The sequence below is a fragment of the Triticum dicoccoides genome, chromosome 2B (assembly GCF_002162155.2).
Source record: "Triticum dicoccoides isolate Atlit2015 ecotype Zavitan chromosome 2B, WEW_v2.0, whole genome shotgun sequence".
Lineage (NCBI taxonomy): Eukaryota > Viridiplantae > Streptophyta > Magnoliopsida > Poales > Poaceae > Triticum > Triticum dicoccoides.
Genome location: NC_041383.1, coordinates 412,421,013 through 412,493,101, shown reverse-complemented (window position 1 = coordinate 412,493,101; position 72,089 = coordinate 412,421,013). Strand labels below are relative to the sequence as shown.

At 46.8% G+C, this 72,089-nt stretch overlaps 1 protein-coding gene across 1 annotated transcript; it reads left to right on the top strand.

Moving 5' to 3' along the window:
- Positions 1-23,591: 23,591 nt before the first annotated feature.
- Positions 23,592-26,828, top strand: LOC119363954 (sulfoquinovosyl transferase SQD2-like). The gene is made up of 8 exons (XM_037629330.1): positions 23,592-24,405; positions 24,512-24,585; positions 24,973-25,028; positions 25,108-25,191; positions 25,275-25,362; positions 25,533-25,610; positions 25,814-25,870; positions 26,099-26,828. The coding sequence occupies exons 1-8, from the start codon at positions 23,665-23,667 to the stop codon at positions 26,610-26,612; spliced, it is 1,692 nt and encodes a 563-aa protein (XP_037485227.1). The 5' UTR covers positions 23,592-23,664; the 3' UTR covers positions 26,613-26,828.
- Positions 26,829-72,089: the final 45,261 nt, after the last annotated feature.

Sequence of the window (72,089 nt, the reverse complement as noted above, 5' to 3'; positions counted from 1 at the left end):
AAACCCAATGAAATTGAAAAAACAAAAGAACTGAAAAACTAAAGAGAATCAAAGAAAACTGGACAACTGATAGATAGATCGTGAGGATGGCTTTCCTGACGTCCCTATCCTCTCCCTCTCCCCACGCCGACCATGGCCACCGATCAGCGGCGCCGCCGACGCGCGTGGTCGCCGACGCGCCGGAGTCGGTGGTTGTGGGACACGTCCGTGTACCGCTGGGCTCGTCCCGTGTACCACAGAGGACGTCTTACCCAGGGGGTACTCGGACCCGCACCCGACACGCGCGCCATGGCGGGGCCAGGAGGTGGGGCAAGCCCGGGCCAGGTGGGGCCGCCGGCTACAGGTCACGCGGCTAGGGTTGCAGAGGAGATAAGACCCCCACAGACCCGCTCAATTCCAGATCTCGATCTCCTTCTCCACCACTTCTGGGAGGCACCTAGGGTTTCGACACCTAGGGTTTCCCCGTCGTTCGGCTGGTGGGAGGGGAAGGCGGGAGGAGATCACAGATCCTTTGCTCGGGTCGCTGCATCTCCGCCGCGCGTGAGTCCACCCACTCCCATGGCGGATCGAGGAGCGGAGAACCGTGGCCATCGGCTTGATGGCTTCGGGCGGGCTGGGCTGGCCGGGGCGCCGGTCGCTTTGGACGGGGCACTGGGCGCGGCGGGGGTGGAGGCGGCCGCAACATGGTGTGGACGCGGGACATCGAGGAAGGCGGTCAAATCTCCACCAACATGGATCAAGGGCGCGTGCTGCCAGATCGAGTGAGGTGGGAGGCGGCGGCCATGGAGACGCAGAGCGATGGTCGTCGCTCCGAGAGATGGGGCGACGAGAACAATCAAGGCAAGGCGACTATGGGCGACAATCTGCATCCTCAACAAGATCTGCGTCCCCAACACGATACACGTCCTCAACAAGATCGACGTCATACAACTCCAGGAAGTAGGAATGCCACCCCACTAGTGGGTGGTGCTGAGGTTTGTGTCACTTGCAAAGATCCTGGACATGTCCCAATGTGCTGTCCTAGAGCAATTTGTGGTAGATGTGGTTTAAATGGACATCTGGTTCCTATTTGCAATATTGTTCTTCCTTGGTAATGTGTGGCTCTTATGTGTGGTTTTCAAGCTAAGGGGAAAGGTTTCTTCTATATAAATGACACTAGTACACCCAAGCAAAACACTGATAGGAACATATATATTGTGATCTCTGCGATAGAAGGGCAAGCTAATGGCAGGCAGTTGGAGGAGTTCTTTAATGCGTACATTAACACAAATTGGAAATGCTTTGCTAGGTTGATTGGGCTTAATACCTTTGTGATGAGATTTCCTTCACCTAGAGATGTTGACAAAGCTTGCTTTGCTGAAACTATGAATATTAAAAGCTATGGTGCTGTGGTGAGTCTCAAAAAATGGTCTGAATCTGTGGGTGCCAAGGGTGTACTTAACATTGCTTGGGTCAATGTTAGCAACATCCCTTTGGACAAAAGATGTGAAAAAACATTGCTTATGTTGGACCTTTGGTGGGTGTAACTCTTGACATCGACAAATCCACTGTCAACAGACCCGGGTCGGTCAGGATTAAGCTGGGGTGTAGAGATGCTGAGGACATTCCAGCTAAGGCAGAGGGGGTGTTGGGAGATCATTTTTATGATTTCTTCTACTCAGTGGATAAAATTCTGGTTAAAAATAATCCCAAGGAAAATGTGATAATAACTCAGGATGCAGACAAGGGAGTATCACCCAAGAGAGCTACACTGAAAATGTGCAAAATGGTGACCAGGGGGGCTCTTCTTCCACTTTGGGGAATTTTTCTGCTCCACCCAGTTCAGTTGGGAGGGGAGTGAGCATGCCTGCTTTAACAGAAAATCTGGAAGAGGAAAATGATTATGGGAAAAATCAAAAAGGAAACGAGGAGAATCTCTCTGAGGAGGAAAGTGAGGAGATTGATAATGAGCTTCTTATTGACACTATTGCTGCTGAAAATAGAGAAAAACAAATGGAGGGAGGGGTGTCTCCAGAAACTATATCATAAAGATTGTGGTGAATGCCATGCAGATCATACCCAATGTTTCACTTGTCAGAGAGAAGACATCTTATCTGGATGTTGTGTTGGGGCAACCATATGTCACTGAGCTGGATCCTGATGATGTATCATGTTAGCAAGTAACCTCGGTGCACTCTGTGCAATCTCCTGATACTCCCGAGGAAGATAATGTGGAGGTGATCCCTACTCCACCTATGGTGGAGTAAATGCAGATCGGGATGAGCCAAAGAACAACTGGTGGTAACATGGAACATATGGGGGTTCGGTCTGAAAAATTGACCAAGAAGAGAAATCTTTAAGGTAATGAAACAACCCCTAATTCCAACTCTTTTGAGATTTTGTCCAATCTAGAAATTGTTAATACTGCTTCAATGATGGGGGTGGATATCCTTGACAACAATTTTACTGTTATTGATGTGATTAGAGAACTGGAAAAATCCAGAGCCAATATAGCTGAGAAAACTAAAAATATTGAGAAACAAAAAGATAACATTCTATTTATTACCAATGCGGCTGGAGACAAATCCCCTCTAAATACAGATTGGGTGAGGGATGGGGAGGTGGATGAAGAGGAATTTAATATTGTTAGATCTAGAAGGAAGGATAAGAAGAAGGTTAATGTAGTAATTTCCAAACCTGTGACTAGAAGTCAGAAAAACAAAGTGTCTTTTGATGCAGGTTCGACCATGCCTCCTAGTAAACCTACCAACAAAAGACAATCTCTCAAATGTAAGAAAAAATATTAGCCTCTTCTGGAACTGTAGGGGAGTGGGAAAGAGGGGTATGGCAACTTGCTTATCTGACCTGATTAGAGACTATTGCTTAGATTTTATTGGTATTCAGGAAACAATGAAAAAGGAATTTTCCTCTAAATTCTTGAGGAAAATTGATCCAGGACAGTATTTTGATTGGAGGTGGATCCCTTCATTAGGCAAATCTGGTGGGATTCTTTGTGGTACCAAGGATGATACTTTTGAGGTTAGATCCTGTGAGACAGGTAAATACATCATGAAACTGGAACTATGGGATAAGAGGAAAAAAATTGTTATACTGTATTCTGGTAGTGTATGGCTCTGCTCATGAAGAGTATAAAATGGAATTTTTGACTGAGTTGTCTGACATGTGTAGCAATATTACTTGCCCTTACATTGTAGGGGGAGACTTTAATATCCTTAGATATGCTAAGGAGAAAAATAAGAAAACCAGGATGAGTCATGCTACTGATCTCTTTAACTCCATCATAAATGCATTCTGTCTCAAGGAAGTTGACGTGAATGGTGGTATATACACTTGGTCTAATAATCAAAAAAATCCTACCCTTGAAAAGTTGGACCATATACTTATGTCCAGTTCTTGGGAAAGGCAATTCCCTTTGACTTTTGTCAGGAAACTAACTAAAGAGATTTCAGATCATAGCCCTTTGATCTCGAATACGGAGGACTTTATTCCTAACACAAGTCATAAGAGAGAATTCAGATTTGATCTTAATTGGCTCAAAAATCCTGAGTTTATTCCCTTAGTTGCTAAGGTGTGGATGAAACCTGTAAATGCAAATGATCCCATTGATGTATTAAATATCAAAATGAAGAGATTCAAGAAATGTTTCAAAGGATGGGGATCTAACCTGTTTGGGAAATCTAGAAAGAGAAGGAGAGATCTTAGAGAGGAGCTTGAATATCTAGAAAAACTAGAAGAAACTGATGTGCTTTCCCCTGAATTATACTGCAAGAAAGTTGATATTTTGGTGGAATTATATAATCTACTGGTGGAAGAGGAGATTGCATGGATGCAAAAGTACCATGAAAATTGGTTGTTGAGAGGGGATAGAAATACTGATTACTTTCACAGAATAGTAAACGGTAGAAGAAGGAGAAATACTATTTCCTCACTTAGTTGTGGAGATGAGATGATAGAGGGGACTAAAAACCTGTTAAAACATGCAACTGAGTTCTATAAAGACCTTTTTGGACCTGGAGCTAGAAATCTATGCAAGTGAAGGGAGAATATGTGGGAGTTAAATGAAAAATTGACAGATATCGACAACTTCATTCTTACTAGGCCCTTTTCTGATACAGAAATCAAAAATGCTCTTTTCTCTATGAAGCCAAATAAAGCACCAGGACCAGATAATATTCCCATTGAATTTTTTCAGCATTGCTGGGAAATAGTAAAAAATGAAGTGCTACTCCTATTTGAGTGGTTCCATGACAACAAACTAGATGTGCAGTGCTTGAATTATGGGATCATTACTTTACTACCTAAAGTTGTTGGTGCTAATAAAATTCAGCAGTTTCGCCCCATATGCTTGTTGAGATGCATTTATAAGCTAATCACTAAGGTGCTTACTGTTAGACTAGAGCCTTATTTTGATATCCTCTTTAGTAGACATCAAAATGCTTTTATTAAGAAAAGAGACATAATGGATGGAATCATGTCTTTGCATGAGATTCTCCATCATCTTACAGTAAAAAAAAATCTGGGATCGTGTTGAAGCTAGATTTCAAAAAATCTTACGACAAAGTTAACTGGGATTTCCTCTTAAATTGTCATAAGATGAGGGAGTTTCATCCACAATGGATTGAATGGGTTAGGAAAATCCTGGTAGGGGGCACAGTTAGTGTGAAACTGAATGACGAGGTTGTTGGAAATATGCCCTAGAGGCAATAATAAAATGGTTATTATTATATTTCCTTGTTCATGATAATTGTCTATCGTTCATGCTACAATTGTGTTGTCCGGAAATCGTAATACATGTGTGAATGCATAGACCACAACATGTCCCTAGTGAGCCTGTAGTTTACTAGCTCGTTGATCAATGGATGGTTACGGTTTCCTGACCATGGACATTGGATGTCATTGATACCGGGATCACATCATCAGGAGAATGATGTGATGGACAAGACCCAATCCTAAGCATAGCACAAGATCGTGTAGTTCGTCTGCTAGAGCTTTTCTAATGTCAAGTATCATTTCCTTAGACCATGAGATCGTGCAACTCCCGGATACCGTAGGAGTGCTTTGGGTGTACCAAACATCACAACATAACTAGGTGGCTATAAAAGTACACTACAGGTATCTTCGAAAGTGTCTGTTGGGTTGGCATGAATCGAGACTGGGATTTGTCACTCCGTATGACGGAGAGGTATCTCTGGGCCCACTCAGTAATGCATCATCATAATGAGCTCAATGTGACCAAGTGGTTGGTCATAGGATCATGCATTATGGAACGAGTAAAGTGACTTGCCGGTAATGAGATTGAACGAGGTATTGGGATACAACGATCGAATCTCGGGAAAGTAACATACCGGTTGACAAAGGGAATTGCATACGCGATTACTTGAATCCTCGACATCGTGGTTCATCCAATGAGATCATCGTGGAACATGTGGGAGCCAACATGGGTATCCAGATCTGCTGTTGGTTATTGGCCGGAGAGCGGTCTTGGTCATGTCTGCGTGATTCCCGAACCCGTAGGGTCTACACACTTAAGGTTCGATGGCGCTAGGGTTATTAGGAAGACTTGTATGTGATTACCGAATGTTGTTCGGAGTCCAGGATGAGATCCCGGACGTCATGAGGAGTTCCGGAATGGTCCGGAGGTGAAGATTTATATATGGGAAGTTATCATACGGTCACCGGAAAAGTTCGGGTCATACCGGTATTGTACCGGGGCCACCGGAGGGGTTCAGGGGGTCCACCGGGAGGGCCCACCTCTCTCAGAGGACTTCATGGGCCGTACAGGAAAGGGAACCAGCCTTGGAGGGCTGGGTGCATCCCTCCCTTGGGCCCATGCGCCTAGGGTTGGGGGGGAAACCCTAGAGGGGGCGCCCTCCCTTGCTTGGGGGGCAAGCCCCCTTCCCTTGGCCGCCACCCCCCTTCTAGATCTCATCTAGAGGGGGCCGCCCCCCTTCCCCCTTCCCCTATAAACAGAGGGGCGAGGGGAGGGCTGCACGACCGCACCTAAGGCGCAGCCCCTCCCCTCCCCAACACCTCTCCTCCTCCGTTAAGAGCTTGGCGAAGCCCAGCCGGAGTACTGTCGCTCCATCACCACCACGCCATCGTGCTGCTGTTGGAGCTCTCTTCCTCAACCTCTCCCTCCTCCTTGCTGGATCAAGGCGCGGGAGATGTCTCCGCTCCGTACGTGTGTTGAACGCGGAGGTGCCATCTGATGACCCGCAAGTATACGGGATAGTTGTAGCCTCTTTCGATAAGTAAGAGTGTCGAACCCAACGAGGAGCTAAAGGTAGAACAAATATTCTCTCAAGTCCTATCGGCCACTGATACGACTCTATGCACGCTTGACGTTCACTTTACCTAGAACAAGTATGAAACTAGAGGTACTTTGTAGGTGTGATAGGATAGGTTTGCAAGATAATAAAGAACAAGTAAATATAAACTAGGGGCTGTTTAGATAAAGATGCAATAAAGTAAATATAGCGAGTGTGGAAAAGTGGTCGTAGGAGTTGTGAAATTGTCCCTAAGCAATTGACTATGTTACTAGACCGGTAATCACTATTGCAATTATATTTGAGGGAGAGGCATAAGCTAACATACTTTCTCTACTTGGATCATATGCACTTATGATTGGAACTCTAGCAAGCATCCGCAAATACTAAGGATTTATTAAGGTAAAACCCAACCATAGCATTAAAGTATCAAGTCCCCTTTATCCCATACGCAAACAACCTACTTACTCGGGTCTGTGCTTCTGTCACTCACGCCACCCACCATAAGCAAATCATAAACATATTGCAAACCCTACAGCGGGAATCCCTCACGCTTGCACGACACGAAGGGCACCATAGGACAGCACCAATAATAAAACATGCAGTTCAAACCAATCATAGCAATTCATCAATCACCGATATGACAATAGAAATCTACTCAGACATCATAGGATGGCAACACATCATTGGATAATAATATGAAACATAAAGCACCATGTTCAAGTAGAGGGTACAGCGGGTTGCGGGAGAGTGGACCGCTGAATATAGATGGGGGAAGGTGATGGAGATGTTGGTGAAGATGGCGGAGGTGTTGGTGAAGATCGCGGTGATGATGATGGCCCCCGGCGGCGTTCCGGCGCCACCGGAAGCAAGGGGGAGAGAGCCCCCCTTCTTCTTCTTCTTCCTTGACCTCCTCCCTAGATGGGAGAAGGGTTTCCCCTCTGGTCCTTGGCTCCCATGGCTTGGGAGGGGCGAGAGCCCCTCCGAGATTGGATCTATCTCTATGTTTCTGCGTTCCCAGATTGTACCCCTTCACCGTTTCTTAAATATCCGGAGATCCGTAGCTCCGATTGGGGTGAATCTTTCGCCCAGATCTTTCTCATAAAATTAGCTTTTTTGCGCCAAAAGAAGAGCGTCAACCGCCTTATGGGTGGCCCACGAGAGTCCAGGGCGCGCCCAGGGGGGAGGGCGCGCCCCCCTGTCTTGTGGCCACCCCGGACACCGTTTCGCGTTGATTTTACTTCCCAAAATCATAAATATTCCAAAAAAAATCTCTGTTCGGTTTTATCCCGTTTGGACTCCGTTTGATATTGGGTTTCTGCGAAACAAAAAACATGCAACAGACAGGAACTGGCACTGGGCACTGGATCAATATGTTAGTCCCAAAAATAGTATAAAGTTGCCAAAAGTATATGAAAGTTGAATAATATTGGCATGGAACAATCAAAAATTATAGATACGACGGAGACGTATCAGCATCCCCAAGCTTAATTCCTGCTCGTCCTCGAGTAGGTAAATGATAAAAAAGATAATTTTTGATGTGGAATGCTACCTAGCATAATCTTGATCATATGTCTAATCATGGCATGAATATTAAGACACGAGTGATTCAAACAATAGTCTAACATTTGACATAAAAACAATAATACTTCAAGCGTACCAATAAAGCAATCATGTCTTTTCAAAACAACATGGCCAAAGAAAGTTATCCCTACAAAATCATATAGTCTGGCTGTTGCTCTATCTTCATCACACAAAGTATTTAATCATGCACAACCCCGATGACAAGCCAAGCAATTGTTTCATACTTTAGTAATATCAAACTTTTTCAACTTTCACGCAATACATGAGCATGAGCCATGGATACAACACTATAGGTGGAATAGAAAATGATGGTGGGGATTATGTGGAGAAGATAAAAAGGGAGAGAGTCTCACATCAACTAGGCGTATCAACGGGCTATGGAGATGCCCATCAATAGATATCAATGTGAGTGAGTAGGGATTGCCATGCAACGGATGCCCTAGAGCTATAAGTGTATGAAAGCTCAAACTGAAACTAAGTTGGTGTGCATCCAACTTGCTTGCTCATGAAGACCTCGGGCATTTGAGGAAGCCCATCATCGGAATATACAAGCCAAGTTCTATAATGAAAATTCCCACTAGTATATGCAAGTGAAAGCATAGGAGGCTCTCTCTATGAAGAACATGGTGCTATTTTGAAGCACAAGTGTGGTAAAAGGATAGTAACATTGCCCCTTTTCTTTTTTTTTCTTTTTTTTTCTTTTTCTTGGTGGGCTTCTTTAATTGGCCCCCTTTTTAATTTAGGCTTCTTTGGCCTTTCCTTTTTTTTTCTGGGGCAATGCTCTATAATGATGATCATCACACTTTTATTTACTTACAACTCAATATTACAACTCGATACTAGAACAAAGATATGACTCTATATGAATGCTTCCGGCGGTGTACCGGGATGTGCAATGATCTAGCATAGCAATGACATCAAAACATGAAAACATCATGCTAGCTATCTTACGAGCATGCAAAGCAATATGACAATAAATGCTCAAGTCATGTATATGATGATGATGGAAGTTGCATGGCAATATATCTCGGAATGGCTATGGAAATGTCATGATAGGTAGGTATGGTGGCTGTTTTGAGGAAGATATAAGGAGGTTTATGTGTGATAGAGCGTATCATATCATGGGGTTTGGATGCACCGGCGACGTTTGCACCAACTCTCGAGGTGAGAAAGGGCAATGCACGGTACCGAAGAGGCTAGCAATGATGGAAGGGTGAGAGTGCGTATAATCCATGGACTCAACATTAGTCGTAAAGAACTCATATACTTATTTCAAAAATCTACAAGCCATTGAAAACAAAGTACTACACTCAAGCTCCTAGGGGATAGATTGGTAGGAAAAGACCATCGCTCATCCCCGACCGCCACTCATAAGGAAGACAATCAATAAATAAAATTGTGCTCCAACTTCATCACAAAGCGGTTCACCATACGTGCATGCTACGGAAATCACAAACCTCAACACAAGTGTCTCTACAATCCACAACCACCCACTAGCATGACTCTAATATCACCATCTTTATATCGCAAAACTATTGCAAGGAATCAAACATATCATATTCAGCGATCTACAAGTTTATGTAGGATTTTATGACTAACCATGTGAATGACCAATTCCTGTCATCTCTCTAAATAGATATAAGTGAAGCAAGAGAGTTTAATTCTTTCTACAAAAGATATTCCCACGCTCTAACAAATATAAGTGAAGCAAAAGAGCATTCTACAAATGGCGGTTTTCTATGTGAAGAGAAATAGGCAATCCAACTTCAAATGATATAAGTGAAGCACATGAAGCATTCCATAAAGCCACACTCAAAAGATTTAAGTGAAGTGCAATGAGCATTCTATAAATCAACCAAGGACTATCTCATACCAGCATGGTGCATAAAAGAAAAGTGAAAACTAAATGCAAAAGACGCTCCAAGACTTGCACATAATGCATGAACGAAACGAATTCGAAAACATACCGATACTTGTTGAAGAAAGAAGGGATGCCTTCCGGGGCATCCCCAAGCTTAAACGCTTGAGTCTCCTTGAATATTTACTTGGGGTGCCTCGGGCATCCCCAAGCTTGAGCTCTTGCCTCTCTTCCTTTTCCTCATATCGAGACCTCCTCGTTTAGACACTTCATCCACACAAAACTTCAACAGAAAACTCGGTAAGATCCGTTAGTATAATAAAGCAAATCACCACTCTAAGTACTGTTGAAAACCAATTCATATTTTGTTTTTGCATTCTGTCTACTGTAATATAACTTTTCCATGGCTTAATCCACTAATATAAATTGATAGATTCATCAAAACAAGCAAACTATGCATCAAAAACAGAATCTTTCAAAAAACAGAACAGTCTGTAGCAATATGAACATCCACCATACTTATGGTACCCAAACAATTCTACAAAAATTAGGAAAAATAAAAGAGTTGTATAGAAAGACAGTTCAAAAGGAATCATAACCAATTGACATTCCAGTTAAAAATGTAAAATCACGCACTACAGCCAAAGTTTCTGTCCTGCACCGTACAAACCAACAAGCATTGTAAACATCCTAAAGGCAAACCTTAGCACATTATTTTTATAATACAATGGAATTATACAAGGGGATAATTATTTTTGATGAAAAGTTTCTGTAATTAAGATTCACAAAGTTTCCGTGAGCATGAACAAAGTTCAAGGAGCTCTCCCACTTCAACAATGCTTGTCTCTCCCACTTTCACTTTCCTTTTTGAAAAGTTTTCAGGTTCCCCTCTTTATTTTTGTGTTTTTAAACTATATGAAAGCAGTCAACAGAAATAAATGACTCTCTAAAACTTCCGGGTTGTCTCCCTGGCAGCGCTTTCTTTAAAGCCATTAAGCTAGGCATTTAGTGCTCAAGTAATGCACCCACTCGGATCCCAAGGTATATCAAAGCCAATTTTAATTAACAATGATTTGTAATTTAGTAATGAGCATAAAGTAAAATATATCATGCAACAACGAAGTCTAACTCTCTTCCTATGCGTCGGCATGTCATAAAAGAACAATTCATGCACACAAAGTAAAGGCCAATGCATAGTATAAACAGTTTCTTGCAATTTTATCATATTGAAAACATAGAGAGGTGGAGATATAGTTCCTCTCTCATAATAATTGCAAGTAGGAGCAGCAAGCACATGCATATTTATATCTATCAAAATCATCATGTGCAATGGTAAAAGGCAACCCATCAATATAATCCTTAATAAGCACAAACTTCTCTGATATAGTGTAGTTGGGAGAATTCAAAAAGATAATAGGACTATCATGCGTGGGTGCAATAGCAAAAATTTCATGTTTAACATAAGGAACTATAGCAAGTTCATCTCCATAAGCATAATTCATATTGGCATCTTGGCCACAAGCATAGCAAGCATCATCAAAAAGGGATTCAAGGGATCATAGCAATCATCCTTCGGTAAGCACGAAGGGGAATTAAATAATGTATGAGTTTAAGGGTTACTCTCATTAGAAGGTGGGCACGAGTAGCTAATCCGCTCTTCCTCCTTTTGTTCTTCGCTCTCCTCATCATCTTTTTCATCCAATGAGCTCACATTTTCATCAATTTCTTCTTCCATAGCTTCCTGCAAAATATTAGTCTCTTCTTGGACAACGGATACTTCCTTAATAAATGCATTAATATAGTAATTGTATTCATAATTTTCATAGCAATATCTAAGTATAGCAAGATTTTCAGGCCTATAAACATCATCATCTAAAGCTTCATACTTTTCAAACAAAGATTCAATTTCATAAGCAGCCTTAAAAGCAACAAATTCTTCTATTTGTTCCACATCATAGTAATCATATATACCATTAGCATAAGAAGCTAAGGTTTCATTATCATTAAATTTGCATGAAAAGGGAAGGTGTGGAGCCTTCATCCTAGAGCAACAAGTAATATCATATCTCAAGCATTGAGCCCAGGGATACCAACACAACATAAAAAATTGATCCCATAATAGTTTCCCTTTTTGTCTCAAGCGATAATCCCTAAAGTATTCACGTTGATCCAACGTGTCTCCCATTATAGAGTTGAATGGGGTTTTCTCAGGATTATCAAAGTAGTATATAATATCTCTCGCATAATGAGAATGGAGGGTTTTAGGAGTTACCCCATCTCCATGAGTAGCAAGTACACCTAATTTTTTTGGTATTTTGTGTTCCATATCCATAACTAAAGATAGAGAACAACTAAGAACAACAAATAAAAATTACTTAGTGATAAAGCAAACAAGCACACCCGAGAATATTCACCCCACGCTATGACTCCCCGGCAACAGCGCCAGAAAAAGGTCTTGATGACCCGCAAGTATACGGGATAGTTGTAGCCTCTTTCGATAAGTAAGAGTGTCGAACCCAACGAGGAGCTAAAGGTAGAACAAATATTCTCTCAAGTCCTATCGGCCACTGATACGACTCTACGCACGCTTGACGTTCGCTTTACCTAGAACAAGTATGAAACTAGAGGTACTTTGTAGGTGTGATAGGATAGGTTTGCAAGATAATAAAGAACAAGTAAATATAAACTAGCGGCTGTTTAGATAAAGATGCAATAAAGTAAATATAGCGAGTGTGGAAAAGTGGTGGTAGAAGTTGTGAAATTGTCCCTAAACAATTGACTATGTTACTAGACCGGTAATCACTATTGCAATTATATTTGAGGGAGAGGCATAAGCTAACATACTTTCTCTACTTGGATCATATGCACTTATGATTGGAACTCTAGCAAGCATCCGCAAATACTAAAGATTCATTAAGGTAAAACCCAACCATAGCATTAAAGTATCAAGTCCCCTTTATCCCATACGCAAACAACCTACTTACTCGGGTCTGTGCTTCTGTCACTCACGCCACCCACCATAAGCAAATCATAAACATATTGCAAACCCTACAGCGGGAATCCCTCACGCTTGCGCGACACGAAGGGTACCATAGGACAGCACCAATAATAAAACATGCAACTCAAACCAATCATAGCAATTCATCAATCACCGATAGGACAATAGAAATCTACTCAAACATCATAGGATGGCAACACATCATTGGATAATAATATGAAGCATAAAGCACCATGTTCAAGTAGAGGGTACAACGGGTTGCGGGAGAGTGGACCGCTGAATATAGATGGGGGAAGGTGATGGAGATGTTGGTGAAGATGGCGGAGGTGTTTGTGAAGATCGCGGTGATGATGATGGCCCCCGGCGGCGTTCCGGCGCCACCGGAAGCAAGGGGGAGAGAGCCCCCCTTCTTCTTCTTCTTCCTTGACCTCCTCCCTAGATGGGAGAAGGGTTTCCCCTCTGGTCCTTGGCTCCCATGGCTTGGGAGGGGCGAGAGCCCCTCCGAGATTGGATCTATCTCTATGCTTCTGCGTTCCCAGATTCTACCCCTTCACCGTTTCTTAAATATCCGAAGATCCGTAACTCCTATTGGGGTGAATCTTTCGCCCAGATCTTTCTCATAAAATTAGCTTTATTGCGGCAAAAGAAGAGCGTGAACCGCCTTACGGGTGGCCCACAAGAGTCCAGGGCACGCCCAGGGGGGGAGGGCGCCCCCCTGTCTCGTGGCCACCCCGGACACCGTTTTGCGTTGATTTTACTTCCCAAAAATCATAAATATTCCAAAAAAATCTCCGCCCGGTTTTATCCCCTTTGGACTCTGTTTGATATTGGGTTTCTGCGAAACAAAAAACATGCAACAGACAGGAACTGGCACTGGGCACTGGATCAATATGTTAGTCCCAAAAATAGTATATAAAAGTTGCCAAAAGTATATGGAAGTTGAATAGTATTGGCATGGAACAATCAAAAATTATAGATACGGTGGAGACGTATCACCATCCGTTCGGCTCTAGGATCATCGGTGATTTGGATCACGACGAGTACGACTCCATCAACCCCATTCTCTTGAACGCTTCCGCTCGTGATCTACAAGGGTATGTAGATGCAGTCATCTCTCTCTCGTTGCTAGATGACTCCATAGATTGATCTTGGTGATGCGTAGAATTTTTTTTATTTTCTGCAAAGATCCCCAACAGTGGCATCATGAGCTAGGTCTATGTGTAGTTTCTATGCACGAGTAGAACATAAATTTGTTGTGGGCGTAGATTTTGTCAATTTACTTGCCACTACTAGTCTTATCTTGTTTCGGCGGCATCGTGGGATGAAGCGGCCCGGACCGACCTTACACGTACACTTACGTGAGACAGGTTCCACCGGCTGACATGCACTAGTTGCATAAGGTGGCTAGCGGGTGTCTGTCTCTCCCACCTTAGTCGGATCGGATTCGATGAAAAGGGTCCTTATGAAGGGTAAATAGAAATTGGCATATCACGTTGTGGTTTTGGCGTAGGTAAGAAACGTTCTTGCTAGAACCCTATTGCAGCCACGTATAAACATGAAACAACAATTAGAGGACGTCTAACTTGTTTTTGCAGCATATGCCTTGTGATGTGATATGGCCAAAAAGGATGTGATGAATGAAATATATGTGATGTATGAGATTGATCATGTTCTTGTAATAGGAATCACGACTTGCATGTCGATGAGTATGACAACCGGCAGGAGCCATAGGAGTTGTCTTTATTTATTGTATGACCTGTGTGTCACTGAATAACGCCATGTAATTACTTTACTTCATTGCTAAACCGTTAGCCATAGTAGTATAAGTAATAGTTGGCGAGACAACTTCATGGAGACACAATGATGGAGATCATGATGATGGAGATCATGGTGTCATGCCGGTGACAATGATGATCATGGCGCCCCGAAGATGGAGATCAAAAGGAGCAAAATTATATTGGCCATATCATGTCACTATTTGATTGCATGTGATGTTTATCATGTTTTTGCATCTTATTTGCTTAGAACGACGGTAGTAAATAAGATGATCCCTCATAACAATTTCAAGAAAGTGTTTTCCCTAACTATGCGCCGTTGCGAAAGTTCGTTGTTTCGAAGCACCACATGATGATCGGGTGTGATAGATTCTAACGTTCACATACAACGGGTGTAAGCCAGATTTACACATGCAAAACACTTAGGTTGACTTGATGATCCTAGCATGTACAGACATGGCCTCGGAACACAAGAGACCGAAAGGTCGAACATGAGTCGTATAGAAGATACGATCAACATGAAGATGTTCACCGATGATGACTAGTCCGTCTCACGTGATGATCGGACACGGCCTAGTTGACTCAGATCATGTATCACTTAGATGACTATAGGGGTGTCTATATGAGTGGGAGTTCATTAAATAATTTGATTAGATGAACTTAATTATCATGAACTTAGTCTAAAAACTTTTGCAAAATGTCTTGTAGATCAAATGGCCAACGCTCATGTCAACCTCAACTTCAACGCATTCCTAGAGAAAACCAAGCTGAAAGATGATGGTAGCAACTATACGGACTGGGTCCGGAACTTGAGGATCATCCTCATAGCTGCCAAGAAAGCATATGTCCGAGAAGCACCGCTAGGTGATGCACCCGCCCCAGCGAACCAAGACGTTATGAACGCTTGGCAGTCATGTGTTGATGATTACTCCCTCGTTCAGTGTGGCATGCTTTACAGCTTAGAACCGGGGCTCCAAAAGCGTTTTGAGCAACACAAAGCATATGAGATGTTCCAGGAGCTGAAAATGGTTTTCCAAGCTCATGCCCGGGTATGAAGTCCCCGACAAGTTCTACAGTTGTAAGATGGAGGAAAATAGTTCTGTCAGCGAGCACATACTCAAAATGTCTGGGTTGCACAACCGCTTGTCCCAGCTGGACATTAACCTCCCGGATGAGGCGGTCATTGACAGAATCCTTCAGTCGCTCCCACCTAGCTACAAGAGCTTTGTGATGAACTACAATATGCAGGGGATGGTGAAAACTATTCCTGAGGTATTTTCAATGCTGAAATCAGCGGAGGTAGAAATCAAAAAGGAACATCAAGTGTTGATGGTCAATAAAACCACTAGTTTCAAGAAAGGCAAGGGTAAGAAGAACTTCAAGAAGGACGGCAAGGGAGTTGCCGCGCCCGGTAAGCCAGTTGCCGGGAAGAAGCCAAGCACGGACCGAAACCTGAGACTGAGTGCTTTTATTGCAAGGGGAACGGTCACTGGAAGCGGAACTGCCCCAAGTACTTAGCGGACAAGAAGGCCGGCAACACCAAAGGTATATGTGATATACATGTTATTGATGTGTACCTTACCAGTACTCGTAGTAGCTCCTGGGTATTTGATACCGGTGCGGTTGCTCATATTTGTAACTCAAAACAGGAGCTGCGGAATAAGCGGAGACTGGCGAAGGACAAGGTGACGATGCGCGTCGGGAATGGTTCCAAGGTCGATGTGATCGCCGTCGGCACGCTACCTCTACATTTACCTACGGGATTAGTTTTAAACCTCAATAATTGTTATTTAGTGCCAGCTTTACGCATGAACATTGTATCTGGATCTCGTTTAATACGAGATGGCTACTCATTTAAATCCGAGAATAATGGTTGTTCTATTTATATGAGAGATATGTTTTATGGTCATGCCCTGCTGGTCAATGGTTTATTCTTAATGAATCTCGAACGTGATGTTACACATATTCATAGTGTGAATACCAAAAGATGCAAGACTGATAATGATAGTCCCACATATCTGTGGCACTGCCGTCTTGGTCACATTGGTGTCAAACGCATGAAGAAGATCCATGCGGATGGACTTTTTGAGTCTCTTGATTTCGAATCATTTGACACATGCGAACCATGCCTCATGGGCAAAATGACCAAGACTCCGTTCTCCGGAACAATGGAGCGAGCAACCAACTTATTGGAAATTATACATACTGATGTGTGCGGTCCAATGAGCGTTGAGGCTCGCGGTGGCTATCGTTATGTTCTCACCCTCACTGATGACTTAAGTAGATATGGGTATGTCTACTTAATGAAACACAAGTGTGAGACCTTTGAAAAGTTCAAGGAATTTCAGAATGAGGTGGAGAATCAACGTGACAGAAAAATAAAGTTCTTATGATCAGATCGTGGGGGAGAAATATTTAAGTCACGAGTTTGGTACGCACTTAAGGAAGTGTGGAATTGTTTCACAACTTACGCCGCCTGGAACACCTCAGCGTAACGGTGTGTCCGAACGTCGTAATCGCACTTTATTGGATATGGTGCGGTCTATGATGTCTCTTACCGACTTACCATTGTCATTTTGGGGATACGCTTTAGAGACAGCTACATTCACTTTAAATAGGGCACTGTCTAAATCCGTTGAGACGACACCGTATGAATTATGGTTTGGAAAGAAACCTAAGCTGTCGTTTCTAAAAGTTTGGGGATGCGATGCTTATGTCAAGAAACTTCAACCGGAAAAGCTCGAACCCAAGTCGAAAAAATGCGTCTTCATAGGATACCCTAAGGAAACCATTGGGTATACCTTCTACCTCAGATCCGAAGGCAAGATTTCCGTTGCCAAGAACGGGTCCTTTCTGGAGAAAGAGTTTCTCTCGAAAGAAGTAAGTGGGAGGAAAGTGGAACTTGATGAAGTACTACCTCTTGAACCGGTAAGTAGCGCAGCTCAGGAAGATGTTCCTGTGGTGCCTGCACCGACTGGAGAGGAAGTTAATGATGATGATCAAGGTACTCCGGATCAAGTTACTACTGAACTTCATAGGTCCACAAGGACACGTTCCACACCAGAATGGTATGGCAACCTTGTCCTGGAAATCATGTTATTAGACAACGGTGAACCTTCGAACTATGAAGAAGCGATGACGGGCCCAGATTCCAACAAATGGCTTGAAGCCATGCAATCCGAGATAGGATCCATGTATGAAAACAAAGTATGGACTTTGACAGACTTGCCCGATGATCGGCGAGCGATAGAAAATAAATGGATCTTTAAGAAGAAGACGGACGCGGATGGTAATATTACCATCTATAAAGCTCGACTTGTCGCTAAGGGTTATCGACAAGTTCAAGGGGTTGACTATGATGAGACTTTCTCTCCCGTAGCGAAGCTGAAGTCCGTCTGAATCATGTTAGCAATTGCCGCATACTATGATTATGAGATATGGCAAATGGACGTCAAAACGGCATTCCTTAACGGCTATCTTAAGGAAGAACTGTATATGATGCAACCGGAAGGTTTTGTCGATCCTAAGAATGCTAACAAGGTATGCAAGCTCCAACACTCCATCTATGGGCTGGTGCAAGCATCTCGGAGTTGGAACATTCGCTTTGATGAAATGATCAAAGCGTTTGGGTTTATGCAGACTTATGGAGAAGCCTGCGTTTACAAGAAAGTGAGTGGGAGCTCTGTAGCATTTCTCATGTTATATGTAGATGACATACTTTTGATGGGAAATGATATAGAACTTTTGGACAACATTAAGGCCTACTTGAATAAGTGTTTTTCAATGAAGGACCTTGGAGAAGTTGCTTACATATTAGGCATCAAGATCTATAGAGATAGATCGAGACGCCTCATAGGTATTTCACAAAGCACATACCTTGATAAGATATTGAAGAAGTTCAATATGGATCAGTCCAAGAAGGGGTTCTTGCCTGTGTTGTAAGGTGTGAAATTGAGCTCGGCTCAATGCCCGACCATGGCAGAAGATAGAGAAAAGATGAGTGTCATCCCTTATGCCTTGGCCATAGGGTCTATTATGTATGTCATGTTGTGTACCAGACCTGATGTAAACCTTGCCGTAAGTTTGGTAGGAAGTTACCAAAGTAATCCCGACATGGAACACTGGATAGCGGTCAAGAATAGCCTGAAGTACCTGAAAAGGACTAAGGATATGTTTCTCGTGTATGGAGGTGACGAAGAGCTTGTGTAAAGGGTTACGTCGACGCTAGCTTCGACACAAATCTGGATGACTCTAAGTCACAAACCAGATACGTGTATATTTTGAATGGTGGGGCAGTAAGCTGGTGCAGTTGCAAGCAAAGCGTCGTGGCGGGATCTACATGTGAAGCGGAATACATGGCAGCCTCGGAGGCAACACATGAAGCAATCTGGACGAAGGAGTTCATTACCGACCTAGGAGTTATTCCCAATGCGTCGGGGCCGATGACTCTCTTCTGTGACAACACTGGAGCCATTGCCCTTGTCAAGGAGCCCAGGTTTCACAAGAAGACCAGGCACATCAAGCGTCGCTTCAACTCCATTCGTGAAAATGTTCAAGATGGAGACATAGATATTTGCAAAGTGCATACGGATCTGAATGTCGCACATCCGTTGACTAAACATCTTCCGCGAGCAAAACATGATCAAGACCAGAACTCTATGGGTGTTCGATTCATCACAATGTAACTAGATTATTGACTCTAGTGCAAGTGGGAGACTGTTGGAAATATGCCCTAGAGGCAATAATAAAATGGTTATTATTATATTTCCTTGTTCATGATAATTGTCTATCGTTCATGCTATAATTGTGTTGTCCAAAAATCATAATACATGTGTGAATGCATAGACCACAACATGTCCCTAGTGAGCCTCTAGTTGACTAGCTCGTTGATCAATGGATGGTTACAGTTTCCTGACCATGGACATTGGATGTCATTGATAACGGGATCACATCATTAGGAGAATGATGTGATGGACAAGACCCAATCCTAAGCATAGCACAAGATCGTGTAGTTCGCCTGCTAGCGCTTTTCTAATGTCAAGTATCATTTCCTTAGACCATGAGATCATGCAACTCCCGAATACTATAGGAGTGCTTTGGGTGTACCAAATGTCACAACGTAACTGGGTGGCTATAAAAGTACACTACAGGTATCTCCGAAAGTGTCTGTTGGGTTGGCATGAATCGAGACCGGGATTTGTCACTCCGTATGACGGAGAGGTATCTCTGGGCCCACTCGGTAATGCATCATCATAATGAGCTCAATGTTACCAAGTGGTTGGTCACAGGATCATGCATTACGGAATGAGTAAAGTGACTTGCCGGTAATGAGATTGAAGAGGTATTGGGATACCGACGATCGAATCTCGGGCAAGTAACGTACCGGTTGACAAAGGGAATTGCATACGGGATTACTTGAATCCTCGACATCGTGGTTCATCCGATGAGATCATCATGGAACATGTGGGAGCCAACATGGGTATCCAGATCCCGCTGTTGGTTATTGGCCGGAGAGCGGTCTCGGTCATGTCTGCGTGATTCCCGAACCCGTAGGGTCTACACACTTAAGGTTCGATGACGCTAGGGTTATTAGGAAGACTTGTATGTGATTACTGAATGTTGTTCGGAGTCCCGGATGAGATCCCGGATGTCACGAGGAGTTCCAGAATGGTCCAGAGGTGAAGATTTATATATGGGAAGTTGTCATACGGTCACCGGAAAAGTTCGGGGTCATATCGGTATTGTACCGGGGCCACAAGAGGGGTTTCGGGGGTCCACCAGGAGGGGCCACCTCTCTCGGAGGACTTCATGGGCCATAGAGGAAAGGGAACCAGCCCTTGGAGGGCTGGGTGCATCCCCCCTTGGGCCCATGCGCCTAGGGTTGGGGGGGGAACCCTAGAGGGGGCGCCCCCCCTTGCTTGGGGGCAAGCCCCCTCCCCTTGGCCGCCCCCCCTTCTAGATCTCATCTAGAGGGGGCCGGCCCCCTTCCCCCTTCCCCTATAAACAGAGGGGCGAGGGGAGGGCTGCACGACCACACCTAAGGCGCAGTCCCTCCCCTCCCCAACACCTCTCCTCCTCCGTTAAGAGCTTGGCGAAGCCCTGCCGGAGTACTGCCGCTCCATCACCACCACGCCGTCGTGCTGCTGTTGGAGCTCTCTTCCTCAACCTCTCCCTCCTCCTTGCTGGATCAAGGCGCGGGAGACGTCTCCGCTCTGTACGTGTGTTGAACGCGGAGGTGACGTCCGTTCGGTGCTAGGATCATCGGTGATTTGGATCACGACAAGTACGACTCCATCAACCCCGTTCTCTTGAACGCTTCCGCTCGCGATCTACAAGGGTATGTAGATGCAATCATCTCTCTCTCTCGTTGCTAGATGACTCCATAGATTGATCTTGGTGATGCGTAGAATTTTTTTTTATTTTCTGCAACGATCCCCAACAGAGGTGGGGCCCTATTTTCAAAGCTCGAAAGGGGTGCGCCAGGGAGACCCATTCTCACCTTTTCTCTTTAATTTAGCCGCTGACTGCTTGACAAAAATGGTGATTAAAGCCCAGCAAAATGGCTTGTTCAAAGGGTTAGCGTCTGATTTGATCCCAAATGGTGTGGCTATCTTGCAATATGCGGATGACACGATCCTATGCTTCGAGGATAATCCTAGGAATGCTCTTAATATTAAGCTGATGTTATATCTTTTTGAAGTCATGTCTGGGTTGAAAATCAATTTTATGAAAAGTGAAATCTTTTCGATTCGTGCTGATGATACTACTATGCAAAAATATGCTGAGATGTTTAATTGCCAGATAGGTGACTTCCCTATCAAATACCTAGGCATGCCTGTGAGCCATGCTGGTTTGAAGTGTAGTGATTGGATCTTTGTAGATGGCAAATTCATCGATCATTGTGAAACCTGGATTAGTGAAGTTCTATCCATGGGGGAAAGGCTGATCAAAGTGAACACTGTGCTGTCTCATATTCCTACTTTTTACATGTCTATGTTTCTTTTGAACAAGACTACCTTGGAGAAGTGGGACAAACCCAGAAGAAAATTTTTCCGGCATAGCAAAGGGAAAAAGGAGGCTACCATATGGTTAAATGGAGCCGTATATGTCAATCCAAAAAGAAAGGGGGTTGGGTGTTAAAGACTTGAGGAAGCAGAATATCAGTCTTTTAGTGAAATGGTGGTGGAAGCTTGAGAAAAATAAAGGGCTCTGGCAAGATATAGTTAAGGCAAAAAACTTAAAGAAAACATCGGTTGCTATGGTAAAACACAAAGCCAGTGACTCACCTTGCTGGAAATCACTTCTAAAAGTGAAAGACCTTCATATGCTGGGTAGAGGTATTAATTTGAACAGGGGAGATGTGGCTAGACTCTGGCTTGATAGCCTGGATGGTAGAGTTCCTTTTAAAGACAGATTCCCACTGCTTTTTGAGACTTGTACTGACCAAAATTGTATTGTTGACAAATTTAAATGTCTTGATCAGATCTCCTCTTTTAGGAGGAGGATGTCTCCTGAGATGATGAAACAATGGGAGGAAATGAATAAAGAGATGTTAAATCTTAAGCAAAGTGATTGGCCAGATGAGGTTTATTGGAAACTGGACAGTTCGGGCAAATATACTACAAAGTCCATGTACACATGGCTAGAAAGGGATATAGCAGGATCTAACTTTAAATGGATTTGGGATGCAAAGCTGCCTCTTAAAATACAGATCTTCTTGTGGCAGATGGCACAGAATGCCATCTTGACTAGGGACAACATGAAAAAAAGATAATGGCCGGGGGATCCTTGCTGTTCTTTCTGTGACCAATTAGAAACAGGTCAGCATTTGTTTTCTTTGTGCCCTGTCTCCAGGGTGGTGTGGAGAACCGTAGGTTCCTTGCTTGGAACTGATTGCTGCCCTAACTCTGTCTGGCAATACTATGCGTGGATGTACAACTTCTTACTTGGGCTGGACAAATTATACACGATTGGCTTGGCTGCTATATGTTGGGCTATTTGGCTGGCCAGGAACTGAGCCACTTTCGAACTCAAATGGATTAACTCTCCATTTGAGATTGTATTTACAGCTTGTGCCTTTTTGATGTACTGGGCAGGTCTCCAGAAAACAGAGATAGGAGAGATGGTGAAAAAAGGAGCGGAGATGCTGAAGGAGAACACAACACATATGCTGCTGCTTTGCGGTCCCCCAGCTCCAGCTAGGGACAGACGTGATGGGAACTGAGGAAGAAGATGCTGCAGACCCTGATCAGTAAGCTTCTGGCATTTTTTTGCGAAAGAAAAGCCGTCGATGCATCCTGGAGACCATGCTGGATGAACAGGGTGGAGTTCTTCAGTCCTTGTTGTGGGGGTTCTGGTAGTTCATTTGGGGATGTTTTTGTTATGGCTGCTGTGGCCTGGTGCCTGATGGTGGTGTCTGTAAGACTTGTGATACTTTCCGTAGGTGTTCGTTAGTGCGGTTTTGGGTGACACCCAGGTTTTCGCCCCATGATCTGTTGTCCCTGATGAAAGGCGCAGATAGTGGGTTTCCTGGTGTTGCCCTAAACTCGCTTTTCCTCTTTCTCTCTAGCCTTGCTGGTTTCAGTTCCTGAGACATTGTATTTCTGTTATGAAAGTAATGGAAAAGGAAAAAGCCCGGTTCGAAAAAGAAAACTGGACAAGAAATAAAAAACAAAAGAGAATAAAAAAGGATTCTAACCAGTGCTCGCGTTCTAGCGACCGGATAAAAAAAGATTAATGGGCCTGCCCAGTTGCTATACGAGATAAGATGTCCTTCTAGCGAGAGAAGCTACCATCCTTCTGTAAGCAAGGCCCGTTTATTTATTTTTATTTTGAGATGAAGGCCCGTTTATTTTGCTTGAAGCAGAATAGCCCACAAAGGGATGATAGGGTCGGAAGGCCATTTGTTATCCAACAAATAAATGTCTCGTTTTCGCACAAAAAAAGAAGACGCAGGGGAGAACCAGTTGCTGCTTTGGTGAGTGGCTAGAACTCGGGAGCTGATTGGGTGGAATAGGATAATGAGATATCTCGTGGAACATGGGACCGAAATGTTTCCCGAGATTTGGCCTTTTCGATCTCTCAAACCGAAACCCAAAAGAGAGATGGAGCGCGCGTGTGTGATGCGGTCGCTCGCCTCAGTCACGGCTTGATGCCTTGATCAATTCGATTTTGCATTCGAATATGCTCGTCTCGTGTGGTTCGTTCGAATATGCCGGTGCGACAAAGGCCAAGGGCAAGTGGGAACCACTGACTTTCGTCCACTCCCTTCTCCAGCTCCAGCTCTTCTTTCTTCGCCTCGCGCGAGTGAGCGAGTATTCGATTCAACCAAAGCAAAGGAATACCGGAAGGGGATTAAATTGCCGCAAGGACGAGGCAAGGATGGCGAGGGCGGCGCCCATCCTCGCCGTGTCCAAACCGTCTCCTCTCCCTCTAATCGCCCCGTCGTCACGCCCCCGGGCTGGGCCCCTTCACCTGCATCGCCGCCGCCTCCTCCCACTCTCGCCGTCGTCGTCATGCAGCACCAGCACCAGCGCCTCTTCCTCCTCCTCGTCGCCGGTCTTGCTGCGGGACGACGAGCTGGACCACCAGGAGGAGCCCCCGCCCGCTTCGGAGGCCGACTCGCGGCCCCGCCGCATCGCGCTCTTCGTCGAGCCCTCCCCCTTCGCCTACGTCTCCGGCTACAAGAACCGCTTCCAGAACTTCATCAAGTACCTCCGCGAGATGGGCGACGAGGTCATCGTCATCACCACCCACGAGGGCGTGCCCGACGAGTTCCACGGCGCCAAGCTCATCGGGTCCTGGAGCTTCCCTTGCCCCTGGTATCAGAAGGTCCCGCTCTCGCTCGCCCTCAGCCCCAGAATCATTGGAGAAGTCGCTAGGTTCAAGCCCGACATTATCCACGCCTCTTCCCCTGGAATCATGGTACGTATGCTACTAACCAATCTCCTTTCTGTATTTCCACAATAAGAGTATTATTCAGTATTGGAGATTTCATATTTTCCCTTGACCAAGTGAATTAAATTCACAGGTATTCGGCGCCCTAATCATCGCAAAGTTGCTATGCGTCCCTCTAGTGATGTCCTACCACACCCATGTTCCAATGTGAGTTGACTTCCCTTCCTCTCTCACAAATTTACAACTCATATACACACCCGTTTCGAAAAAACAAAGAGGAAAAGAAACTGGGTTATGCGAGCAACAGAACTGCAACTTGAACAAAACTGAGAAAATATCTTCTCTTATCTAGGCCAACACAACTAGACCATTTAATTAATCCTCAGCTCCTAGCAGGAAAACACCATCCACGGTGTTATCTGCATTTTGTGAATGATGTCTACTCCCTCTGTAAACAAATATAAGAGTGTTTAGATCACTACTTTAGTGATCTAAACGCTCTTATATTTCTTTACGGAGGGAGTATAATCCTAGGAATTGTGGGTTTATTTATCCAGCTAGAGAGGCGAGCTGATCCTTGTTTATCTATGGCAGTTATATTCCAAGGTATACATTCAGCTGGCTTGTCAAGCCCATGTGGCTAGTTATAAGTAAGTTTTCACTTATGTACTGCACAAATGTATAACCTCCCTGAGACTAGCCAGCTGATACAATCTTCACATGCTATAGAATTCTTGCACCGAGCTGCGGATCTCACACTGGTACCATCAGTCGCCATTGGCAGGGACCTTCAAGCTGCCCGTGTTACAGCAGGTTTGCACAAACATACATACTGCTTCCATGTTATTACTTCTTTCCAGGTTCCAACATCTTCCTCTCATGGTGCATGATTCCAGCCAATAAGATACGCCTTTGGAACAAGGGCGTGGATTCAGAAAGCTTCCATCCTCGTTTCCGTAATCAGGAAATGCGGTCAAGGCTAACGTAAGTAATCTACTTTGCTCAGCTGGTCCATTTGTGATGCAGTTTCAATTATGCTAATGGGTTCTTGCCTCACCCAGTATGTCGAGAAAGCTGCATAATGAATCGATTTGATCAGATATATCTTTCATGTGACTAAGTGTGTTGCTTGTATGCTTCTTCTATTATGACAGGAATGGTGAACCAGACAAGCCACTGATAATCTATGTTGGACGCTTAGGAGTTGAGAAAAGCTTGGATTTTCATAAACGGTGAGCTCATGACGTTTCTGATTTTTAATGCTGCAGTGCAAACTGAATGGCGCGTGTGATAGAAACCTTACCTACCTCTCGTGTCCCCTTATTGTTACCATAAAGTTTTGTTGACATAATTTAGTTTTTTTTTTATCTAGCTAAGTCATATCTTGTGTTCACCAAGTGTCACTGCTGCTGACATTGGGTTCTACTTTTTCCAGAGTCATGGACCGACTTCCAGGATCAAGAATTGCATTCATTGGAGATGGCCCATTCAGGTGTGCATCGTTATATCATAGAAATTAGTTGACTTCTTCCTTCAGTAGAAAAAGCAATAATGGAGTTGATTTAACTGTTGAAATTTGCTAATTGCTGATTTATTCTCCGAAGAGACTCTCGCATATTGTCATGAAATTTGCTTCTTCTTTTATGTAATGAGAGACTGAAATCCTCTTGTAAGAAGAGTACACACCGTTGCCATTCTTAACATGTGCCTTCCACTGCAGGCCTGAACTTGAAGAGATGTTTTCAGGAATGCCTGCAGTGTTCACAGGGACATTGCAAGGGGAAGAACTGTCACAGGCCTATGCCAGTGGGGATGTGTTTGTGATGCCTTCTGAGTCAGAGACGCTGGGTTTTGTTGTGTTGGAGGCAATGTCATCCGGAGTCCCGGTGGTCGCTGCTCGAGCTGGAGGCATACCTGACATTATACCTGAGGATCAGGAAGGAAAGACCAGCTTTCTGTACACACCGGGTGATGTGGATGACTGTGTTGGGAAGGTTGAACTCCTGCTCTCCTGTGAAGAGTTGAGAGAGACAATGGGGAAGGCCGCCAGGAAGGAGATGGAGAAATTCGGCTGGAAGGCGGCGACGAGGAAGATTCGGAACGAGCAGTACAGCGCCGCAATTTGGTTCTGGCGCAAGAAGAGATCGCAGCTGCTGAGACCTCTCCAGTGGGTGTTCCGGAGGCTCTTCAGGCCTGCTCCTGCTCCTGCCCCCGCCATAACAAATCAGTCATAGGAGATTCGTTGTATTCAAGCCCTAGAATCAATCAACCATTCTGTTGAGTCCATCAGTTTGGTCAACCCGAAAGATAGAAAGATTCATGGGACACCTAATGTGAATATGTAATGCTCAATTAAATTGGAGCCAACAGAAGTAACTCCAGTTTGCTCCGGTGGCAAGTTGTAAATGTTATATACTGCTTGCTATTCGTTGACACCAGATTTTGGCTTACACAAGACCTCCTTTAACATGAAAGTTGTGGGTCTCATCGAGACAAACAACTTTGCTTGCGATCTCTAGCAGATCCTGCAACCGGCGTCCCACACAACTCCTATGATTGTGAATACCCATTAATTATTTTCAAACTTGAGCAAATGAGTTGAAGTTTGACAAGAAAACAACGTAATGAGTTACGGCTGTGTATATTTGCATAGAAGCTACTCCCTTCGATCCAAATTAGTTGACTTGAATTTGTGTAAATACGGATGTATCTATACTTGTTTAGTGTCTAGATAAATATGGGTCAAATAATTTGGAACGGAGGGAGTATATAGTTATGGATCCTCCAACATGTGGTATTTGGATTTGTCACACTATTCACTTTGGAACCCTCTTCCTTTCCCCTCCCGGGCCGCTCGCGCGGGCGGCTCCGGAGGAAAAAACATAGATCCAAGCGCCCCTCCTCCCGGAGAGATCCTGGCCGCCGCCGCCGCCGGCAGCGGCGGTGGTGGCGGCGCCCGGCCGCCAAAGGCGACGGGCAAGATCTGCACGCCCTGACATGGCTCCTTCGCGCGGGGGAGCACCGTCTTGCGGGCGCCGCGGCGGCTGGCGGTTCTGGTGCGGTGGCGCGCGACGGAGAGCACTGGAGGAGGAGCACAGTCGCAAGGTGGAGGGGCGGGGGTCTTCCTCGGGCGCCGGCGTGTGTGTCGGAGGCCGCGGCGCGGGGTCCCTGGCGGCTGCAGATCTCGGAATGGAGTGGTGACCGAGCGTGGCGGTCGGGAGTCGCGATGGTGTCCGGGGCGTGCGGTGTGCTTCCTGCCGGCGCCGGAGTGGCTCGGGGAAGGCAGCACCTTGGATTGCTGGTGGTGGCGCGGTCAGGATCTGGCCGGAGCTCGGCTCAGGAAATCGCAATGGGAGCGCCTTGGTGGTGCGTGCGTTCGCTGGAGGCGCAACCCGCTGGCTCCTCCCGTGCGTGCCCCTGGTTGCAGCGGCTTGGCTGGCTGCCGGAGTGGTTTGGCCAGCCCACGCCTGTGGTGCCGGCGGGTCTTGGCAGCGCCAGGGAGGGTGGCTTGGAGCTGGTGACGTTTGTCTTTCGACCGTGCAGGAGCTGGAGGTTGGCCGGCGTGCTCTCGGCTGTGTGATGGGTCGGTGTTCCGCGATGGTTTGGCCATGATGGCAAGGCGCTGCTGCAACGGCGGTGTAACCCTGACAGATTAGCCCAATCCTTGGATAGGGGTGGGAGGTGTGCGACTGTTGGATGAAAATCCTGCTCGCGTCTTCGGTCGGAGCTGGCGGCGCCTGTGGGTGTCGTTTCCCTCCTTGGAGGCGTCACTGAGGTGTGTCGGCATCTCCCCTTCTTGATCGGGGTGTGGTCTCCGGGCGAAAGCCTTGGTCCATTGTAGGACTGGCGATGACGACGGTGTGACGTCGTTACTCTGTTGAGAGCATCGTAGGTGGAGACTTGGCTTGCTGATTCTGTCTGGTGGTTCTCCGGTGCTTGCCGCTGGTTCGAGTCGATCTTCGTGGGCGCTATGTACGCAGCCGCCGGTGAATTGAAGACGATGGCTTTCTCGGGACCGACCGAGTCCCGCTACCCACCCGCCGTCTCCTCTTAGGCATTCAAAGGTGGTAGTGCGTTGGCAAGGAAAATCCGGTTGGAGTTGTTGCTCTTCGAGGTGACCGGTGCTTGTGGTGATGTGGCTAGATGATTGGTTTTGGGCAGGCCCTTTTGCTTGTGTTTGTAACTGTCGTGGTGGCTAATCTGTTGATTAGCTTCGGTGTGGAGTTGTGCTACACTTGTTGTACGCAACAAAACAAGATGTAGTTTCTTGTACTTGATTTCTGCCTTCTATAAAAATATGGTACGCCTAGGCGTACTCTCGAAAAAAAACATGTGGTATTTGGTTAGCATCTTTTGCTAGGCAAAAATTCGTACTAAGTAGAGATACCACTTGTGCATCCAAAAACCCTTAAACCCAGTTTCTTGCCATGAGTGTCCACCATACCTACCTATGGATTAAATAAGATCCTTTAATTAAGTTGTCATTGGTGCATAAAGCAATAAAAATTGCTCCTAAATATGTTTGATTTTTTATTGTAAGGGAAAATAAGCGTTGTACAAATTTGTGATGACAAAGTAATAAAAGCGACGGACTGCATAATAAAGGTTGTTATCATAAGGGACAATATATCGTGCTGTTCCTTTGCATTAAGAGATTATGCATCGAAAAATAAAAAGCGCATGGCAATCTCTGCTTCCCTCTGTGAAGTGTCTATCTTTTAATTTTCAATATTTACTTTTGTGCATGATTCAATAGTATGCATTCTGATTTCAACCTCAAGTATTTTCTAGTTGGCGAGCATCATGTGATGGGGAAAGATCTAGACAAATATGACCAGTCAAATATATTTGATCATGATTTATTATTGTTGACAATTATCTCTATGATAAATGAGTTGGGAGGCGAAACATTAAGTCCATATCTTTCTCTATGTTCGATGGATGTCATTTGTTCTAAAAATATGCTTTGAATACTAGCAATCATAGAAGACTATATGATGATTGAGTATGTGGAGCTCTTACTTAGAGTTTGTTGAGAATAAGTTGAATTACAATTGTTTGATGACTAAGAACATATATTGTTAAGTTTCAAGAGAAGGCATTGTTTGAACAGTAACATGTGAATTGATTGCTACTTTATCATGATGAGTTTTATGAGAAAGAGTTGTTGTTATAATGCTAGGAAAAGTGATTGAAATTATCATTGATAAAACTTATGTACCATGCTAGCATTCACTCTTCATAAATTATTTCTTTTATCATTTACCTACTCAAGGATGAGTAGAAATTAAGCTTGGGGATGTTGATACGTCTCCAACTTATTTATAATTTATGAAGTATTCATGACATGTTTACAACAATTCTATATGTTTTTGGTATGATTTGAATGGAACTAACCCGGACTGACGTTGTTTTCAGCAGAACTACGGTGGTGTTGTTTTTTGTGCAGAGATAAAACTTCTCCAAATGCATCGAAACTTTTTCACGATTTTTTTGAAACAAAAGAGGCACTAGAAGCTTCACGGGAGGACTAGAAGGTGAAGGAGGTGTCCACTACCCACCAGGGCGCACCAGGGGCCTTGGTCGTGGGCTGGTGGGTAGTGGGTACCTCGTGGCCCATTTGGGCATGAGACTGATGCCAAAAAATCCTATAAATACAGAAACCCCCAGAAATAACCCTAGATCAGAAGTTTCGCCACCACAAGCCTCTGTAGCCATGAAAACCAATCTGGACCCTATTCGGCACCCTGCCAGAGGAGGAAATCATCATTGGAGGCCATCTACATCATCCCGGCGGCTACCATGATGAGGAGGGAGTAGTCCATCCTCGGGGCTGAGAGTTTGTACTAGTAGCTATGTGTTTGATCTCTCTCTCTCTCTCTCTCTCTCTCTCTCTCTCTCTCTCCGTGTGTGTGTGTGTGTGTTTTCTTGATTTGGCACGATCTTGATGTATCGCGAGCTTTATTAATATAGTTAGATTATATGGTGTTTTCCCCTCTCTATCTTGTTGTGACGAATTGAGTTATACCTTTGAGATTTCACTTTTATTGGATTGAATACTTTGTTGGATTTGAGCACTTGATGTATGTTTTGGCACTCAACTCATGGATTCTCGAGGTGAAATTGGGTTATGTCGTGGTACTAAGACTGACAGTAGAATAGGGGGTAGGTATGGAGAGGCAAGATCCTAGCTATGGAGTAGTTGTATACGCAAGAGATTTACGAGTTCAGGCCCTTCTCGGAGGAAGTAACAACCCTACGTCTCGGAGCCCGGAGGCGGTCGACTGGATTATATGCGTATGAGTTACAGGGGTGCGAACCCTTCTGCCTGTGGAGGGGGGTGGCTTATATAGAGTGCGGTAGGACCCCAGCCAGCCCACGTAGCGGAGGGTTTAAAGTACATTAAGGCCTGGCGTTACTGGTAACGCCTTACGTAAAGTGTCATCATGACCATAAATACTACTTAATTACAGAACATTTGGATACAGAGTGGCTCTTGAACTCCTGGTGGTCGAGTGAGTCTTCATGGTCGAATGTCTTTGAGTCTGTCGAGTGGAATCCTTCCAGGTCGACTGGAAGGCAATTTCTTCTAAAGATGTCCTTGGGGAGGGTACCTTGACATGTCCATGACCCTACCCTAGGTACATGACTTCATCATTAGCCCCCGAATGGATCGAGGTTTGAGTGAGGAAGGAGTTGATAATCTTTTCGACCTGTTTTTTGTGCTGCGAGTGTGTCTTACCCTAGATCAATGACTTTTTAGTGATGGTGGCAACTTCTCTTTGAGTCGCCTTGATCCATTCTTTACATCTGTCGAGTGAACTTTATGAACTTGGAGATTTCCGAGCGATGGATCGTAGGAAATCTGCCGTCTGACAAGTTGCTTTGCTGTTAGCGGATTTAGCGGGATCCGGATTTCAGGAAGAGCGCGAAGCGGAGAAGGCCGCGGTACTCGGATGGGATAAGGCAAAGACGCCTCGATCTCCGCGCCGCCTTTTTCGCCATGTATCGCGCGCGCGACTGTTGCGGGATTTGACAGGATCGCCCGGGCCTACCAGCCAGCCACTCGGAAGCGACTTCATATAAGGCGCAGGGCGGGCGGTTTTGAATAGTGTGCCCTCATTTTCCCCTCCCTCGTCTCCACATTCATCTACTGCGCTCTCCACCTGCTCAGCGCTGCTGCTTCGTGCCTGCTTCGCCGGTGACAATGGTGAAGGAGAAGACGACGACTTTGGAGCGGGCGAAGAAGGCGACAGTGAAGGCGAAGGGGAGAGTGACCAGTCGGCGCGGATCCTCGTCACGGTACAGCCTGCCGCAAGGTTGGATCCAGGGAGATTGGATCCGCTCGACCATCACCCAGAAGGACCTCGACGACCTGGCCAACGAAGGACTGATCCCCCACGAGTCAGCAAGGCTTCCGGGGTCGGAGTGGCAGCCGCAGCCTCAGGAGGGTGAGTGTGTCCTCTTAGCTACCCATGTTGATCGCGGGTTTTCTTTGCCGCCGAATCTTTTCTTTCGGGGGGTTTTTGAACTTCTTCGGGGCACAACTCCATCACTTCACACCCAACTCCATTGCCTATCTCGCTGCTTTCGTGTCTTTGTGCGAAAACTTCTTGGGTTGTCGGCCGCACTAGGGCCTCTTCAAACACATATTCACTTGTCGCTCTCAGACGGTGAAAAAGGCTAGTCCGAATGACGAGAGAACCCAAGTAATCCAGATGTGTGAGGGTCTTGGGGTCCAGATGAGGAGTAAGAGTGCTTTTCCAGCCATGACCCTTCCCGAGTCAGTTAGAGGGTGGTAGTCGACCTGGTTCTACTGCCAAGACCAGTCGACACCAGGGCAGTCGACTGGACTCCCTCCTTTCTTCATGAGTCGAGTGAACAAACCGTCCTCTTTGAAGGTGCTTCCGGAGGAGAAGGCTCAGGTTAAAATGTCGATGGAGCGTGTAGTCCAGTTCATTCGCGACGGAGTGACTGGCATGGATCTTCTAGAGGTTTTCCTTCGACGGCGCATTCAGCCTCTCCAATACCGAGGCCACCCGATGTGGTTGTACTCTGGTACCGAAGACACCATTCGGGTCCACCCAGAGGAGGTCGACGACGCCACACCGGAGAGGTGGATGACTGCCATCACAGGGAACAAAGATAACCCTCGTGGAGCTAGGAGGATCCCACCACTCGACCAGTCTTATGAACCAGACGAGGTATGACCACTTATCTCTGACTGTGATCCTGTTTCATTCATTCTGTTTTGTTGCAAATCAGTCGATTGACTTTTGTCTTGTTTTGTTGTCTTCCAGATCACTACTGAGTTGTATTCGATGCCCAACGGGGCGGAAGCACAGACCGAGGAGGAGGAAGGAAGCAGAGGCGAAAGTCAGGAGGAGTGGGAATCGGACGGCGATGATGGTGAAGAAGATGCTGGCTCTTATGAGGAAGAGGAGGAGGAAGAGGAGGAGGAGGTCGCACCTCCCCGTACTGAAAGGAGAACTAAGCTCGTTCATGACCCTGCAGTCGAGCGCGGCAAGGGGGTAGTGCCCGTTGTGTAGTCGACCAAACATCCTCGGACGACCTCTCCGGCGCCAACTGAGAAAGCTCCAAAGCAACCCCGAGCGGCATCATCAAAACCGATGAAGGCCCTGCCGAAGATGAGGATGGTGATTCCCACTATTTCTGGGTAATGGCTTAACTTGCGTTTTGTTGTTTGACACGAATATACTCTTGGTCGACTCGTTCGCTGACCGACTGATATCTAAAATTGCAGTGCTGCTACTTCTGAGACTTCAATCAAACATGATGATCAAGAAATGGAGGATGCTGTCACTTCCAACCCTGGTACGATCTTTGTAGTTTTGCTTTCGGTCGACAGGATCTTCATCTTTAACTTTTGAATCTTTTCTGTAGCTCCACCTAATATCATCATTGATCTTCTTGATGACGATGATGAGGAGCCACTGAGGCAGAGGAGGAATAGGAGGGCGTCTGCTGGCAAGACAGCTCAGGTCGTATCAGCACCTGAGACATTGGTTCCGGAGGGGGACAACGTCACTCGGGCTACCGTATCCTTTGCGGTGCCGCTGATGAGTGCTCGCCCTTCGTCGTCGAGTGCTGATCCGCCTTCCCTTTTCTCCACCCACCATGTCCCAGAGGACCAAGCAAGCGCTGCTAAAGAAGCCATACGCTAGGCGGGGGTCATGATGGAGAAGGTGAAGGCGATCCGAGACGCCAGTCAAGCAGCTTATGACGCCAGTTCAGCCCTTCAGAGAAATGTTCAAGTTAGTCGATCACCGCCTGTTCTGTTAGGATATGATACCTGAAAACTTTTCTTTCTGAAAATCCTAGTATCTGTCGTACACCCACTGGGTGTGTCGATTGAATATCTGGATTGGTGGGGGCATGCTGAGTGCACCCACTGGGTGTAGTCCCCAAAGCTATGGTGGACTGCTGGCAGTCGACCATAGTCTTTATGTCTTGAACTTTTTCTCATTACTTTCTTTACTCGATCTGGTCGAATGGAATCATGGAACCAGTGGGGGCACGCTGAGGGCACCCACTGGGTGTAGTCCCCGAGACCATGGTCGATTGTTGGCAGTCGACTACAGTCTGAAGAATACCTCTATTTTTTTTGAAACTGTGGCTAACTGCTGGTGGTTAGCTGGCACACCCTAGCTAGTTCATGCATTAGAGTGTTGCATCATGTCTACTCTTTCATCAGAAACTTGAAATGGGGATGCCAGAACCCCCAGCCCCCTCTGAAAACAACTAGGGTTTACTAAAAATAATTTCAATGAACCTGAAATGCCCTTCTAAAATGTCCATCATTTTTGTCCTGGTTCAGAACCTCTGCCAAAAGTGTTGCACAATTTTCTAGGCCATCTTAGGGTCTTTGGATTAAATGATAAGTATTTGAATTTGGGCATTTAAAATTATATAAAATATTTCAAATGCTCAAATGTCTCCAAACTAAAATGTTTCATGTTGGAAATAATCCAACTATGGACCAGAAGCAGTTTGGTGATTTTAGGAGTTGCCTAAGTATTTTTAAAAATTCAACAAAGTTGCAGGAAAAATAAAAAAGAAAAAAAAATAGAAAGGAAACTTACCTGGCGCCTGCAACCCGGCCCACCTGCCGGCCCAGCCTAGCGCCGCGCCAGCGAGCTGCTTGCCGGCCAGGCAGGCAGGCAGGTGCCCGACGGCGGCCGCAGCGTGCGCCACGCAGCTGGCCGTCGCCCTACTTCACCTCCTCGCCTCGCTGCTGGCTTGGATGAACTCCACGTCGAGCCGTGAACCCCCAGGACACCTCCATTCTCCCCCAACTCCTCTCCCTCGCTCTCCCACGCCATGGCCGACGCCATCGCCGCCACCCCCTCGCCGTAGCCACGCTCTCCGTCAACCCCACGCCGCGCCACCGTGTCCAGGAGCTCCGCCACCCTCCTCTTCTTCGAGCAAGCCGAGCTCCGAGCACTCGCATGCCCTGAAGCCACCGCACGGTCCTCGACCGAACCGCCATCGCCGGAGATCCCTTTCAACACCGTCACCGCATCAGCTCGTCCCCGACCCCGCCGGTGGCCTCTACGGGTGCTCTGTGAGCCTAGCTACCCCTCCTACCCTTCCTCTCTCGCCCCCGAGCCGTGTAGCCACCGCACGAAGATCACCCGCACGCACCGCCGTGGATCTCGTCGCCGACGTGCTCCCGGCCATCCTCCGGCCACCTCACGGTGTCCAACACACTCACCACGTTGCGTTGAGTCCAACCGTGCACTCCCCGCACCTCACCGCACACCCTAGCCTCGAGTTCGTCCCCAACCGAACTCCGGTGGCCGCCTAGGTCGTCGCCGGCGCCAACTCCGGCCACCCCGACCCCAACTGACTCCACCAAGAGCCGCGGCTCGTCCTCAGCTCCACCCCGATGCCCTCCGCGACCCATTTGGTGGCCGAAACGGCCAAAACCACTTCCGCCGCCGCGTCGGGCTCGCCGGCGGCTAAACGCCGGTGCAGCCGTGTTGACTTTGACCACGGGTGGGCCCCGGTTGACTCTGTTGAGTCAATGACAGGTGGGGCCCCCTTCTGCTAATTATCCAGATTAGTTTAAACTAAATTAAATTAGTTAATTAGCCACTGACACCCTGGACCCACGTGTCAGGTTTGACCTGGACCGGGTCTGTTGACTTGCTGAGGTCAGCCTGACCTCATGCTGACGCAGTAAACCTTTTCTGAAATTAAAATAAATCTAAACTGATTTATAAATTCCAGGAAATAACCCAAACTTCAAAAATTCATATAAATTCAACCGTAGCTCCAAATCAAACAAGTTATATATGAAAAATGATCAGAAAAATCCAATCTATCCATCTGTACTGTTTTCATGTATGTTTAAACAAGTTAACTTGCTGTTTAGTGCAAAACATGATAAAGCACTATTTAAGATCACAAATGTGTTTGGAATTTGAATCTTTGGTTCAAATTGGCTCAAACCCATCTGGTCTTAGTTGCATTAGCCCAACACACTCATACTGCCATGTCTCATGCATGCATCATATTGTTGCATATTGTTTGGTGACGTTGTGTATCGGTGTTCTTTGCGGCAGGTTCTGCCCCGAGGAGTACCGTGATTACCCTAACGAAGAGCAATATCAGTGCACCGACCCATCAGGCAAGCAACCAACCAGTTGATCATATCGATACAATCCCATGTTCTCGCTTCTGCTCTCTTTTACTGCATTAAGACAACGCGTTTCAAACTGCTGTGTGCTACGGTAGTTGAAGCCATTTCCTCTGCATGACCTGTCATTGCCACAGTAACTAGATGAAACCCACTAGCATGTGTAGGAGTTGATTGAGCCATATGTATGTGTTGTTCCTACCTTGCTATGCCTGCTATGCTTAGAGTCGTGTCAGGTCTAGTTCATCTGGGTGATGGGCTAGAGTGAAATGATCATGCCGGTATTGAGAGTGATGTGGGGAACACGATTTGGTAAAGGTATCGATGAGAGGCCATGTAGGAGTACATGGTGGTTGTTTCATTGAAGACGACCTTAAGCACTGAGATCTGTATGTGTGATTTAAGAATCAGCTACTACCATGCATTGGGCCCGAAACCAATGGACCCTCTCGGCTTCTTATTCACCCTAGTTCTCTGTCCAGGAGTTGCAAGTAGTTTCTGGTGTTTGTAGCCTACTGGAGGCCGTGGACAGCGCTGACCGTAGGGGTGGGCTGTGATGCGGTAGGTACGTGGCACGGTGTACCGGATACCCGTTAGGTATCTCGGAAACCCTATACACATCGTTCGGGGCCGTATGGGAAACCTCGGCCGGACTCCCTACGGATGGAACCTGGATAGGCGATAAACCTGGATTGGAGACTTAGGTGATTAGGTAGGTCGTGGCCGACACCCACGTTGGGCTTCCGCTTGAAGTTTGCCGAGTACATGTCGTGTAAACGGCGGTAAGTGGTGAGAGCGTGTATGAAGAAGTACACCCCTGCAGGGTTAACCTAATCTATTCGAATAGCCGCGTCCGCGGTGAAGGACTACTTGGTTGCCTATACAGTTCATAGACAAGTAAACTGGAAACTACTAAAAGCTTCAAGATAAGCGTGAGTGCCGAGGATGGCTCTTCCGTAGGATGACGGAGGTGGATTCTCGGTAGTGTATTGAAGTGGTGAGTAGTGGACTCGTGTGCGCAAAACCATTTCAAGTTGGTGTATCGTAGGATAGCTTAGCCAAGGGTCAAAGCTGGCTTGCTGCAATAACTCCACCAACCCTTCTTGATAATGTGCATGTATGTAGGATCTGACGTAAGTCTTGCTGGGTACCTTTGTACTCATGTTGCTATAATTTACATTTTACAGAAGGCGCTGCAACCCCTTCTGATGGGTTCTTCGTAGACGTTGACATCGACGAGTAGACTAAGGCCCAGGTGGTAATCCTGAGCTTGTGAAGGTCCACGTAGTATAGCTAGGCTTTCCAAGCCTCTTTTATTTTACTAGTTGTCTGTACTCAGACAAGTTACTTCCACTGCTGGTTTGTATGACTGTATGACTTGAATGTGGGTCGTGAGACCCGTACTTGTATGTATGTTATGTATGGCTCCCTGAGCCTTTAAATAAAGTACTTGTGTCGTAGAGTCATGTTGTGATGCCTTGTTGTATTTGCACATATCGAGCATATTGTGTGTATGATTGAAATGCTTGGTATGTGTGGGATCTGACTATCTAGTTGTTTATCTTTAGTAGCCTCTCTTACCGGGAAATGTCTCCTAGTGTTTCCATTGAGCCATGGTAGCTTGCTACTGCTCCGGAACACTTAGGCTGGCCGACATATGTCCTTCTTCGTTCCTGTGTCTGTCCCTTCGGGGAAATGTCACGCACTGAGTACCGGAGCCCTGTTAGCCCGCTACAGCCCGGTTTACCGGAGTCCTGCTAGCCCAGTGCTACAGCCCGGACCCACTTGCTGATGACCGACACGTTCGATGCTGGGTCATGGATGCCTGTCCCTGTACGTCTGTGCCACTTTGGGTTTACGACTAGTCATGTCAGCCCGGGCTCCTTATCATATGGATGCTAGCAACATCATCATATACGTGAGCCAAAAGGCGCAAACGGTCCCGGGCAAAGGTAAGGCGACACCCGTGGGAATACCGTGCGTGAGGCCGCAAAGTGATATTAGGTGTTACAGGCTAGATCGATGTGACATTGAGTCGGGGTCCTGACAGCGTTGGTATCAGAGCCGGACTGCCTGTAGGTTCTCTAAGACAAACTGGTCGATGTTGAGTCTAGAAATGCTTTAGTTATATGTAGGGGAATTGATTGTGGGATGGTACGTAAGGCTCTTTTTACTTCTTTACCTCATGGCATTCTGATCTGAGTCAGTCCATTCTTCTACCGGGGATTAAGGATTAGGATCTTCTCTCTCTATCAGGTTCACGTGTTACGAATCAGTAGTACCTTATAGGTTTGATGACTACAAGCCTAGTTCAGTTCTACTACCTTGTTATGCTGATAAGTTGAACTCAGAACCTTGATATGATATTTTTGAGTGTCTATGCAATTTTTTGATAAATGTCTTAAACCCTTCTTGAGCATTTACAGCCGTTATGCTGTCGAAATTTTGCTAGAAATTCTAATGCCTTTGCATTATGATTGTGCTTTCAGATGGCCACTCGCGACCAAAATCAAGTGGTTCGCCTGACCCGATGCATTGGTGTTACCGGTCATACGGCCATGTTAGTCCGAGTGATGATCGAGACGGGTTACCGTTGGTATCCCGAATACACGGTCGAAGAGCAGTTTCGAGATTTTAACCAAAGCCAGTATCTTTGCACCGTCCGGATATTTCCCTCTTATCCTGGTTCTACCGAGGCTCTTCACTGTTCCTATGGGCTCGGTGTTACTATTGAGATGGCTGTGCAAGATGTGGCTTATTCTATGATGACATCATGCGAGTCAGGACTGGCCTGCTTCGCAACACCGACTTTCGGTATATGCCAGCTTCACTTCCTGGAGCGCACGGTTATCTCCGGGCTATCTATGCTGACCCCAGTCAGGAGGAGTCACTAACTCGCACCACTGCTGAGTTGCTCGAGGATAAGGACCGAGAGAATCGGGCCTTGAGAATGGAGCTTTTCAACACCCGCGCCGATCATTGGGCCACCTTGACTCGGTTTGCACCGGCTGTGCAAGCTGGATGCATGGATATGAGAGATCTGTATCCTGTTAGGTCTGCTCTGCCGGACATGATGGATTGGCGTGATGTGGGAGGCATCACCCCACCTCCTGGTCCTCGCAGGCCACCGTTTGTTGGTCCAAGACCTCACCCTAGCCCTTTTGGTCCACAGGCTCCTCAGGACCAGTTGTTTCCGGATGCTCACGTTGAACTTCCAGGCTATGGAGGAGACTTCTATGAGAACTACTACGGAGATGACTGAGATAGTAGTAGTTCCACTAGGTATTGTAATAGTTGTATTCCCACCGTCCCGCGTGACTTGTGGAATATGACTTAGCATGTAGTAATCCCGGGGTGTAGGAAAAATAATGTATAGGAGCTTGGGATGCCTCCGATGATATGTAATCCTCCTCTCACCGTAGTAGTACTTGTTGGTCTTGTACTAAACCTCGTATGGTGTGTATGACGATGGAATAAAAGAAGTAGTTTCTGTATCTACCATGTCATACGGATGATCATCTTGCATTCTGAGTTGTCCATTACATTCTACATTCTATGTCGGAATCTTGTCATGTTGGACTAAACCATTGCCTTGTTTTTCCTAGGATGGTCAACACCCGCAACAACCCTGCTCCCCCAGAGCAGGCCGAAGGCAGCAGAGTTGGGGATACAAATCTGCCTCACCCTCCCTCTCTGGCAGAAGTTATGCTAGAGGCTGAGAGAAACAAGCGGGAGACCAACCGTTTGTTGGAGCGTATTGAACAGAACACAACACACCATCAGAGGACTAACTTGGTGTCACTCAGTGATTTCATCAAGTTACATCCACCCACGTTCCACCACTCCGTCGAGCCTCTCGACGCTGATGACTGGCTTCGCAGTATTTCTCACAAACTGCGTTCTGCGCTAGTAGCTGAGGCTGACAAGGTCACCTTTGCTGCATATCATCTTGAAGGCCCCGCCAGTCTATGGTGGGAGAATTATGGAGCTATGCGCCCAGTGGACCATGTCACTACTTGGGCTGAATTCAACGAGGCTTTCCATGAACATCACATTCCGGAGGGTCTCATGGACCGTAAACGTGAGGAGTTCTGTAGTTTCACTCAAGGTCGACTCTCTGTTGACGCTTACAGTAGGGAGTTTGGTAACCTTGCCCGTTATGCAACGGAGGAAGTTTCTACTGATGCCAAGAAGCAGGCAAGGTTCCGTAAGGGGCTTAGTCCTGAGCTTCGCCGCGACCTCCGCCTGCATGAGTGCACATCTTTTCAGAAGCTTGTTAACAAAGCCATCAGTGCTGAGACTAGTCAGACTGATTATGAAGCAACACGCAAGCATGGCCGTGACTTGGGTTCCTCATCTGGTGCTGGTCCTCAGAAGCGCCGCATGTGGGTGCCTAACATTGCCCTGCCACCCAGGTTCACACCGAGGCCATCCTTCCAGGCGCCTCGCCCAGCTCAGCCATATGCACCAGCCAAGCCCTATGGTGGTCCAACCAACAATGCCCCTCCACGTACCAGTTCCGTGACTTGTTTCAAGTGTGGGGAATCAGGCCACTATATGCGCGAGTGTCCCCAAACCAACCCCAACCAGACAGCAAAAACTGTTGGCCGCAACAAGCCGACAGGGAAAGTGTTCTACGCCAAGCCGGCCACCGCTGCCCGTGGCCATGTTAATTGTGTTTCTGCGGAAGAGGCTCAAGAAGATCCCAACGTCGTTCTCGGTACGCTCCTTGTTAAGTGCCACCCAGCATCTGTTCTTTTCGATACAGGAGCATCTCATTCATTTATATCCGAGAGCTATGCTCGTCTGCATAACACCACATTCTGTGAGATGCCCACCTCTATGGTAATTCAAACTCCGGGATCCAAATGGCAAACTTCTAGAGTAAGCCATGGAAATGAAATTCAAGTCGACAGACTTGTTTTTCTCGCATCTTTGATAGCCCTCAAATCTTCGGATATTAATATCATCTTGGGTATGGACTGGATGTCAGCCCATCATGCCAAAATTGATTGCTTTTCTAGGACTGTTCAACTCACCCATCCTTCGGGGAAGATAGTCAATATCTTGACCCGAATAACCAAGCGACAGTTATATTCTCTTAACGCCAGCCCTTTGCCAGACTTTGAGGACGTTCCGGTAGTCCGTGACTTTCCGGATGTCTTCCCAGAGGAATTGCCAGGTGTTCCACCTGACAGAGATGTCGAATTCGTGATAGATCTCATTCCAGGAACTGTCCCGATTTCCAGAAGACCCTACAAGATGGCACCTTTTGAACTAGCCGAGCTTAAGAAACAACTTGATGAGTCCTTGAAAAAGGGTTTCATCCGACCTAGTTCATCTCCTTGGGCTTGCCCCGTCCTCTTCGTCAAGAAGAAGGATGGTACGAACCGGATGGTTGTAGATTATCGACCTGTCAACTTGGTCACAATTAAGAACAAGTATCCGCTCCCCAGGATCAACGACCTGTATGATCAGCTCGCTGGATCCTCAGTCTTCTCTAAAATGGATTTGAGGTTGGGCTACCGTCAAATCAAAATCAGAAACGGGGACATTCCGAAAACAGCCTTTGTTACTCGTTATGGCCAATACGAGTACACCGTCATGTCCTTCGGTTTAACCAACGCTCCAGCCACCTTCTCTCGGTTGATGAACTCAATCTTCATGGAGTATTTGGATAAACTCGTCGTGGTTTACCTCGATGATATACTCATCTACTCCAAGAACGAGGAAGAACATGCCGAACACCTAAGCCTAGTGTTGAAGAAACTTCGAGAGCATCGCCTTTATGCCAAATTTTCTAAATGTGAATTCTGGTTGTCAGAAGTGACCTATCTTGGACATGTAATTTCTGGTAAAGGCATTGTTGTTAACCCTGAGCGAGTTCAAGCCATCCTTAATTGGACTCCACCTGAATCGGTCAAGCAAGTTCGGAGTTTTCTGGGCTTAGCGAGCTATTGCCGTCGCTTTGTCGAGAATTTCTCCAAAGTTGCCAAACCTCTAACTGAACTCCTCAAGAAAGATAAAAAGTTCGAGTGGACTCCACAATGTGAGCACAGTTTCCAGGAATTGAAAAGACGTTTAACCTCTGCTCCCGTACTGGTACCACTGGATTTTTCCAAGGATTTTGTTATCTACTGCGACGCCTCGCGACAAGGACTAGGCTTTATTCTCATGCAAGATCGACACGTAATTGCTTATGCTTCACGGCAATTACACCCACATGAGGAAAACTACCCCACTCATGATCTAGAGCTTGCAGCTGTAGTCCATGCACTCAAAACATGGCGACATTATCTTCTCGGTAATCGTTGCGAAATCTACACTGATCACCAAAGTCTGAAGTATATATTCACCCAACCGGATTTAAATCTCAGGCAAAGACGTTGGGTCGAGTTGATCACAGATTTCGACTTAGGAATAACTTACACCCCAGGGAAAGCCAACGTCATGGATGATGCGCTAAGTCGTAAATCTTATTGTAACAACCTGATGTTACAACAAAGTCAACCGCTTCTCCATGAGGAATTTCGGAAGCTTAACCTTCACATTGTTCCTCAAGGATTTCTTTCCACCTTGGTGGCGAAACCTACCCTTACGGATCAGATCATCAAAGCACAGAAAGTAGATCCGGGAATTTCCCGCATCAAGAGAAACATCAAGAAAGGAGTTGCGAATTGTTTCTCCATCGATGATCAAGGAGTCGTATACTTCGGGAATCGGCTAGTGGTCCCCAAGGTGCGAAACCTGAGGCGATTGATCCTTAAGGAAGCTCATGAATCTCCTCTCACTATTCATCCCGGTAGCACTAAGATGTATCAGGACCTACGCCAGAGGTTCTGGTGGACTAGGATGAAGAGAGAAATTGCTCAGTATATTGCTAATTGCGACGTCTGCCATCGTGTAAAAGCAGAGCATCAACGGCCTGCTGGCACCCTTCAACCCCTAGCTATTCCTGAATGGAAATGGGATAAAATTGGTATGGACTTCATTACCGGTTTTCCCAGGACCAAGAGAGGGAATAACGCTATCTTCGTCATTGTCGATCGTCTTTCCAAAGTGGCCCATTTCTTACCTGTTCGTGAGAGTATAACTGCTAGTCAGTTAGCAGACTTGTACATCTCCCGAATAGTGTCTCTCCATGGTGTTCCTTTGGAAATTAACTCGGATCGAGGAAGTCTTTTCACCTCTCGATTTTGGGAAAGTTTCCAAAATGCTATGGGAACCCGCCTTTCTTTTAGTACCGCTTTCCACCCTCAATCAAGTGGTCAAGTGGAACGCGTCAACCAGATTCTAGAAGACATGCTTCGAGCTTCTGTTATCTCATTCGGAATGGAGTGGGAGAAATGCCTTCCATTTGCCGAATTTGCTTATAACAACAGCTATCAATCCAGCTTGGGCAAAGCCCCTTTTGAAGTTCTCTATGGACGAAGGTGTCGAACGCCTCTTAACTGGTCAGAAACCGGGGAAAGAAAATTCTTTGGCCCGGATATGATTCAGGAAGTAGAAGAGCAAGTTCGCATCGTTCGTGAAAAGTTGAAAACAGCCCAATCTCGTCAAAAGAGTCAATATGACCGAAAACATAAGGCTATGACTTTTGAGGTTGACGAGAAGGCTTACCTTCGGGTTACTCCTCTGAAGGGAACCCATCGCTTCGGTATCAAGGGCAAATTGGCTCCTCGTTACATTGGACCCTTTCGCATTCTCGCAAAACAAGGAGAAGTTGCCTACCAATTGGAACTACCTCCGAATCTCTCCAGAGTCCACGACGTCTTCCACGTTTCTCAACTCAGGCGTTGCTTCTCGGATCCTATCCGTGGAGTAGACCACGAAACACTTGATCTCCAAGATAATCTCACGTATCGAGAGTACCCCGTTCATATCCTCGATCAAGCTAAGCGTACCACTCGACGTCATAATATCAAGTTTCTCAAGGTTCAATGGCCGCACCATTCTGAGAATGAAGCAACTTGGGAAAGGGAGGATCGTCTTGGACTCGAGTATCCCGCCTTCTTCCTGGAGGAACCCAAATCTCGGGACAAGATTCTTTTGAGTGGGGGTGAGTTGTCACACCCTAGCTAGTTCATGCATTAGAGTGTTGCATCATGTCTACTCTTTCATCAGAAACTTGAAATGGGGATGCCAGAACCCCCAGCCCCCTCTGAAAACAACTAGGGTTTACTAAAAATAATTTCAATGAACCTGAAATGCCCTTCTAAAATGTCCATCATTTTTGTCCTGGTTCAGAACCTCTGCCAAAAGTGTTGCACAATTTTCTAGGTCATCTTAGGGTCTTTGGATTAAATGATAAGTATTTGAATTTGGGCATTTAAAATTATATAAAATATTTCAAATGCTCAAATGTCTCCAAACTAAAATGTTTCATGTTGGAAATAATCCAACTATGGACCAGAAGCAGTTTGGTGATTTTAGGAGTTGCCTAAGTATTTTTAAAAATTCAACAAAGTTGCAGAAAAATAGAAAAAGGAAAAAAAACAGAAAGGAAACTTACCTGGCGCCTGCAACCCGGCCCACCTGCCGGCCCAGCCCAGCGCCGCGCCAGCGAGCTGCTTGCCGGCCAGGCAGGCAGGCAGGTGCCCGACGGCGGCCGCAGCATGCGCCACGCAGCTGGCCGTCGCCCTGCTTCACCTCCTCGCCTCGCTGTTGGCTTGGATGAACTCCACGTCGAGCCGTGAACCCCCAGGACACCTCCATTCTCCCTCAACTCCTCTCCCTCGCTCTCCCACGCCATGGCCGACGCCATCGCCGCCACCCCCTCGCCGTAGCCACGCTCTCCGTCAACCCCACGCCGCGCCACCGTGTCCAGGAGCTCCGCCACCCTCCTCTCCTTCGAGCAAGCCGAGCCCCGAGCGCTCGCATGCCCCGAAGCCACCGCACGGACCTCGACCGAACCGCCATCGCCGGAGATCCCTTTCAACACCGTCGCCGCATCAGCTCGTCCCCGACCCCGCCGGTGGCCTCTACGGGTGCTCTGTGAGCCTAGCTACCCCACCTACCCTTCCTCTCTCGCCCCCGAGCCGTGTAGCCACCGCACGAAGATCACCCGCACGCACCGCCGTGGATCTCGTCGCCGACGTGCTCCCGGCCATCCTCCGGCCACCTCACGGTGTCCAACGCACTCACCACGTTGCGTTGAGTCCAACCGTGCACTCCCCGCACCTCACCGCACACCCTAGCCTCGAGTTCGTCCCCAACCGAACTCCGGTGGCCGCCTAGGTCGTCGCCAGCGCCAACTCCGGCCACCCCGACCCCAACTGACTCCACCAAGAGCCGCGGCTCGTCCTCAGCTCCACCCCGATGCCCCCCGCGACCCATTTGGTGGCCGGAACGGCCAAAACCACTTCCGCCGCCGCGTCGGGCTCGCCGGCGGCTAAGCGCCGGTGCAGCCGTGTTGACTTTGACCATGGGTGGGCCCCGGTTGACTCTGTTGAGTCAATGACAGGTGGGGACCCCTTCTGCTAATTATCCAGATTAGTTTAAACTAAATTAAATTAGTTAATTAGCCACTGACACCCTGGACCCACGCGTCAGGTTTGACCTGGACCGGGTCTGTTGACTTGCTGAGGTCAGCCTGACCTCATGCTGACGCAGTAAACCTTTTCTGAAATTAAAATAAATCTAAAATGATTTATAAATTCCAGGAAATAACCCAAACTTCAAAAATTCATATAAATTCAACCGTAGCTCCAAATCAAACAAGTTATATATGAAAAATGATCAGAAAAATCCAATCTATCCATCTGTACTGTTTTCATGCATGTTTAAACAAGTTAACTTGCTGTTTAGTGCAAAACATGATAAAGCACTATTTAAGATCACAAATGTGTTTGGAATTTGAATCTTTGGTTCAAATTGGCTCAAACCCATCTGGTCTTAGTTGCATTAGCCCAACACACTCATACTGCCATGTCTCATGCATGCATCATATTGTTGCATATTGTTTGGTGACGTTGTGTATCGGTGTTCTTTGCGGCAGGTTCTGCCCCCGAGGAGTACCGTGATTACCCTAACGAAGAGCAATATCAGTGCACCGACCCATCAGGCAAGCAACCAACCAGTTGATCATATTGATACAATCCCATGTTCTCACTTCTGCTCTCTTTTACTGCATTAAGACAACGCGTTTCAAACTGATGTGTGCTACGGTAGTTGAACCCATTTCCTCTGCATGACCTGTCATTGCCACAGTAACTAGATGAAACCCACTAGCATGTGTAGGAGTTGATTGAGCCATATGTATGTGTTGTTCCTACCTTGCTATGCCTGCTATGCTTAGAGTCGTGTCAGGTCTGGTTCATCTGGGTGATGGGCTAGAGTGAAATGATCATGCCGGTATTGAGAGTGATGTGGTGAACACGATTTGGTAAAGGTATCGATGAGAGGCCATGTAGGAGTACATGGTGGGTTGTTTCATTGAAGCCGACCTTAAGCACTGAGATCTGTATGTGTGATTTAAGAATCAGCTACTACCATGCATTGGGCCCGAAACCAATGGACCCTCTCGGCTTCTTATTCACCCTAGTTCTCTGTCCAGGAGTTGCAAGTAGTTTCTGGTGTTTGTAGCCTACTGGAGGCCGTGGACAGCACTGACCGTAGGGGTGGGCTGTGATGCGGTAGGTACGTGGCACGGTGTATCGGATACCCGTTAGGTATCTCAGAAACCCTCTACACATCGTTCGGGGCCGTATGGGAAACCTCGGCCGGACTCCCTGCGGATGGAACCTGGATAGGCGATAAACCTAGATTGGAGACTTAGGTGATTAGGTAGGTCGTGGCCAACACCCACGTTGGGCTTCCGCTTGAAGGTTGCCGAGTACATGTCGTGTAAATGGCGGTAAGTGGTGAGAGCGTGTATGAAGAAGTACACCCCTGCAGGGTTAACCTAAGCTATTCGAATAGCCGCGTCCGCGGTGAAGGACTACTTGGTTGCCTATACAGTTCATAGACAAGTAAACTGGAAACTACTAAAAGCTTCAAGATAAGCGTGAGTGCCGAGGATGGCTCTTCCGTAGGATGACGGAGGTGGATTCTCGGTAGTGTATTGAAGTGGTGAGTAGTGGACTCGTGTGCGCAAAACCATTTCAAGTTGGTGTATCGTAGGATAGCTTAGCCAAGGGTCAAAGCTGGCTTGCTGCAATAACTCCACCAACCCTTCTTGATAATGTGCATGTATGTAGGATCTGACGTAAGTCTTGCTAGGTACCTTTGTACTCATGTTGCTATAACTTACATTTTACAGAAGGCGCTGCAACCCCTTCTGATGGGTTCTTCGTAGACGTTGACATCGACGAGTAGACTAAGGCCCAGGTGGTAATCCTGAGCTTGTGAAGGTCCACGTAGTATAGCTAGGCTTTCCAAGCCTCTTTTATTTTACTAGTTGTCTGTACTCAGACAAGTTACTTCCACTGCTGGTTTGTATGACTGTATGACTTGAATGTGGGTCGTGAGACCCGTACTTGTATGTATGTTATGTATGGCTCCCTGAGCCTTTAAATAAAGTACTTGTGTCGTAGAGTCATGTTGTGATGCCTTGTTGTATTTGCACATATCGAGCATATTGTGTGTATGATTGAAATGCTTGGTATGTGTGGGATCTGACTATCTAGTTGTTTATCTTTAGTAGCCTCTCTTACCGGGAAATGTATCCTAGTGTTTCCATTGAGCCATGGTAGCTTGCTACTGCTCCGGAACACTTAGGCTGGCCGGCATATGTCCTTCTTCGTTCCTGTGTCTGTCCCTTCGAGGAAATGTCACACATTGAGTACCGGAGCCCTGTTAGTCCGCTACAGCCCGGTTTACCAGAGTCCTGCTAGCCCAGTGCTACAGCCCGGACCCACTTGCTGATGACCGACACGTTCGATGCTGGGTCATGGATGCCTGTCCCTGTAAGTCTGTGCCACTTTGGGTTTACGACTAGTCATATCAGCCCGGGCTCCTTATCATATGGATGCTAGCGACATCATCATATACGTGAGCCAAATGGCGCAAACGGTCCCGGGCAAAGGTAAGGCGACACCCGTGGGAATACCGTGCGTGAGGCCGCAAAGTGATATGAGGTGTTACAGGCTAGATCGATGTGACATTGAGTCGGGGTCCTGACATTAGCCTTTCTTTCTTTTTTGGTCGACTGATCGACTCGAGCTGATAGAACTAGTGGGGGCACGCAGAGTGCACCCATTGGGTGTAGTCCCCGAGACTACAGTTGAATGTTTAGATTCGGCTATAGTCTTAGAAATACTACGATTTTTCTTTTAGTCACTCGAAAGTGACCTATCTTTGACGTCTGTCGATTGATCCTTCGCAGAAATCTTGCGAGCTTGCAGCTCGTTATACTGAGTTGGAGAACAAGCATATCCAGCTCGAACTTGATCTGAAGCTTGTCCAGGAGAACTTCACGAAGGCGAAGGAGGAAGCAAAAGGTATGTTTGGTGAGAACCTTGACGACTGCCTTTGTTTCTTGTCCACTCCCGAGTCTGATCTCACTATGATTTTGCAGATAAACTGAGGGATTCTCTGAACAAGAAGGATCTTGACCTTGCTGAGGCACAGAAAGCAGCTTCGGAGAAGACCAAACTCGCAGAAGAGAAGCTGGCTTCAATCAGCAAACTTGAAGAGGAGAATACCAATCTGAAAGCTGCTCTTGACGCGGCCAACAAAGAGGTCAGTCGACTGAAGAATGACAAAATAGCCCTGAGTGACAAGGCCAGCGAATTGGTGGGGAAGAAGAATGATCTAGAGGCTTATCTGGGAGGACTCGCCAAGAAGCTATTCCTCATGCTTGAAGGTAATCACTTGTATCCGGCACGCTTTTAATTATGGACTTACCACCAAACTGCTGCCTTAACTTTGGGTTGTGCCTACAGAGTTCTGCCAGAACTTTGAGGAAGAGACTGGTCGACTGGAGACGAGCCTAGATCCCATCAACTCTCCTGTGAAGGATGAAGCCGCGAACGTGCTCCGACTCGAGTCTCGCATTGTTGCTGTGGTCGACTATCTCACAAGACTGAAGGTTGCAACGTCGTGTATTGACACAGCACTCTGGCCAGGAGAAACACTTCAGAATGACCTTGAGTCTCTGATGACTCGACTGAACGAAGTTCCAAGTCGAGTGCAAGAATGGAAGAAGTCTTCTGCCAGGTGTGGTGCCGATGTTGCTCTGTCTCTGGTCCGTGTTCACTGCAAGGATGCGCGAGAGGACAAGCTGGCGTCTCTCAAGGTGGCCAATACCAAGAAGCATGAATTCCGATCCTTCATGGAGACCTTCATCGCTGATGCCACTCGGATCGCAGATGGAATCGACCTGGACGAGTTTGTTGCGCCTTCCAGCCCTCCACAGGAGGGGTAAAAAACTTCTATGCTTGACGCCTTAAATTTGCCTCGGTATGCCGAGTGGTTTTTGTAACCGGTAAAATTTAACAGGCTTGGTGCCTGAGCACTTCTGGATCCGTAGGACGCTATCTGAACTTGGGTTTGGCTTTGAATATGTTTGCATCTGCCTTCGAACGAACATTGTCCTTCGCTCGGAATATATGCTAGTGTTTGTGATGCACTTTTGCAGGTAGGGACGAAGCACAGACAACAATCGACTTGTACCTCGTCATACTTAGGCGAGCACTGGGCTGCAGCTAAGCCTCCGAGTGGGAGGTCTGCTCTCCACTCGGTAGGATTTTCAAAAACTTAGGCGAGCACTGGGATGCAGCTAAGCCCCCGAGTGGGAGGTTTGCTCTCCACTCGGGGGGATTTTCAAAAACTTAGGCGAGCACTGGGCTGCAGCTAAGCCCCTGAGTGGGAGGTTGGCTCTCCACTCAATAGGATTTTCAAAACTTAGGCGAGCACTGGGCTGTAGCTAAGCCCCCGAGTGGGAGGTTTGCTCTCCACTCGGTAGGATTTTCAAAAACTTAGGCGAGCACTGGGCTGCAGCTAAGCCCCCGAGTGGGAGGTTTTCTCTCCACTCGGTAGGGTTTTTGTGGTGTAGCTCGGAAGGAGAAGGTAGCAGTCGACCTGCACCTCATCCTCCTTGCGGAGCACACGTTGTATTTGTGGCGTAGCTCGGAAGGAGAGGGTAGCAGTCGACCTGCGCCTCGTCATCCTTGCAGAGCGCACGTTGTATTTGTGGCGTAGCTTGGAAGGAGAGGATAGCAGTCGACCTGCGCCTCGTCCTCCTTGCGGAGCGCACATTGTATTTGTGGCGTAGCTCGGAAGGAGAGGGTAGCAGTCAACCTGCGCCTCGTCCTCCTTGCGGAGCGCACATTGTGTTTGTACTTAGGCGAGCACTAGGCTGCAGCTAAGCCCCCGAGTGGGAGGCTGGCTCACCACTCGGTAGGATTTTGGTTAAACTTAGGCGAGTACTTGGACTGCAGCTAAGCCCCCGAGTGGGAGGCTGGCTCACCACTCGGTAGGATTTTGTTTAAACTTAGGTGAGTACTTAGACTGCAGCTAAGCCCCCGAGTGGGAGGCTGGCTCACCACTCGGTAGGATTTTGTTTAAACTTAGGCGAAATGGATTCGCAGCTAAGCCCCCGAGTGGGAGCCTGGCTCACCACTCGGCAAGGATTTTTTTTACAAACTTAGGCGAAATGGATTCGCAGCTAAGCCACCCACTAGGGGACTGCTTTATATGAACAAAAAGTAACAACAATCACTGGGAAAATTATAACACTCTTGTCTTTGATAAACTACAGAAGTACTTTTATTACATCTCATCCGAGTGAATACTTACGTATAAAAGGGGCGGAGCAGCTCCGCGTTCCAAGCTCGGGGCTCGTCAATCTGGTGCTCGACATTGTAAAGTCGGTACGCCCCATTGTGGAGAACCTTGGTGACGATGAAGGGACCTTCCCAAGTAGGAGCAAGCTTATGTGGTTTCTGCTGATCCACTCGGAGAATCAAATCTCCTTCTTGGAAGGCTCGACTCTTCACGCTTTTGGCATGGAAGCGACGCAAGTCCTGCTGATAAATGGTTGATCGGATCAAGGCCATCTCTCTTTCTTCTTCTAGAAGGTTGACTGCGTCCTGTCGGGCTTGCTCAGCTTCAGCTTCAGTGTAGAGTTCAACTCGGGGTGCGTTGTGAATCAGATCACTCGGCAAGACTGCTTCAGCTCCGTAAACCAAGAAGAACGGAGTTCTCCCAGTCGACCGATTAGGTGTGGTCCTTAATCCCCAAAGTACTGACAGAAGTTCGTCGACCCATGCACCAGCTGCGTGCTTGAGATCACACATCAATCGGGGTTTCAGACGTCTGAGAATTAAGCCATTTGCCCGTTCTGCCTGTCCATTCGACTGGGGGTGAGCGACTGAAGCATAGTCGACTCGTGTGCCCTGAGATGTGCATAAGGCTCCGAATTCCTCGGAATCAAAGTTTGACCCATTATCAGTGATAATGCTATGGGGAACTCCATATCTGAATATCAACTCCCTGATGAAGCTGACAGCAGTGCCGACATCAAGATTTTTGATGGGTTTAGCTTCAATCCACTTGGTGAACTTGTCGACTGCTACCAGCACATGGGTGAAGCCGCTTTTGCCTGTTTTCAGTGGTCCAACCATATCCAATCCCCATACAGCTGAGTGGGATGGTCTTCAAGGCTGAGGCGGGCTTGTGTGACATATTGGAGTAAAATTGACATCCTTCACATTTGTCAACTATCTCCTTTGCCATTTCATTCGCTCTTGGCCAGTAAAATCCCACTCGGTATGCTTTAGCCACAATGGTCTGAGAAGACGCATGATGGCCACAGGTCCCCGAGTGGATATTGTCAAGGATTATCCGACCTTCTTCTGGGGTTATACACTTCTGACCAACTCCAGTCGCGCTTTCTCTGTACAACTGTCCCTTTATCACGGTGAAGGACTTAGATCGGCGGACGATCCGTCGAGCCTCTTCTTCATCCTTTGGGAGTGATCACCAATCGGGAGTGATCACCAACGCTTCCATGATCAGGTCAACCACTGCTGGAACTTCAACTTCAGTCGGATCTGTGACACTTTTAGGCTGCGGAGCTTCTTCGGAAAAGGATCTTCCTGAACTAATGGAGTATGGATATGTTCCAAGAACACATCACTGGGAATGGCTTCTCTCTTGGAACCTGTCTTCGCCAAATCATCAGCCGCTTGATTCTTCAGTCGGGGTATATGATGGAGCTCTAACCCTTCAAATTTCCTTTCAAGCTTTCTCACTGCATTGCAGTATCCAGTCATGGCTAGGCTTCTAACGTCCCACTCCTTCATCACCTAATTGACCACCAAATCTGAGTCGCCATAAACCATAAGGCGACAGACGCCGAGTGAAATGGCCATGCGCAACCCATACAGAAGTGCCTTGTATTCTGCTTCATTGTTGGAGGGATCAAAGTGGATCTGGAGCACATATCTGAGCTTATCTCCTCGGGGGGAAACCAATACTACCCCAGCACCGGAACCATTTAACATCTTAGAACCGTCAAAGAACATGGTCCAGTGCTTCGAGTGAACTTGAGTCGGCAGTTGTTGTTCAGTCCACTCGGCGATGAAATCTGCTACTGCTTGGGACTTAATGGCTTTCTTTGCCTCAAACTTGATATCAAGGGGAAGGAGTTCAATCGCCCACTTCGCCACTCGACCAATTGCATCTCTGTTGTGCAAAATCTCTGACAATGGAGCATCGCTGACGACTGTAATGGAATGATCAGAGAAATAATGAGCAACCTTCTTCGTGGTCATGTAAATCCCATATACAAGCTTCTGATAATGAGGGTATCTTTGCTTCGATGGGGTCAATACTTTGGAAAGATAATATACATGGCCCTGAACTTTGAAGGCTTTCCCTTCTTCTTCCCGCTCGACCGTAAGCACTGTACTGACGACTTGTCCTGTGGCTGCAATGTAAAGCAACAAAGGCTCTTTCCTGATTGGAGCAGCAAGCACCGGCTGGGTGGAGAGCAGAGCTTTTAGCTCTGCAAACGCTGCATCAGCTTCTGGAGTCCACTCGAACTTGTCTGACTTCTTCATCAGTCGGTAAAGAGGCAATGCCTTTTCACCGAGGTGAGAGATGAATCAACTTAACGCGGCCAAGCATCCAGTAAGCTTCTGGACATCATGCACACGCATAGGGCGTTTCATTCGGAGAATTGTGCCAACTTTTTCTGGGTTGGCGTCGATTCCTCATTCGGAAACGAGAAAACCGAGTAACTTTCCGCCAGGAACTCCGAATGTGCACTTAGATGGATTAAGCTTGATATCATACCTCCTGAGATTGGCAAATGTTTCAGCGAGGTCAGTCAACAGGTCGGAACCCTTCCGTGATTTGACCACAATATCATCCATGTACGCTTCCACGTTCCGACTGATTTGAGTGAGTAAACACTTCTGAATCATCCTCATAAACGTGGCTCCAGCATTCTTGAGGCCGAATGGCATGGTGACATAGCAGAAGCACCCGAATGGAGTGATGAAAGCTGTTTTGATCTTGTCGGGTCCATACAGACGGATCTGATGGTAACCGGAATAAGCGTCTAAAATAGACGGGCGCTCACATCCCGTGGCCGAGTCGACTATTTGGTCGATGCGGGGAAGAGGAAAATGATCTTTCGGGCAGGCCCGATTGATATGCTTGAAATCAATGCACATGCGAAGTGACTTGTCCTTCTTGGGGACCATGACAACATTGGCGAGCCACTCGGAGTGGTAAATTTCTCGGATAAACTCTGCTGCCAGGAGACGAGCCACCTCCTCGCCAATGGCCTTTCTCTTCTGGACGGCGGACCGTCGAAGATGTTCTTTGACAGGTTTTGCTTTTGGGTCGACTCATAAACGATGCTCAGCCACCCCCTGGGAACACCCGGCATGTCAGCAGGCTTCCATGCGAAGATGTCCCAGTTCTCAAGGAGGAACTGGATGAGCGCTTCTTCCTATTTAGAGTCGAGTGTTGTGGAGATATGAGTCGGAGCAGCACTGGGGTCGGTCGGGTGAATGTGAACGGGCTTCGTCTCACCAGACGACTGGAACGCTGATTTCGTGGCGGGCTTCTTGGACCGCAACAAATCACTCGGATCTGCATTTTTCTGGTATTCTTGCAGCTCCACCACTGTTATCTGAGCATCAACAATCTTCGAGCCCTTCTGAAAGCACTCTTCTGCCTTTTTCCGATTGCCAGTGATGGTGATCACACCTTTGGGACCAGGCATCTTCAATTTGAGGTACACATAACATGGTCGAGCCATGAATCGTGCATAAGCTGGCCTGCCCAGAATAGCATGGTAAGCACTCTGGAAATCCACAACTTCAAATGTTAACTTTTCTTTGCGGAAATGCTTCGAATCTCTGAAAACCACATCAAGAGCAATTTGGCCGAGTGACTCAGCCTTCTTCCCAGGAATGACTCCATGGAAACTCATGTTGCGAGAACTGAGTCTGGACATCGGAATGCCCATTCCCTTCAGCGTCTCTACATACAATATATTCAGTCCGCTGCCGCCATCCATCAAAACCTTAGTCAGTCGAGTGCCTTCGACGACTGGTTCGACCACCAAAGCTTGCCTCCCAGGGGTGGCTATGTGTGTCAGATGATCAGACTGGTCGAATGTGATGGCGGTCTGAGACCATTTCAGATAACTGGGTGTCACCGGAGCAACCATATTCACCTCACGGTTGATAACTTTCAGTCGACTTTTGCTCTCAACATCAGCAAAAGTCATCAAGGTGGAATTGACATGGGGGTATCCTTCATCACTGTCCTCTTTGTCCTCAACCTTGTCCGACTCCTTTTCTTTATCCTTGGGTTGTTTCCCTTGAAACTGCTAGATCAAGAGCCGACACTGGCAAGTGGTATGTTTCGGGTAAATGAAGTTACCCTCTTCATCTTTCTTCATGTGGATGTGGCATGGAAAATCCATCACATCATTTCCTTCCTTGTCCTTCACCTTCTTGGGGTTCCAAGATCCTTTGGGCTTCCCTTTAAACTTGCCCTGAGTCACGGCCAAGGCTTCACCAGAGCAGCTGGCTCGGCTTTCCTTTTCTGCTTCCGACTGGAGTTTCCTTTTTCCGACTGACTCGGCTTGTACTTGCCACTTCGGAGCCGATCTTCTTCTTCACCATTGGCATACTTGGTGGCAATCTCCATCATTTGACTCAGGGTCATGTCTCTAGTCCGACCAAACTTCAAACTTAACTCTCTATTCTTAACGCCCTCCTTGAAGGCACAAACTGCTTGGTGATCAGATACGTTCTCCACTGTATGATGCAATGTGATCCACCTCTGGATGTAATCTCTCAGGGTCTCATTCGACTTTTGCACGTAGACATGCAGCTCTGTCAAACCTGCTGGTCACTTGCAAGTTCCCTCAAATGTCCTGACGAACACTTGGGCAAGATCTTCCCAAGTGTAAATGCTGCTAGGCGCCAACTGATTTAGCCAGGCTCTGGCCGAGCCCTCCAACATAAGCGGTAGGTGTTTCATCGCCACCTCATCATTGCCACCGCCAATCTGAACAACCACTCGGTAGTCCTCAAGCCAAGTATCGGGCTTGGACTCACCAGTGAACTTACTCACCCCAGTCTCCAACCTGAAGTTGGGAGGGATCACCGCGGCTCTGATGGCTCTGCTAAAACACTCTGGTCCTGAGACATGAACTCGGCTGCTGGTGGGCACATCTCTGTCATGGCCTTCTCGGTGAGCTCTGTTCCGGTCGATCAGACCTTGCACGATAATGGATCTCGCATCAAAGCCTGGTTCCCTGGGGTCGACCGGAGCTCTTCGCCCAACACTATGTTGGCGTCTGTCATCTTGCTGCCGAGGGGCGTAAGACCCACCCCTTGGGGGAGGAGTGGGCACTCGACGCCGATCATCGCGATCGAATCGGTCATCATACTGATCACGTCGACCTCCACGTCCCTCATGCCATGGAGGCGATCTTGGGCTATGAGCCGACTGGACTGTATTCGCAGCGACGGATCGACTGTGAATCCTATTGCGTTACTGTGATACGGCTGAATTCTGATCTCCTGCTGCCCGGAGCAAATCTCTGATCTGCATCAAGCCTCTGCCAGCCTCTGACTGAGAGGGCTGAATCAATTCCGCTATATGGGCTGCAGCTGCTAGATTCTGAATTGGGGTTCGATATACCTGAGTCGGTGGCGGAAAGAGTTGACGTCGATTGGAGTCTGGTACTCGTTGCCGCGCGTGCTCGTCGAGTGCTCGCTGGAGGTTCTCCAGTCGAGTGCGCTCAGCCAAGTTGGCCAAACGTGCGTCCTCCAAGGCACGGGCCTCGGGAGTTTCTCCTATGATAGGAGTATGCAGAGCATCCATGTTCCGGCGGCGAAGATCTTCCCTTTGCAGCGAAGTGAGTGGCTCGGGTTGATACTCCTCGTGGACCTGAGCTGGGTCGCCTCCACCGTCCGCTCCGTCGGTGCGAGGGAAGCCGGGAGGACTACGAGGTCCATTGACCATCAGGACCTCCGCCGCTGGATCACTGCTGTCGCACTCGGATGCAGTCTCTATGGAGCCAGTCGAAAGATCGAACAGGCCGTAGAGAGACTCGTCAGGCTCGATCGCCGCGACTTGGGGGGTGGCCGACTGGCGGGCCACTGCGTGCCTCACCCACCACTGAAGCCTTGACCGACCAGAGCGCTTGCGCTGGCGGGAGACAGGGAGGAAGGACGACACAGGAGTCGACCGATATGGAGCCGACGGTTGCCGCAGCAGGACGCCGCGGACACATGCGCGAAAGTGCGTCGCCCCGCGGACGGGAAGCGCGTCGATGTCGAGTGGAGCCTCCTGGAGCCAAGCGGAGTCGTCGGCGATGGACGTGAGTGCGCCGAGACGGATCTCGCGGCCCTCAACCAAAACTCCACCGAAAACCATGGTGAAGGCGATCGAAACAATTGCAACTTCTCCAATAAGTCGCTAAGACACCTGCCCCACGATGGGCGCCAACTGTCGTGGTACTAAGACTGACAGTAGAATAGGGGGGGGGTAGGTATGGAGAGGCAAGATCCTAGCTATGGAGTAGTTGTATACGCAAGAGATTTACGAGTTCAGGCCCTTCTCGGAGGAAGTAACAGCCCTACGTCTCGGAGCCCGGAGGCGGTCGACTGGATTATATGCGTATGAGTTACACGGGTGCGAACCCTTCTGCCTGTGGAGGGGGGTGGCTTATATAGAGTGCGCCAGGACCCCAGCCAGCCCACGTAGCGGAGGGTTTAAAGTACATTACGGCCTGGCGTTACTGGTAATGCCTTACGTAAAGTGTCATCATGACCATAAAGACTACTTAATTATAGACCGTTTGGATACAGAGTGGCTCTTGAACTCCTGGTGGCCGAGTGAGTCTTCATGGTCGATTGTCTTTGAGTCTGTCGAGTGGAATCCTTCCAGGTCGACTGGAAGGCAGTTTCTTCTAAAGATGTCCTTGGGGAGGGTACCTTGGACATGTCCATGACCCTACCCTAGGTACATGACTTCATCAGGTTAACCTATACATAGAAGTTGATGCATGTTTTCGTGCTTATTTTTTTGATAGAAATCTTGGGGCACTCTTTGAAGTTCTTTGTGTTAGATTGAGTATTATGAATCTGAAATTGTTTAATGCATATCGTAAAATCAACTCAGGGATACTCATGGTGACTGAAAGAGGTAGTTATCGACTAGAGGGGCGTGAATAGGCGATTTTTATGAAAGTCTTCAAAACATGGGAGTTTCAAAGACAAACAATAGACATGACACTATTCGTATGCAGCGGAAGGTAGACTACACTAGACAAACCATAGTCAAGTATTCAATGAAGTGAAAACACGACGACTATCAGCAGCTAGGTAGTATGGATCAAGATGGAAGATAGTATGAAGCCAATCAGGACAAGTAGTCACACAGTGAAGTCAAACAGATAATGCAAGCAGGCAATGACTTCACGAAGACAAATTATAAGTAAAGAGAAGTGAGAGATAGAACCAGTAGCTTCGGGAGGACAGAGATTTGTTCGACCAGTTCCAGTTGCTGTGACAACTGTACGTCTGGTTAGGGAGGCTGAGATTCAACTCAGAAGACCGCGCCTTCACCTTATTCCCCTTGAGCTAAGGACACCTAGTCCCCGCCCAATCACTCTGGTAAGTCTTCATGGTAGACTTCCAAACCTTCACAGACTTTGTTCACCGGCAATCCACAATGACTCTTGGACGCTCAGAACGCGACGCCTAACCGGCTGGAGGATTCACAGTCCTCAAGTGTAACAAGTCTTCATATCACGCGGATAGAAAGACTTCAGTGATGCCAAACACTCTTTGGGCTCTGGGTGGTTTGGGCTTTCTCCTCGCAAGGATTCTCTCTCAAAAGCTTCGAAGGTGGGTTGCTCTCAAACGACAAAAGCCGTGTACTAACTCTGAGCAGCCACCAATTTATGGTGTAGGGGGTGGACTATTTAGAGCCACTGGGCAACCCAACCTGATTTGTCCGAAATGACCCTGGGTCACTAAGGAACTAACACGTGTCTCAACGGCCAGATTTAAAACACATGCGGCAGCTTGACTTGGGCTACAACTAAAGCTGACTCATCCGACTCTGGATAAGATTTGCTCTCATAGTCTTCACTCGAAGACATAGGATTTGGATGAGCATCACTTCAGTCATTCTGACTTTGTTCACTTGGACCCCACTTAACAGTACGGTGGTTCCTATGACTCAACAAAGAAGAAAAGGAAACAACGAAACAACTAAGTCTTCGCGCCCCATAGTCTTCACGCGATGTCTTCTCATGTCATAGTCTTCAACGTGAATAGCTTCACAGACCACCATTGTCTTCAGTGTCTTCACACATTTTTAGGGGTCATCTCCGGTAGGTAAACTGAATCAATGAGGGACTACTACTTGTGTTATCCTGCAATTCTCACAAACACATTAGTCCCTAAACCAGGTTTGTCGTCAATACTCCAAAACCAACTAGGGGTGGCACTAGATGCACTTACAATCTCCCCCTTTTTGGTGATTGATGACAAACTGGTTGAAGTTTTCAACGGGGATAAAAGTATGTGAAATTGTAAAGTATTAAGATATTGTCTTCATAGGTGGCAAAAAGGCTCCCCCTGAAGATGTGCATATAAATGTTTTGCATTGGAATGCAAATGCACATGGCAGGTTGTATTTGTGGAGATCCTCTTCACCATATGAAGACAATACATCATGCATGAACAGATATACAGGAATAATGACATGTATAATAAAAAATGGACGTCCACGGAATGACTTCATGCGGGATTTATCATCACACATGCGAAATTTATCGTTGCATCACAGAATAGCAGAAAAAGTAGCAGACGACCATCAAGTTTGAGTGTTACAACTCAAAGAACCAACTGTATCAAAAGCGAGAGTTGTAAACACTAGGCAAAAGTATAGCAACCACCCATATGGACCCGCTTGAAGACTATCAACATATGCTTCTCCCCCTTTTGTCAGTAAGGACCAAAAAGGTTTGAAGACATAGTTTCTACTCATTCCCATGAGGAGTAGGTGAGGCAGCAGGGTCGTCGTTGAGGTTTGGTGGTGCAGATGAACTTGGTGCAGTGTCGATATGCGCCGAAGTTGGAGGTGGTGAAGTAGCATCATCGGCGTCATCAAGGACTCTGGCATTAACAGTTGCCGCCGAGGAGGAGTACTCTGAATCTTCAAGAGACGGGGTTCGACGCAAGACAACATTCCTGGGAGGAGTGGTGTCGAACTTGAATCTCTCCGTGAAGCCATCGTCTTGAAGATCAGCTTCAGCATTGAGCAATGTCAAACTCTTCCAGGAACGCCGACACGTTTCATGAGTGACAAAGGCATTCTTGGTGGCAAGGTTGCGAATGTGATTGATATCCACCAAGAGGCTTTGCATCTAACGCTTTAGCCAGTAATGATGCTTGTCGTGTTTTTGATGCAAGGCCACGAGAAGCTCTCGGTCATTGAGCACGCGAGATCGCTTGCGAGGCCTTGGAGCAATTGTGCTTTCTATGGCTTCAATACGTGCACGACGAGTATTGCCGGCTAGCGGATAAACACGAGAAGCAGCCTAAACACCTTCAACATGCTGAGAGAAACTCTGACGATCAACATTGTGAAGATAAATTGCCTCCTTGGCAGGTTCTGGGTAAATGGCTTCTATGGACATATCAACCTCAGGTAGAAATATGAGATGGTTGCGTGCAGAGGGCTGATAGTCAACAGCAGAGTGAAGGTTGATCAGTCGCATAACCCATGGAGCATAGAATTTCAGACCAAATATGTCTGAGCCAGATGCAACAAATTGGCGAATGAAGAAATCCTGAGCATTTAAGCTGATGCCATTGAGAATGTAGAAGACCAATGTCTTCATTGCACCTTCGAGCTTTGCTGAGGAAGAATGTCCTTTGATGGGCCATAGAGTTCGCCTGATAATGTGATAGATGGTGCTGGGAAGATACTCTAGATCTTCAACAAAGAATTCCTTGGGATATTCAGCATCCTGTGGCAGTGGCTTCATCATACTCAGCATTTGGCTCATATTGGGCTCTGGCTTCTGAAAGATGCTTTCCAATGCATTGCGGTGATGCTGACAACCAGGTTCATAGAGTTCACCTGGAGTGTACAGGCCAGTAAGCTCAATGAGATCAAGAGCTTTGGCTTCATGGTGTACATTGCCTGCCATCCACTGAAGGACCCATGTCTTCGGATCCCTGTTGTAGCCGCGAATGTGGAGAGTTGCATAGAATTGCAGCAGAAGCTCTTCATTCCAATTCTCCTTATCTGTCACAAACTGAAGAAGGCCTACATCTCTGAAACAGTCTAGGGCTTCTTCTAAGCAGGGCAGGCCAACAATGGCTTCGGAATCCAAACGCATATGAGGAACTATGCGCCCTTGATTATATAGAACACAAGAGTAATAGCTGCGCTGTTGATTACTCCAGAACCGATCAGATGATATTCTTGGTTTGGAATATGGGTTCTTGGATCTATCAAAGAAGGTGTTGTGTGCAATGAAGCCATTGACATTGAATGATCTTGGTGAAGATGCAGTACCCGGAAACCTTGGCAACCTTGGGTTTGGCTTCTGAACCTGAGGCTGGTGCTCCACATGATAGTCAAACTAAGGTCCGTGAGCAGGCGGAGGAACCAGAATTGGCCATCTGACAGTGACCAGCTCGCCTTGATAGAATGCTTGCTCAATAGTGTGTGGCCTTGGTGGTGGAACAGGAGCAGCGGCATTAGCAGGGGCGTGAGGCTGCACATTTGTTGCAGGTGCATCATTGGCTTCATGCACAGTGTTCATTGCAGGCGCCACATTATCTTCAGCCATGACAACATCATTGGCTTCAGTGGAGTTATTGGTGGTTGCCTCAGGATTTTCAACCTCCACTTGAGTAGTTGGAGGGTCAGACACAGACACGTTCTCCTCGAGAACAACTTCTTGGTTGGTAGGGGGTGTAGCAACACGTTCTTCTTCTTATCTTTCATCGGCTGATGCAGCCGGATTGTCCTCAGCAGCATTGGCTTTGGACATGGGAACCGTCACAGAGGGATTTTCTTCAGGGAACACTTAATGTGCCACTGAGCTGGATTGGTTTGAATCTTCTTCTGTGTTGGTTGTCATGGAGACTGATGGCCTTAGGCCTTTGCAAAGCCGTTGGAACACGGGCGGCGCTTTTGGTGATGGTGTAGTCTCCATGTAATCGTCGTCATTCACCATTGGGCTGGTGACTTGTGCTGGTGGAGGACAGGGTGTACTTGGTGAGTCTTGACTTGGAGTTGCTGGTTGGGGGCGATCAGCCCATGAGGCATCCTAAGAGATTGGCGTTAAAGGACGACCAATACTGATGAGTTTGTTGTTCGTGAGAACAGGCAATGATACCGTTTGGCGCTCGATCTGAGGAAGGACTTCATCATCAACTACATTGTCTTGGGGACCAATGTCTTCAGCTGTGATGGGGTCAACGGCTGGAACTTCTTCAGCTTCAGGAGCCTCTATGGAAGCAGGCTCATGAACTATCAACTGACGCTCTTGGTGTTCAGATGCGGGACGAGCAAAAGCAATGGGCTCGACAACGAGGGGCTCTGTGGGAGCAGCCCGATCTTTCTTCTTGGTCTTTCTTTTCTTGGTGGGTGGTGCATCATCAGTAGTGTTCTTGAGTTTGCGCTTTCTGGCTTCGGCTTCAGCTGCCCTGGTTTTCTACTGTTCTGAAGCCACTGTGGGGACCTTAGGCTTCGAGCCTGTCATGCTGGCAAGGAAGACAATGCGAGGTTCTTCCCGCCTTGGTGCTTCAGTTTGGGCCACAATAGGCTTCTTCTTCTTGGCAGCCAGCTTGGGGTCGATGCCAGGACACCCAAGTGCCTTGCGCTTTTCAGCTTCATTGTAAGCTTGGACACACTTGGCAGCTAGATTCTTCATGCACTCTCTTGAGCCTTTGGCTTCTTCGCGCTTCTTGCGAAATGCCTCCTTGAGGTCATGCAGCATCAGCTTGAAGTTTTGAACATTAGCCACGCTAAGCTTGGCCACATGCTTCTTGAACTGTTCTTTCTCAAAATCAATTTTGTTCTTCAGTTCAACAATTCGCTGAGCCAGAGCCAACTCAGGAGCAATGGCGCCTTGGAAAGAGACGCTGATGCCAATTGGGAGCTGAAGATCATCAAAGCTGAGATTGGGGTTGTCAACGCACTCATCAATGAAGTTAGCCAGAATGTTTACGTCGAAGAGGGGCAGATCATTGAAGATCTCCGCCTCTTGCTTGCTCTTTATCAGCTGCTCAAGAGCATCATCTCCACACTCATCATCTGATGACAGATCAATGGCTTCGGTTTCGTTCCTCAGAACGGTAGCAGGTGTCAGGGCTTGACCAGAACTTTGAACATTTTTCTTCTGTGTCTTCTCTTTCTTCTTGGAGATGCGAGGGAGATCTTCATAATTGTTACTTGGAGCAGGAGGGGCAGTTGCCAATGGCTTCGCTCGAGAAGCTTTTGATGCAGCAGTAGGTTTTGAAGCCTTAGATTTATTTTGCTTCTGTGGCATAGGAGGAGGTGCTGGTGCATCATCAGAGTCAGCATCATCACCAGAGTGATCCACATTTGCTCCTTGGACGGCAATGTGAGTGATGAGGCCTTCGAGGTTGTAGAAGGGGTTGATTCTATTTCCATTGGCTTCACGGGTGCCATCTTCCCAAGGAGCAGATGGACCTGGGTTGAAGTCAAGTCCAAATGCATTCTTATTCTTCACATCAGAGTCTTTTGCGAACTTGAAGTTGCGCTTGAACAGATTATCTTTGCGACACCACAACAAAGATGAAGGACCAACGTTCTCTGGCTGTGGTCCGCGTACCATGCACGGATAGAAGCCTTGCTCAATAGCTTCAGTCTTGGACCTGGGAGGAAGATTTTTGTATAGTATATCTCCCCAGGGTCGCTTAATGGCATTCTTCTCGGCATACTCTTCAGTGACAAATCTGTACTTGAACCATTCCTCTGCCCAATATCTTTGAATCCATTGGATTCAATTCTTGCGTTCTCCATAGGTTTCCTCTGGGTCTGTTTTGTACAGTTCATGCAAATCTGGTGGCAACTCTTTGGAAGTATTCCCACGACACTGTCTGCCACCCTTTCTAGCTGACTTCTCTGTAGCCATGAAGCTTAACCTAAAAGGCTTCAGAACTTGCAAAGGCTTCCAACGGCTGGTCAGACAAGAACTGGCTTCAGGAGAATTTATGTGACTCTGTAAGAATTCTACAAACGAATGCAGACTATGAGAACCAAGGGATTCTCCCACGGACATGTACCTGTGACAGCATTAGAGGTGCGAGGGAAGGGGAAGAGGTCATATGCATTCTCAGAAGATTTTGAAGATAAATCAGTTTGAAGACATTGACCTCATAACGCGAAGATATTCACTTATTTGTTGAGAGTTGGTTCCAGATTTGTACGAATCCAAGAATAAGTACAAGTGAGGAATCTAACTTGTAGATAAGCATAAATGAACAGAGTAGGCATAGTATGAGATGCAGAAAGAGATAGATTCAACTTTGGAGATCTAGAAACCACTTTTGGTGAAGAAGGATGAATCTATCAGATCAAAAAGACGGTAAAAAGTGAGTTGTAATTACCACACGAAGAACTGCTAGATGGAGCGAAGTTGGAGGCCGAGCAGTTTGATCTCCCGTGCCCTAACTTGGCGACGGAAGACACCTACGGCGACGGCGGAGAGGACGAGGTCCGCGGCCGGCGTGAGGACGGTGTCGGAGAAGTTGCGGCAGCTAAGCGCTTCGTCGCCGGCGTTGTCGAGAGCTAGCGGAGGCGCTAGGGTTTGCGTGAGGTGGCGAGGTGGAAGAAGGAATTTTGACCGTCATGTGATGGGTATTTATAAGAAAAGGGACGACACAGCGCAATTACGCAGGTGCCCCTGACGATTCACATCTGAAGGGCACGTGGCAAGCATGCAACACCTTGGAAGTTGTTCCATGTTCCCACGCACGCCTGGATTGTCGGGGTGGTCGTTTCAAATTCTCCGGCTTTCGGGCAATAGGGATATAGCATTAAAAACAGATATAAATGTTTGTCAGATGGACTTCAGCTGACAAGGTCTTAGTGAAGACAATCGACAGTTTTCAATAGAATGCATATGATTTGGACAGATAGAGTTGAGGTAGAAGCATAGATAGGTTAGGGTCCGATCACATTCACTTAGATCAAGAGATTCAGCACGAAGTCATAGCTATAAGTGAATGCTGTAGAGGACATAACACAAATATGTATGAATACTAATATAAGACCAAATCAACAAGATGAAGATAAACTTGAATATAAGCCAGTGATGAAGACAAATCAAATACGAAGACTTTGCAATCATAACGCCAAGGAAAACACTTCAAACAAAAGTTTGGTGGTGGCGTTACCCATCGTATAGGAAGTATTAGACCCAGACACGGCGCACAATTATCGTGGCGCTCCGAAGTCAAATTCCGCATTAATGTATTCACACTTAGAGTGTATGCCTTCATTGATTGAAGGTATACATTACTTCGCGTGTTGCACATCTAAGTCATCAAAATGCATAAGTGTTAGGATGTGTGTCCAATCAAAGGACATTTGAGGATTCCAAGATTTCAACTCACACCGCAACTTGCAAAACCTTTTCTCATCCAAGGGCTTGGTGAAGATATCGGCCAATTGCTCTTCAATGTTGACGTGAATGATATCAATATCTTCCTTCATGACATGATCTCTGAGAAAGTGATGACAAATTTCAATGTGCTTTGTCTCTATCTTGATGGCGCTCTCGTTGTCGCAGTAGAGTGGCACATTCTTCAGGTAGATAGCATAGTCCTTGAGAGTTTGCTTCATCCAGAGAAGCTGAGCACAGCAAGATCCAGCAGCAATGTATTCGGATTCAGCAGTGGAGAGAGATACACAGTTCTTCTTCTTTGAAGACCAACAGACAAGAGATCGTCCCAGAAAGTGACATGTGCCTGATGTGGACTTGCGATCAACCTTGTCTCCAGCATAATCAGCATCTGAGAACCCAACTAGATAAAACTCTGAGCCCTTTGGATACCATAATCCTAGTGTTGGGGTGTAAGCCAAATATCGAAGAATTCGCTTCACAACTAAGTGATGTGATTCCTTTGGTACCGCTTGGAATCGGGGCACACATGCAAACACTAAGCATTATATCTAGCCTAGATGCACATAAATAAAGCAAAGGACCAATCATTGAGCGGTATACCTTTTGATCAGATTCTTTACCATTGGCGTCGGGACCCAGATGACTTTTAGTTGGCATTGGCGTCGTGTATCCTTTGCAGTCTTGCATTCCAAACTTCTTCAAGCAATCTTTGAGGTATTTTTCTTGAGATATGAAGATGTCGTTGCATTGCTAACGGATTTGGAGACCCAGGAAGAACTTCAGCTCGCCCATCATGGACATCTGATATTGCTCTTGCATCATGTGACCAAACTCATCACTGTATTTCTTGTTGGTGCAGCCACAGATAATGTCATCCACATAGATTTGGCACACAAATAGTTCACCATCACATGTCTTCATGAAGAGTATAGGATCTAGTGAACCAGGTTTGAAGCCTTTGCTCTTCAAGAAGTCTTTGAGCGTGTCATACCAAGCACGAGGGGCTTCTTTGAGGCCATACAGTGCCTTGTTGAGCTTGTACACCATATCAGGATGTTTTGGATCTTCAAAGCCAGGAGGTTGTGCGACATATACTTCTTCTTCTATCTTTCCATTGAGAAAAGCACTCTTCACATCCATTTGATACAGAAGGATGTTGTGATGATTTGCATAGGCTAGCAGTATGCGAATGGCTTCAAGCCTAGCCACCGGAGAAAATGTTTCATTGAAGTCAATCCCTTCCACTTGAGTGTAACCATGTGCAACGAGACGAGCCTTGTTTCTGACAACTTGACCATGCTCATCTTACTTGTTGCGATATATCCATTTGGTGCCAATGATATTGTGCTTATGGGGATCAGGACGCTTGACCAATTCCCACACATTGTTCAACTCGAACTGTTGAAGCTCTTCTTGCATAGCTTGAATCCATTCAGGTTCCATGAAGGCTTCAACAACTTTCTTGGGTTCAGAGATTGAGACGAATGCAAAATGCCCACAGAAATTGGTTAGCTGTGTTGCTCTTTGAGTAGCTCTTGAACGTGTGAGTGGACCAGGTGCATTGATGCTGTCAATTATCTTCTCAATCTGTACTTCATTTGCAACACAAGGATAAACAGGACGAAGATTTTGCTCTTGCTGATCAATGTCATCATTTGAGGGATTGTCTTCAGGCTGAGCATTGTCTTCAGGTTGATTAAGTGTAGAAATGATAAGTTCCTCTTCAGTCTGAGCTTCAGACGGTATGATCTCTCCAATTCCCATCTGCTTGATTGATTCACTTGGAGGTACTTCATCTAGCACATTTCGCAGGTGCTCTTTTTGCGAGCCGTTAGTCTCATCGAACCACACATCCACAGTTTCAACCAATTTATAGTGAAAGAGGTTGAAGACTCTGTAGGAGTGCGAATCCTTTCCGTAACCAAGCATAAAACCTTCATGTGCTTTCGGTGCAAATTTCGAAGTGTGATGTGGATCCTTGATCCAGCACCTAGCACCAAATACTCTGAAGTAGCTTACATTTGGCTTCTTACCAGTTAGGAGTTCATAGGATGTTTTCTTCAGAAGCTTGTGAAGATAAACACGGTTGATGACGTGGCATGCAGTATCAATGGCTTTAGGCCAGAACTTCCATGGAGTCTTGTACTCATCGAGCATCGTTCGAGCCATCTCAATAAGGGTTCTGTTCTTGTTCTCCACGATGCCATTCCGCTGAGGTGTGTATGGAGCTGAGAACTAATGAGTGATGCCCATAGTATCCAGATAAAGGTTGAGGCCAGTGTTCTTGAACTCAGTGCCGTTGTCACTTCTGATATGCTTGATCTTGACGCCATAGTTTGTCATGGCACGATTGGCAAAGCGTCTAAAGACATCGTAAACTTCATTCTTGTAGAGGATTATATGCACCCAAGTATATCTTGAATAATCATCAACAATGACGAAACCATAGAGGCAAGCAGTGGTAGTAAGAGTAGAGTAGTGGGTAGGGCCAAATAAGTCCATGTGCAGCAGCTTGAAGGGTTGAGATGTAGTCATGATTGTCTTTGAGGGATGCTTGGCCCTAGTCATCATTCCAGCTTCGCAGGCACCACACAGATGATCCTTCTTGAACTTGACGCCTTCGATGCCCACGAGATGCTTCTTCTTCGTGAGAGTGTGCAAGTTCCTCATGCCAGCATGCCCTAGCCTTCGATGCCAAAGCCAGCACTCTGAAGCTTTTGCTAGAAGACATGCGGCCATCTGTGGTCCTGCTGAGAAATCTACCATATACAGATCATCTTTCCGATACCCTTCAAAGACTTGCTTTTACCAGTGTCAGCAAATGTGATGTGACTCTTGTCTGATGGACATAGCGTTGAATCCATCAGAAGACTTCGATCGCCAGTCATGTGGTTAGTGCATCCACTATCCATAATCCATTCTGAAGTACGAGGTGTCATAGCCTACAATGCAGTTTGGGGGATAGGCTTCACCAAGTGAGTTGTGAAGGATAAACATTTGACGAACAAGTGGAACATGGAAATTCAGATCATGGTTAGGATAGATAGGATGAGTATGTCAAGGAATCCCGAAACGAAATACATAGTAAGACCATTTGGGCATTTTATCTTGCGCCCCACAAGATGTTTAAGGTCCCCAGCATTAGTATTGGACGCCTTTGATTTCTGGCTGGAGATCTTTCCCTTGGCACCACGTGCCATGAAGAAGTAGGTGGGAGCCGAGTCGTCCTTGTCATTATCATCGGCGTTGGTGACGGAGCCATTGTCTTTAGTGTTGAAGATGGACTTGGCGACATAGGCTGTAGCTAGAGCCAGACTCGCAACACCAGAGTCGGACTCCTCCTCAGACTCCACCTCTGTCTCCTCAGAAGCAGACTCCTCCTCTGAATCCATCTCCTTGCCAACAAAAGCACAAGCCTTGCCAGATGAGCTCTTCTTGTGTGATGAAGACTTGGAGGATTTCTTCTTGTTCTTGTCATCAGAATCATATTCTTTTCTCTTCTTCTTCTTTTTCTTCTCATTGTCCCACCGTGGACACTCAGAGATGTAGTGACCAGGTTTCTTGCACTTGTGGTAGGTTCTCTTCTTGTGGTCATGAGTAGAAGCTTCATCATTCCTTGAGCTGGATCGTGAAGACTTTCTGAAGCCTTTCTTCTTGGTGAATTTCTGGAACTTCTTCACAAGCATAGCAAGCTCCTTCCCAATGTCTTCAGGATCACCAGAACTGCAGTCAGATTCTTCTTCAGATGAGGAAGCAGCAACCTTTGCCTTCAAAGCGCGAGTTCGGCCATAGTTGGGGCCATAGATATCTCGTTTCTTAGATAGCTAGAACTCATGTGTGTTGAGCCTCTCAAGTATGTCAGGCGAATCAAGAGTCTTGAAGTTAGGGCGTTCTTGTATCATCAGGGCTAAGGTGCCACATGAGCTGTCAAGTGATCTCAGTAGTGTCTTGACTATTTCATGCTTTGTGATCTCAGTGGCGCCGAGTGCTTGGAGCTCATTTGTGATATCAGTGAGGCAATCAAATGTGAGCTGGACGTTCTCGTTGTCGTGTCTCTTGAAGCAGTTGAAGAGGTTGCGGAGAACACTGATCCTTTGATCTCGCTGAGTTGAGACGCCTTCATTGACCTTGGAGAGCTAGTCCCAGACTAGCTTAGATGTTTCCAGAGCACTCACACAACCATACGATCCTTTGGTCAGATGACCACAGATGATGTTCTTGGCTGTAGAGTCCAGTTGAACGAACTTCTTGACATCAGCAGGGGTGACACCTTCACCAGTCTTGGGAACGCCGTTCTTGATGACATACCACAGATCGACATCAATGGCTTCAAGATGCATGCGCATCTTATTCTTCCAGTAGGGATACTCAGTGCCATCGAAGATGGGGCACGCAGCGGATACTTTGGTTATCCCTACAGTCGACATAGCTAAAACTCCAGGTGGTTAAACCAAATCACACAGAACAAGGGAGTACCTTGCTCTAATACCAATTGAAAGAGCTAGTTATCGACTAGAGGGGGGGGGGTGAATAGGCGATTTTTATGAAAGTCTTCAAAACATGGGAGTTTCGAAGACAAACAATAGACATGACACTATTCGTATGTAGCGGAAGGTAGACTACACTAGACAAACCATAGTCAAGTATTCAATGAAGTGAAAACACGACGACTATAAGTAGCTAGGTAGTATGGATCAAGATGGAAGATAGTATGAAGCCAATCAGGACAAGTAGTCACACAGTGAAGTCAAACAGATAATGCAAGCAGGCAATGACTTCACGAAGACAAACTGTAAGTAAAAAGAAGTGAGAGATAGAACCAGTAGCTTCGGGAGGACAGAGATTTGTTCGACCAATTCCAGTTGCTGTGACAACTGTAGGTTTGGTTAGGGAGGCTGAGATTCAACTCAGAAGACCGCGTCTTCACCTGATTCCCCTTGAGCTAAGGACACATAGTCCCCGCCCAATCACTCTGGTAAGTCTTCAAGGTAGACTTCCAAACCTTCACAGACTTCGTTCACCGGCAATCCACAATGACTCTTGGATGCTCAGAACGCGACGCCTAATCGGCTGGAGGATTCATAGTCCTCAAGTGTAACAAGTCTTCAGATCACGCGGACAGAAAGACTTCAGTAATGCCAAACACTCTTTGGGCTCTGGGTGGTTTGGGCTTTGTCCTCGCAAGGATTCTCTCTCAAAAGCTTCGGAGGTGGGTTGCTCTCAAACGACAAAAGCCGTGTACTAACTCTGAGCAGCCACCAATTTATGGTGCAGGGGGTGGACTATTTATAGCCACTGGGCAACCCAACCTAATTTGTCTGAAATGACCCTGGGTCACTAAGGAACTGACACGTGTCTCAATGGTCAGATATAAAACACACGCGACAGCTTGACTTGGGCTACAAGTAAAGCTGACTCATCCGACTCTGGATAAGATTTGCTCTCATAGTCTTCGCTCGAAGGCATAGGATTTGGTTGCATCACTTCAGCCATTCTGACTTTGTTCACTTGGACCCCACTTAACAGTACGGTGGTTCCTATGACTCAACAAAGAAGAAAAGGAAACAACGAAACAACTAAGTCTTCGCGCTCCATAGTCTTCACGCGATGTCTTCTCATGTCATAGTCTTTAACGTGAATAGCTTCACAGATCACCATTGTCTTCAATGTCTTCACACATTTTTAGGGGTCATCTCCGGTAGGTAAACTGTATCAATGAGGGACTACTACCTGTGTTATCCTTCAATTCTCACAAACACATTAGTCCCTCAACCAGGTTTGTCGTCAATACTCCAAAACCAACTAGGGGTGGCACTAGATGCACTTACAGTGACATTGGAGTATCTAGGTGGCATTAGAGTTGGTTGATGTGTATGATATGGTGTTATTTTAGTACGAACTCTTGGGCTATTTGTGACACTTATAGGAATAGCTCGATAGATCAATCGGAAAGGATAACTTTGAGGTGGTTTTGTACCCTACAAACAATTTCTATCTTATGTTCTCCGCTAATAGGAACTTGGGAGTGATTCTTTATCGCACGTTAAGGGATGGTTATATGATCCAATTATGTTAGCATTGTTGAGAGATTGCACTAGCGAAAGTATGAACCTTAGGCCTTGTTTTCAAGCATTGCAATACCGCTTGTGCTCACTTTTGTTACTTGTTACCTTGTTGTTTTTTATTCTTACTGTTACAAAAATCAATATGTACTATCATTACTACACTTGTATCACCATCTCTTCGCCGAACTAGTGCACCTATACAATTTACCATTGTATTTAGTGTGTTGGGAAAACAAGGGACTTTTTTTAATATTTGGTTGCAGGGTTGTTTGGGAGAGACCATCTTCATCCTACACCTCCCACGGATTGATAAAACTTAGGTCATCCACTTGAGGGAAATTTTCTACTGTCCTACAAAACTCTAAGCTTGGAGGACCAACACGAGTCTACAAAAACAAATTGAGTAGTAGACATTAACCAGGCAGGACGCCAGTTCAAATGCCTCAGCTACTAATTTTACTAGAAGGTCGGTGGTAGAGGAGTGGGGGCGACGGTGGAAATTCTGCGTCTACTTAAATTTGAGTAAGGAAATTGAAACGGGGTGGGAACAACCAGGATCGCACACAGTGTAAAAAGAATATGCATGTATGGTGATAAGGAAAAGTGTCGGAACCGCCACTTTTTGCATCACTCAAGGCGGGTAGTTTGTTTTTAGATTTCTAGCTAGTTTGTTTATCGCACACGTTTCATCCTAATTTTCAGACACAGACGTGGAATTCATCCTACGTAAACTACCTACCTTGAGCTTGCGCAGTCGTGGTGATTTTACAGCGCACTAGCATCGCACATGGTTAAGCCAGTACCTCCATGCTCGCGCTTGCGCAGTCGTGGTGATTTAACAATGCACTAGCATCACACACAGTTAAGCCAGTACCGT

Excerpts from the sequence above, each read along its gene's own strand:
- LOC119363954 (XM_037629330.1), top strand. The coding sequence starts at position 23,665 with ATGCTCGTCTCGTGTGGTTCGTTCGAATATGCCGGTGCGACAAAGGCC. Across the intron at positions 24,406-24,511 it reads CCTCTTCCCCTGGAATCATG|GTATTCGGCGCCCTAATCAT; the intron begins GTACGTATGCTA and ends TTAAATTCACAG. Across the intron at positions 24,586-24,972 it reads TACCACACCCATGTTCCAAT|TTATATTCCAAGGTATACAT; the intron begins GTGAGTTGACTT and ends TATCTATGGCAG.